This window comes from Enoplosus armatus, chromosome 8 (assembly GCF_043641665.1).
Source record: "Enoplosus armatus isolate fEnoArm2 chromosome 8, fEnoArm2.hap1, whole genome shotgun sequence".
Lineage (NCBI taxonomy): Eukaryota > Metazoa > Chordata > Actinopteri > Centrarchiformes > Enoplosidae > Enoplosus > Enoplosus armatus.
Genome location: NC_092187.1, coordinates 2,555,560 through 2,612,129, shown reverse-complemented (window position 1 = coordinate 2,612,129; position 56,570 = coordinate 2,555,560). Strand labels below are relative to the sequence as shown.

Sequence of the window (56,570 nt, the reverse complement as noted above, 5' to 3'; positions counted from 1 at the left end):
TGGGACTTTTCAGATATCACTCAAGCTGCTACAGTGAGAAAGTACACAGTCGAAACCACTTGATCAACCCCCATCTCACAGCGCCCCCCCAAAACAAAAAAAAAAAACTCTCCACTCGATCTGAATCCCATCAGAGCCTTTAGTTTTGAAATATGACTCACTAACACTGCAACCGACATGACGGAGAGAGCGCTGCGTTCCACAATGACTCGCATATCATTAGTCATAAGTCAAGACATGAATCATAGACATGAATAAATGTTATAAATATAGAGTATATAAATAATACCTGAGACTGTGAATATGTAAGATGGGTTCTCTCTGGAGAATTGTGCTTCTCATGTACTATTGTGCGTTCTGTTTTACAATCAGCAGATGAACTAATGATGACCACTATAAATGCATGCACTTCTGCAGTGTCGGTTTGAATCTGGTTTTTGTTTGTTTGTTTGTTTGTTTTTTAATTCACGTTTTGTTCCCAAAAAAAAAAAAAAGAAAAAAAAAAAAAAAAGTTCTAATTTGGAAAATGTCACTGTTTGGGGATTTGTTTGTTTGTTTGGTTTTGACTATAAAAAGGTTCCATTTTTTTTCCCTCTTAGAACCACTGATGTAACTTCAGAAACTACAGAGCTCGGAATAATGTTTTATATTTGTTCATTACCTGTGTCTTCTTTTTTTTGGTCTTCTTTATTTTTCTTGGGAGCAGTTAGTTTTGCAGGACCTTGAATGGTGCATAAGTGGAAGAGTTGTTACCATATCTGACCTTAGGGAGGTGCTGAAAGCAAAGGCTGAAGAAAAGGACAGACAGAAAGGAGGCGAGGAGAGATCTTATCATGGGGAGAGCTACCACTGCTCTTGGGAACGTCCCGTCAAACAACAGTCAGCCGTCAACACAAACAGAAAAGCTTCAAAAAAAAAAAAAACACTCTGAGACTTAATTTCTTTTCGTCATATTTGACCTAGGAGCATTCCTGGAGGAGTCTTTATTCGGCCGTCGAGAGAGAGAGAAAGAGAGAGACTGTGATGTTGTTGTGACCTTTTCAAGCCATAACAAAAAAAAAAGAAACAATGGAAAAAGATGCATAATCCTACAGTACTTGCAAATTAACATAGTAACGCATGGGTTTGTATTACTAGTGCGAATTCTGTACCAGTGAACGGATGCAACGTGGAGTCGTCTCTGCTGAACCACAATAAGCTGCGACGACTGACTTAAAGACACTTGTTTTGATATGAGAACCTTGGCAATATTCTGAGAAAAAGTCATGCCTGTTCATGGTTGAGTATCAAATGGTCTTTTTTTTTTTTTTTTTTTTTTTTAAGTTCGTGATTATGTTTTCCTTCTTAAATCATCAAGCAACCTGTTTTTGTACAGCCCTGCAATTTTTAAGTGTAAATTTAGCAAATGTGTGACCTGTGGAGGTTTATGTTTTTAGTAATATACACTGGAACCATGTCTGACTTGTCTGTTCGCCCACACAATGATATACTTATGTACATGGGCGAGGGATAGCCCTGAAGCTATAGCTGTGTTGTGTGTAATCAAGCCCTGAGTGTCCACGCCAGACCAGGAAACCCTTTTCTGGTGTCCCAAGACACGTTTAAATTCCAGCACTCACTCTATTAACCTTGACTGGTCTTATTTTACCTGCACTGCTTGTCGAATTTGATCCATTCAGGTGGTAACGCGTAATAAGAGAGAGATTCCTGTGTATTTGGAAGGACTCGAGAACAATAAAGACAACTGCAGTCTATGGTTTGGGTGGAAACTATGAATTGCCTTAAAAACCGGTCACCTCGACTCTGAGCAGGTGACGAAGACATCATCCATATAACTGTTTCCTTATTTTAGCCAGTGTATTAGCCTCATCCCCATAATGTAAATGAGTAATACATAATAATAATGATAATTATATTAGTAATAATGCTCATACACAAAAAAAAAAAATCCCAGGGGGCCTCTGCAAATGTCCCCTCTGGCTTTTTACAAAAAATCTTCTATTTACTGTTTTTTGAATCTATTTTCTGTTCCTTATTTATGTCTCCATGTGGACTACCCTCCATGTCTGGCCTCTGTAAACTACTGTCTGACTGCGCAAACCTCCTCAAAGGGCAGTGCACCGAGTAAGAGTGGCATGACCTGAACATTACTAACTTTATGACCTTTGTCTTGTGTTCCTACCACCATGAAATAAAATGTCAACCAAATGGAGCCCATTCTTGTCAGCCCTCGTGATTGTGTCATCTGGAGTTGATTTGCATTGCCGTGAACCTTCAGAGGATGAGGCTAACAACGTGTCGGTCTGTCTCTCAGTACTACCTGACTTCCCAATCGTTCCCACTGAAGACATGAATCTTCACAAATCGTCACTAATATATACTTTAATCTCTAAAAAAAACACAAAAAAAACCAACCTTGAGTTCAGAATCTTTTAGTGTCCACGTTCATGATAATGAAGGAACGTGTCACCCGGTGCAACAGCGGGGCTCTTTGTATGTGGAGCTCTAAGCTGCAGTATGTCAGGCTGTAGATAGACACATAATACTATTCAGTTCATTGTTGGATCTAGTCTTTTCATTCGTTGACAGAACATTTTTTTTTGAATATCATCACCCTTATACTCAGAAACTGAAAATATTGCTTTATACACGTTTTCTGTTCTTGACACGTTTTTGCATCCGATGTTGCATGAGATCGCAGAGATTCTTGCGCTTTGTGAAGAGTAGCAACAAAGTGATATTACAATGATTTTAAGGCAATTTTCCCGAGCTTTCAACCGCTTCTCATGGTCTCCCTCAGATGGAGACGGCTAAGCTGTCACCATATGACCCAAGACGCCATAGGCCATTGTTGTTCAACACTAATAAGGAATAAGATATTTGATTCGTGTCCAAATCAGTGATGGTACACTCATGTACAACGAGCTAATGGAAAGGAAGAGAGCCCACTTGGGGGGGGGGGGTATTTTCTATATATTTCCAGGTTCAGATCACGCACTATACAATTTGGTGGGAAAGCGCTAATATCTTCATATTCATTCACAGCGTCAGTCTTCCAGGCACCTGCTTGTATTGAAGCAATCACAAGTTAAGACTTCAATCCGTTATCTGTATGGAGAGGTTTCTGCAAACAATGTGATTGAAATACTGTTTTTCCAAATCAAAAAACAATTCAAGTCAGCACACCCACACAGACGTCAATAAACAGCAGTTCTGGCTACAGTGATATTTACTTCTTTGTGATTCAAATCACCTGCAGCAATCTCTGGTGCCCTGCTGCTAATTGAAAGCCTGGAATTCAAGAGAAAAGGGCAACTGCCGCACAGCTTCATACGTCTCTCAGTGCATCCCAAATCAGTCTTGAACATTTTCATGCTGCCTGAGATTTAATGAATTTAATTCATTCCTTGCTAATGACGGAGAAGGACATTGCATCTTGTGTTGTGTTAATTAAACCCCTGCGAAATGGTGTAGATGAAATAGTTTGGCCCAGTGAGGGATCTGTCTGGGGGAAAAGTGTAAGTAGTTTGATTAAAGGGTTTTCCAGGAATTAAAATCAAAACAAAATAGGACACCCATTTATAGAACCAAATGATGGAACAGAGGATCACTGCTTGGGCGACACCCAGGGGAGCCAGAGGGGGTGAGACGGTTCGGGGTGAAATATGTCTTTCAGAGGACACGGGATTCACAGAAAACAAGGAGACACAGAAAGCTAATTCTGATTCATGTGTTGAGCAACTTTGAGAGAAGCTGCAGAAGCAAGAGCTCAGAGGCAGCCAGAACATTTTAAGATGTGTGTGTGTGTGTGTGTGTGTGTGTGTGTGTGTGTGTGTGTGTGTGTTTTTTAAGACATGTTGGGGACTTGCACTTTGTACAAAGGCCAAAGTTGATTTAGGAATTACGCAACAAAACCCAGGCCTGATCTTTCAACCTGAGCCAAACGCAGGCCCCGGGGTCCAGAGAGAGTCCACCACATTATCAGTGATGGAAGAAACTGGTCTTAGAAAATCAGTGAGAGATCTTCCTAAGAATGTTTTCTAAAAATGTTGGACGGTTACTCCCCTGAAGTGAAAGACCTCACCCTTACCATACTACATTTCACCCCCTTTTGTGAAATAAAGTTCCTCTCTCACAGCTTTTTATGTCCACGTGGTCATAAAAGTTCTTTCTCTCTGACGAGGCTCCAGCTGTCCAGCTGCATCACTCTCAGTATAAGTCCTCTTTGTTTCCCTTTCCAGATTTTTTTCAATCTGTGGACAGGCAGATTTGCAAGTCTCAAGGCAAAAGGGGTCAAAGGCCGCAAGCCTATAGAAGCAGCCACCTCAGGGTAGATGGGACATCCTGGTTTCCAATCCCCTGGGTGGGAAACTAGGCTTTGTGCTTGTGAGTCTTTTTGTCCCTCCTAGACGCAACAGGACATGAGTCTGCATGGTGATAAAAGGTGAATGTTTCAGTCCAGGAACCTCATCATACCTTTCCATCCGTAACTTCACCACCATCATTTTACAGTGTATTCTTTACATCGCAGTTAATCATTTAGCAAAAATGAAATTTAGATATTTGAATGTATTTTTTTTTTTTTTTTTTTTACTCTTCCAGGCATCCATTGTTTTTTTGTTTTGTTTGTTTTTTATTTCTGTATGGTGTAAACTTCCATCAGGACATAGTTTCATTGTTGTTGTGATGTAGTGCAGCCTTTTCAATGAGATAATATGCACTTAAACTGCATTACCATGCAACCACAATTACAGTGTAAGTTTCAAGAGTCTGCTAATTCATTTTCATACTGTATGAACATCTTTGTGTAATGTGCTGTATGTAATGTATGTATGTAATATATACTAAACCGAGAACTGTATAATTCATTTGAAACAGTCAACAGAAATGTATACATGATCTGAATTAATGAGCTAAAACCTGCAAACCTTTTAAGCATACCTCGAGATCGTTTCACTGTACTCTATTTTCTATAATTATTGTCTATTATACAAATCCTTACTGACCAAATCCCATCACTTGCATCACAACAGAGCAATTTATATTCTGGTTGCCACGGTGACATTCTCCCAAACAGTCCTATAGAGTGCAAGGCCTCTTCAAAACTTCACCTTAAAGCACCAGCTATGACGTTAAAGTTATCACACCGAGATTATTTCTTTCCGTTATAGTCAAGGGACCATTTTTAATGGCCGCAAATCACAATGTTTAAGGTAATGACTATTTGTAATCCCCCTCTAAGCACACAAACACTGAAACACAGCTTGGTTGACCTTCCTCTCAGGCACATGCAGAAGGCAAACTGAGCTAAGGTCCCCCAGTTATCTCTAAAATATATGTGCCTGTGGGTGCAGCGCAAAAATAGTTTCCCTATCTTTAAAACTAACACAAAACATGCAAATGGCATCGCAACCACCCAATAAATGGTAATGACTTTGTTTTTCCAGTCCCTCAGTCTTGCATCAATCACATTCAGTACTTAACGCTAAATGTGCACTCAGTGTTATTCCAATATTCCGCTGTTTCTCACCCTCGTCATCAATTCCCACTATGTATTGATCAGAGAGTAATGTCCTCCCATTGTGCGACACGATCATTTGGACTGCTCGCCCCAAACAATAAACCCTATGTTCAAACCCATCTATCCAGCCTGAAGCACATTGCGTTTGGCAGATCTACTTTGACAACGGGCATTCCACAGAAGAGAGAAGAAACTCCCTCTTCATCATCTCTGTTTGTCTGTACGCTGCAGCAGCACACTGGGTCAAACAGTGGGAAAGCAAATCCATAGATGCGAAGCCTGTGAGCTCACAGACAATTGCATAAGCACATCCATCCCCCAGTAGATTAACCTCCACTGATAACCAAAGGCTGGTGACGTCAATGCTGCCCTGCCTCTCTTACTCCTCTCACCCACCACCAACACCATTCCCCAGAGCTGGGAGGCTGTCCCATCATGTGGGTAACAGAGGAGGAGGTGTACAGACCTGCCTCGTCTCTCACAAGACAACGGCTTTAATTACATTACTGTTGCATCATTGGTGAGAATAAAATGAATCAAAGGGCAAAAATAGATGAATTAATATTAAGAACCAGCCTTTTTTTTTTTTTTTTTTTTGCCACTAATCTAAGTAGACACATGTATGAGTTATAAAGGCAGTTTCTTTATTTCAGATTATTTAGAGGTTGTTGGCCTACAGATTTTACTGCCCTGCTGCTTTTTCATTGGGTTATCATCATTGTCAATCAAATAGTAAAAAAAAAAAAAAAAATGTAAATCAATAGGTATTTAGTAAGTAAGTGAAGACTTGTAGGCATATTTTTTCCAGGGCCCTTATAATACGAGTAAGATATTAACCTGATTATACAAGGAACATGGACAATGGGCTCTAGATGCGTCAAGTGAGCTAGAGTGAGTCAGAACACGACCGGAAGCGAAGGTTGTCGTGCAAAATAAAAGTGTTAAACATTCACAACCTTTTTTTTTTTTTTTATGTGATAGTACAATAAGATTGTTGCTATCGGAATACCACGGAATTGTTTAACTTAGTTTGGCGTTAACAAATTAGCACAAGCCTAGGTTTGCATCAAGAACGGCATTTCTTTATGACTTTTTATTGACTAGAAAATGTAACAAAATCAAGTAAATCAGATTAAAGCTTCCTGTGCAGAAAGTCGGAGCACATACAGAAAACACAAACAAGTTGATATAATGATGAAATAACACAAAACATAATGCGAACGGGAATTTTTTTCTATTCGCCTGCTACGGATTTCGCTCCAACTTTAGCCCGCTTAATCAGGCCTTTGCTTTGAAGGCGATAACCGGAAGGCGTGTCGGTAGCTGTGTCGTAGCTCAGCGCGCAGGTTCAACAGATCCCTCACTCCTTCACAGCGACTCAGCCGCGGCGGAAAGGGGAACGTCTGGGGACTTGACAGCTTTCAGAGACTGCTATGACATCTCGCAGGTAAAGCGGGGGTTTGATTTCTCAGGCCGCCATTAATCGCGCCGCAATGTTTAACAGCCCTCTCCGCGCTGCACGAGCGCTCGCAGCTTGTGCGGGGCGAGACTGAAAGTGAGGCGGGCGGCAGGAGAACAGGGGCGCCTTAACTTTTCTCCTGCCTCGGACCCCCCCCCCCCCCCCCCCTGTGACAGAGGCGCCCGACAACCTCGCATTTACGTTTAATTCAAAGAAACTAATACAAAGAGACATTACATGCTTGCCTCGTTCGGTTGTTTGACTTGTTTCATGACGTTGAAGTACGGCGCTGACGTTGAGAGCTTCCACAAAAGTTCAAATTTGCCTCATTTTCTCTCGCTGCGGAGTTAAACGACGGTGGAATTAAATGCGCTCGCTCCGTCTGTCACGTCTCAACGCTAACGTCAGTTAGCATCGTGCGTGTGTTTGTAAAGTGTTCGTGATTTATTCCTGAGCTGTCGGGCCGCACGTTTAACATGAGCGTAACACCCTCGCACTTGTTTTCACACGTCACACGAGCTTTTCTCCTCACTTTTCTAGTCTGGTGCTATTGGCTTTTCTTTTTTTTCTTTTTTTTAATTTTTCTTCTGTCTCTGTCCTCTCTTTGTTTCTGTGTGTGTGCGTGTGTGTGTGTGTGTGTGTGTGTGTGCACAGTGCAGGAAATTGGCTTATAGCTTCCTGTGAATCCAAGCCCCGCACAGAGAGTATTATAGTAAACCTATAACAAATTTAGAGGGGCACTTTAGTAAAAAAAGCAATAACTATACTAATATGAAAATTGCTCATTAATACCAGTATCAAAGGCGTGTTTCTAGTCCCTCCAGGAATAGTGATTTGTTTTATTTTTTTAATTAAGATGTGCACCTTTTTGAAATCAAGGTTCAGTGGCCTGCTTTTACACTGACAGCTTTGGTAAGTGTTTGGTTACTCATAAATGGGTACGGTGTGTATTTTCCTCCCACCAGCAACTCGGCCCTCTTCCTACGTATTATTAACCACATGCACATCTGCGGAATAGTAATGATTTGTAGGTCTTCCTCAAAACATTGACCAGCTTAGCATGAGAGGAATTAAGAGCTACAAGAGGCCGTAGACATGAATGGATACGTGTACTGTATTTAGTGCCTGTTTAGATTTTGCATTATCGGTCCATATAATGTCAGATTTCCTCCGAGATAGCCCTTTCCAGGTACATGCATGAGTAAAAAAAATAATGAATCGAAATGTTTTTTTGGGGTATGTGAAATGCGGTCTTTTAAGCTGTGGCACTTCTTTTTTTTAGCTCTACTCATAACTAAAAGTCAAGTGTAGCGACTGTTCGTCCTGGTGCAGAGTTTTTTTTTTTATGCAAGGTGACCTCTGAAATGTTGACTCCAGCAGTCGGCTTGTCTCTTCACCATTATGGCTGTTGTGGACTCAAGAAAATGCAACGTTGGCAATCAGAGAGTTTACAGTTGATACAAATAGTCTACCACTATATGGGTGGAAAGATATTGGATGTGTTTCACGTGTGACTGTGGTGTCTCTGTGTGCCTTTTGGCAGGTGAAGTTGCAATGGTGAAATAATGATCTCGAGGATCGAAGGCCAGTCCTTTTGATTTTAACATAATCCAACTTTCCATGATTGTGGAGCGTTGCATTGCTTAGCCGCGTTCTACATACAATACGCAGGTTCTTCTTATAGTGGTAGTTGGTGTGGCTCAGCTTTGCATAAGCTATCAAATAAAATCCAGATCCTTGTAGACTTGCTGCAGTGGCTGATTGTTCATCAGACTATTGTAAGGATGTTGGTGAGTCTTTTCAGTTCAGTTTGTCACATTTACATGTACCTGAATACGCAGATGGAGAGCCTTTTGTGTGCACATGTGTACCTTAAGTAGGTAGGTCGCACCTGCACATTGAACAAGCATCTAGTCGACTAATACAATAGGAATTTTGTGTAATTACCCATTTTTTAGTGCTTTTATTTATACTGTATGTGATTCAGATTACTGTATTAGACTGGACTTGAGTAAAAGCTGTAGTAGCCACCATTGTAAAAGTGTGTCTAGTGGTGCCCTCTGAGTAAAATGTTTTACCGGCCAAAAACTATGAAAACAAGAACAACTGGTGCCATCATTTCTCACTTTATCATTAGAATCTCAAGGACGTTTATTTCATTTCACAGATATTAGTACCATTTTTTTACAGTCATTTACAATAAACAGTTGTGAGTTGACAGAGGGCCAAGTGTTTAGTGGCCCCCGGGGCCAAAGCCACCAGCAGGCTAAGATCAGAAATAGAGGAAAACACTGAGACAAAGTTAAGTTGCTTGCCATGGTGTGTTGCCGGGGCCGAGACACGCATGCCTGTTGCTCTGTGGCTGGTTCTGTACTTCCTGAGCTGAAATACCACAGGGGAACAATACTACAGTGCGTGCCGTCTTGATCTGACAGACCTGCGCTCCTGGTCATAGTATCACTCAGACTCCCCATTTCAGGAGGGATTTTAGTTCATCATACTATTGGGGAGGGCTGGAGTTTCCACATACTTTGCCATTATTCTCTTTGCAGTGAGGATTTGTGGCGGTTTGGTCATAAAGGAACCATTTGTACTGTCCCTCATTGTGATTGTACCGTCAGCGTTGATGGTATCAAGCATGATAAGCATTGTAATGAGTTCAGTGTAACGCTGTGAGCCCAGAGACAGCAGTAATGACGCACACTTTACGTTGCCGTTTCATTTTTGTTTGTGCCAGTTGATTCTGTGTAGTATTGCTAACTTTCCTCTTTTGGAAACCACCTCTGCCCCCCTTTGTTTAAAGAGGAGACCTCATCTGTCACTGCAACTCATTTGACCAGCTGAGAGCAGTGAGTCAGTTTTTTCGATAAGCCGACAGGAAAACAACAGCCCATGTGGAGGAATAAGATAACACTGCCAACATTTCCAGGAGTGCTCTGAACCAACTGTTCGTTTTTTTTCCAAATACATGTTTTGCATTTTATTCAGACACAAAACAAAGCAGATAGAGTACGGGAGACAAAACATCACAACCTTGTCAGCTCCACATGCTTATGATCTTCAAATATTACTTAATGCCTGTGTGGTTAATCAAGTGTAACGTGCTTAAAATGTTAGACGGGACATGCTTTTCCAGGTGTATGTCACATATTAGATGTTTAACATCGCCACTCCACTCTGGCTGAGCTGTGTAAATCCAAGCTCAGATTTGATCAGGTCAATGCCGCCGCATTACTACTGTTGTTTCTGGCTCTTCTCTGTAGATAACGTACTTTGAATATTAAAGTCACGTTCATCTCACTTCAGTGAGAAGTGTTATTCCCTCGCTGTCTTTGGCTGGTGAAAAGAGTAGGCTGGAAAAGAGGAACAACGCAGGAACAACGTGAGTTCCCACTAACTAATATTTAGCCTTTAACTTCTCTTTGTCGACAGGTGGACGCCTGTGTAGTTTGTAGAAAGACATAAAGATATTTCTCTCCACTTCAATGGTCCAAATGTGTAATATTAGCCAGCTTTCAGACTGACTCAGCGTTTGTTTTTTCCAGCGTGTAGGTCTTACACATGAAGTACATTCAAACTAGTGTGCCCTTAGTTTTGCATTGTAAATGAGATGCGGAAAGTCATCAGTAACATTTTCCTGTGATCAGTGGGAACGGGACTAAATGCCTAAGTGAATCATCTGATCTATAATGTGCTGCCCCTTTATATAAACTGTAAAATCTGTTTGTTTTAGTTTTTAATGCTTTTTGAGTGGAAAAAGGAGAGCATATAAACCATTTGACATTATTAAAAAAAAAATGCAAATATGACGTCTTGAGTAAAAAACATTAGTTTAATGTTAAACATACAGTATTTCTGTATTTAATCCAAATTGAAAAAGGGATTATTCCATTACTTTAATCTTTCTCTCCCTGATAAAATTTGCCCAGTTTGTGCATAGAGGTCAGGCAAAATTGCAGAGAACTACACTTTTAAATATCTGTACCAAGTACAGAAAATGTGCTACGTTAAAGAGTCAAAATGATGATGACGACGTTCTGAGCGATAACTCTGTATCCACCGTTTGTTCCTTAATCTGTGTTTTGCCATTTCGGGCAAGAAGTCCCGTGTGCTTTGACCACTTTCTGATTTCCATGTTGTCTGTTGAAAAAAGGTTGGATATGTCTGTGAAAAAGCACGGTAGTTATCTATTAACCAATAATGGCCGGAGACACTTTTACTCTGTGTTTGACGAGTACTGTTTACGCCATGTAAATACAAAAAGCCACCAACTATGATACCCTGTGCTATTAGTTGTTTTTGCATGATTTAAACGGCCTAAGTACCCTGAAAGCTTTTGTCCATTTGTCACGTCACCACTTGCGTTTCAGTTAATCAGTTGGTCAGCTTCTGGTGGGTTACGTATATGCAAGTGTCGAAAACAAACTGCCTGTCACGTGTGCAGTGATTGCTGAAGTTAGTCATTTAGCTAATTCTACTAAGCTGACTGCATGGTGCTACACAGAGAAGTGAAGCATCCAGCGATGGGGGGGGGGGGGGGGTGCGAGTTTTGCACCTCATGTAAATACCCCGGATCATCAGCTGGTCTAAAAATATCTACAACATTACCAAAATCCACACCCCAGGGCTTGTCTGTGACCAATATAGCCCAAGCAGAGGCTTTCATGCTGCGCTGCGACTACTAAGTATATCACTTTTTTGTCAGTGGGCCTAGACGGGTGCGCTTTAAATAGCCGACCAGGGCTATATTGAACTTGAGACATTATGCAAGAGGATAGAGTGGTGGCTGGATGCACACTGGGCCTGTTTCCCCTCAACCACCTCGAGGCCTAACCTGCAGCTCCCAGCTGCCTCCGTCTCTCCCACAGTACATCCAGTTGTTTCGCTTCTTCCCTGTCGACATCTCGTCAGATAAAACCAGGCTATTTGAAATCCCATTCTCTTTGTCTTGTCTCTGTCTCTGTCTCTGTCTCTGTCTCTCACTGCCCAAGGCCAGATGCAGGGAAATGGGGCGCCTGGTGATTGTCAAAGGGAATCCTATTCTTGGAAAGCCCTGAGTCACTCCTGCTCCTGCAGTCATGATCTGGGGGGTGGATGTGGCTGTATAGGAAGTGCATGCTGTTCAGTTTTAAAGGCTTGAAAATTGACAGTGACTCAAATCTACAGTAGGGTTTTGATATTCCAATAGGGGTATTGCACTAAAATAATGTGGGTTTGGTTCTGTGGATCTGCACGGTGCTCGTGTAATACTGTGGCAGGTTATTTTATATTTTAACAGAAGGTCATTAGCGTTACCTAAAGTATGGAGATAAATCGGTAATCCCAAAAATTGTAATTGTTTGGCCTGTAGACACGTTAACAGCTCTCAGTATTTATCATTAGTGAGATCTAGCAGAACGTAAGGGGGCAAAACTAAACATTACAGTCAGAGAGAGATCTTTGCCATTGATGCATTCTTTTAATTACAAATTACAAATGTATTTAAGGGGCTCAGATACATATCTGTACGAATACTATACATATCTAATATTAAACGAACCACTCGCCATTAGAGATTCCTTTACATGTTATATGCTGATTGGTTAGCAGAGTCACAACAATAAGGGTCTGAGAGGCCCAAGTGAGAGTATCAATAATTATTTAACTGACAGTGTGAAAATGAATACTATGCCAGTGCAATTCTACACCCCCCAGGGTTCATTTTCGCTTGTTGTACACTTTGCTTTGAATTGGCACCCTACAGCCAAATAAAGGTTATAATAAACACGTGGCAGCTTACAATTATTTAATTAAATCAACACTTAGTTTGACTGGACAAAATGAATGTGTAATGTCTAATTGAAAAATGCATCAGCTGCTCTGGTTGTAGACATCATGTTTACTTCAGTTGGTCTGTTTCTACAAGCATGTGACGAGTGATGGCCTGAATGTTAATCATTAAACCGGGCTAACAAACACTGAAAGAGAAAGGGCAAATACATTTTGTCCCGTGCTTAGACAATGCAGACAGCCAGATCACAAAATAATAGTTTCACAAAAAGGCTTCCCAGAAAACCTATCTCGAGCCTTGCAGCCAGGATTGCATAAGTGACATTTGAGGAGAGAATGAGTTTCGTAATTAAAAATAAAATATCTCGTTTGATCGGCCTTGTGCGAAAAGGACAGCGCTGGAATCGGAGCCAAAATCAAACTGCAACCCAAAGTGTGTGGTGATGTGTGTGATTGTGGTGGCCTCAAATAGCAGCGAAATGAGTCCTGTAATGTGACAGTGCTTTCTACCAAATAGTGTGTTCATCTTCAGTGTTTCCTTATGTTTCAAAATGTTCCATTGGGTTATATTGTATATGGCTCCCTTTGTGCAAAACTGCGGAGCCAAAACAATGCTACTGGCCTGTGCAAAATGGACTCTCAGAAAAGTTGGTACCTTTTCCCATCATGGTCGGATCGTCCGTTTGGCCAACCTCCAGGTTTCGGTTTTCAGCGTTGAAGTAGAAGACAGAAACTGAAACTTGTCGCCTGGTTGCCCCTGCAGCCTCAATAAAAAGCTTCATGCAGCAACACTGATGTCTCGCGATGAACATTCGCTTTCTTGTGTCTTTATCAGCAAATGTGTTGACACTGAAACTATCAGATGGATTTTTTGTGAAATGTCTAACTATTGGATGAGCTGCTATGAAATTGGGTAGTCATTCATGCCCCCCTCAGAATTAATTGTCATAACTGACTTTTCATTTTAACGCTATCGTCGGGTAACAATGTGTCTTTACAATGAGCATTACAGCCTCACAGAGCCGCTAGCGTAGCTGTAGGCTCTTAGTTTAGTTATTAGTCGGTCTTTAGGTGTGTAGTTAGGAACCCTAAGTAGCTTTGGTTCAAAATTAATGAATAACCTTTATTGTCCAGTATTTGACAGACAAATACAAAAATATGATCAATAAGTAAATGAATAAAAATGGAATGCAGACCACATAAACTAAAGTCCAATGCAAACACGTGGATATAATCAAACTGTCCGGTCTTTGAGAGGTCATTAGAAGACGCTCTTTTGCTTTTGTTCTCGGCAACTCATCTGCAAAGCTCTCTAACCCACCCCTGCAAAATTAATAGCCTAATGGCATAGTGCTGAATTGGCTGGATTGGAGGGTTTAGCTCGGCGAGGGCTAACTATGATCCAGTGTAACTACGCCACGCGCGATTAGGTGTAATCTCCAGGCACGGGCAACACAGCTGTTGCATTTAGCCTCCGACAAGATAGCAGGGACCTCGTAGCTCTCGGAGACCTGGCACCCTGATCTGGCCTGGCTTGGTCAGGCCTGTGTTGCGGCCAGAGAAAGCTCTGTTAGCTTTAGGATCACAGTGTGGGCTGTGGACAGCCGCTGTCCTCTTAGGGTACGAAGGGGAGAGGAGAGGAGGGGAGGCGGAGGGTGGTTGGACCAGTCTGCCTGCGCCTGTCACATTGTCGGCGAGGGACGACTGATAGCACTGACGGGTGCTGGTATCAGGCCTGCTCACGCTCGTCCAAATCCCAGATTAAAGGGCCCCCGCCCCCTCCCTCGCTCTCCCTCCCACACTCTCTCTTTCTCTCTCTCTCTCTCTCTCTCTAACACTCTTACACTCTTTCTCTCACTGTCTCTGTCTCACTCTATCTAACCCAGTAACACTTTTACAAGCAACCCCCGCACCCCCCACCCCCCTCTTTTTTTGGTCTCTATATCTCCCTTGCTCCCTCCCGCCCTCTCTTGTGTAACAGTGCCCAGTGCTGGATTACTAAACTCTGAGGCTGCTGAGGCAAGGGGCTGTGGCAGGCTTGGACCAGAATGGTGAGGTAGGGCAGAAACAATCCCATTCAGTGAATATTTCTGCTTTTGGACAACCCTCACACTTTAAACTCCTCCTCTTCCCATAAATAATGCCTTTAATTCTGCTGTGGTTAATACTTAATTGATTTAATCCAAAACCCAATGCTGAATTTGGGAGAGCATGTGGAGACCTGGCCGTGCAGAAGTGTGTATGCACATGTACAGTATTTCTTTCACGTGCATCAGTGTGTGTGTGTGTGTGTGTGTGTGTGTGTGTGTGTGTGTGTTGCTGTAAAGGTGGCTGTTTGGTTACAAAGGGGCTAAGAGTGCGCGCTAGCTCTTGTGAAGGCTGAAAGAGTTGTGTGTGTGTGTGTGTGTGTGTATGTTTGTGTGCCAAGACACTCATGGGAAGGTGTCTGTCTTGTCTGTAAACCTGACAAGGTGAACCGTTGTGCGTTGGAAGCACTAGTCCAGCGTTTGTGATTCCAGCCCGTTTCCATTGTTGTGATAATTTGACAAGTGACAGCAGCGCTGTGATGAGGGATTAGATGTGGATTAGTGACATAAGGCATTTTTTTGCCCCTCTGTTATTATTTTTCTGTATGAATCTGTGTAGGATTAAAAACAATACCACGAGTAATCTGTCCACCAGCTGACACCCATGACCTGTCAATAGCTCCTCAGTACAATAACCTAAATGTGGTGGCAATTCTAAGGAGAGGGCAGTGACAGGTGGAAAAAATAACATGTACCATGTAAAACATGTACCAGATTTTATTTATTTTAACAATAACTCCCATATGAATAGTGCCCGTAGCACAGAGTATGGAAACTCGCCGAGTACCGTGAGCTGGCATGAATGGAACATGGTTAGACTCCCTATTAGCATGTCACAGATATATTGTTATTGTATGTATGTCAGCTGGTAAGTAACAAGACACAGAAACAAGAAAAAAGTCATTGCATAGTTCCTCCACCGGAGACGTGTGTTAATGAATCATTATCGCATGTCTTTAAACTCCCAAATATCGATATTGGTGTTGGCCTCCAATTACAGTCCAGTATCGGTCGGGCTATAACTCTTTGCTTAGACTGTTACTGATTTAAATCATAATGTTTCCAATTTTAGGCTTTATTTAGGTAAAGCTGCTTTCAACATTTGACACCTTTTTGGCTTCTTTTGTTAAATGAAAAGAGAAAAAAAAAAACATGTTTATATACCTCAGAGGTACCAACACTCAAGGTATCATGTCGCCTCTAGAAGCAAAAAAACAATTTTAACGTTATCCAGCTTCACATACAATAAGTAAGATATGAATATGAATATGTTGATTGAGTGTCGCGGTCCACGCGGCTATGCAAAATTCCACCTGTTTCTTAAGTTAGTCAGACAGTCCTCTGGTTCTAACAAGATACATGGAAAAATGAACACTAATAAAAAAATACAAGATAAACCGCTGTAAACAGGAGCGTACATTCCTCAGAATGCACTTTACACAGATTAAATTGCATATCAATGAGGATATTATCAGGGCATTAGTCTTTCTGTTTCTGCTTGTCTTCATACACTCTCTAATACTCTGCTAGTGTCACCTATGGATTCACTTTCAGTGTTGTTGATGATACATTGAACACTTTCTTTCCATCCCTTTGAGTCATTTCCTGTCTGTCTACAAACGCTCTGCTCAACCACCCAACCTCCCTGCCAGACTTCCAGAGATATTTCTAATGTCACAGGGAGGGCATTGTCACCCTCCGCTCTTACATGTTTTTTTTTTTGGTTTTTTTTATGACTAATCCCCTTGTAATCGGTTACAATTTATCATTTGTAAAGTTCCTTGTATAATCTGCTCCCTCAGCTCGGGGAATGAGAGGAAGCGCAGCAGATCGGTTTTGCCCCCCCGGTGAGGATAAGGGGGTCAGGTGCAGTCTGGGTCAGATGTCTGGTGTGGTCTGTCTGTCGCGAGCTGGTCCAGTCCGGGGCTTTGCTTCAGTTGAGACCCTATGCAGGCTGGACTGATATTTGTATTTAGATCAAGCAGATTTTGGCTTTTTATTTCATACTGGACTAGTCCTGTGATCCTCGATGACCACATTGGAGAGGTGTAGTGCCCCCGTGTTGGTCTACATTCCAATATATATCCCGTATCACTCCCTCCTGTACAAACCCTATCACACATTTAGCATCGTTACTGATTCTCCTGCAGTGTCTGTCTCCCGCCTCACCTGTCTCTTCTTTCGCCCTTCTCGTCTTTCCTCTCTGTCGTAGTCGAAACACGTCAGGCAGCTTTGTGATTGACAAGCCGTCAGTGTCACTTTTGATTCATCTGTTGAATGCAAAGTGGTGACAGTTGCTTCATCTGCAGAAACGTCCGTGTTTGACATTTACATTTAGCTCCTAAAAAAAAACTATTTCAAGCATTTTCAATTTTAGTTTTAGTAAATGTCACTCACAGTCCATTTGATATGAATTGTTAAGTCGTTTTGACAAACAGGAACTCCAACAGTCGACAACAAGAATGTCAGGCTTAGATATCCTTGTTACGCAGCGATTTATATTGATGTTTTTGTGGTTTTATGAGTTATTGAAGAAATTCATAGAAAGCGTAGTCACATAACACGACCTGAGACTGAGACCGTTACGCCAGCAGTGGCCACAGCAGTGGTCTGGTTTGTATTCGCGGCTCTGAGGTGACACAAGATCTGCTGAGCTGACACATGAGCCTTATTTTTATCTCACTGTCATGGGTTTGTGTCATACAGTGTACTAAAACAGAAACGCCTAAATGCTCGCCCACTGTTAAAGCTTTCAGATATTATCTTCACAGCATGAGCTTCATGAAGGGGCTCTTGTGTCCCACGCTGCCTGCTCTCCACTGGGTTATATTAATCAATAATAAGCCTTTGTAATCTCTTGTGTGTGTGTGTGCGTGTGTGGTGAAAGGCTACGATTTAGGATGTGAAATGCATGATTTCCATGACTCATTTGGTCTATATGTTGGTGTCTCAAAAGTCTATTTTCCCATTCTTGTTGAATCATTGACATTTACATGTCAAAGTTATTTTGGTATTTGAGTTTTCAACGCATACGTTAACCTAACACTTATATTTTTTATTTCCATTACTCAGAACAGAAAATAAACAAATACATAAATCAGCCTGGAAAAAAAATGTTTGAATATCAAGTTTTAATCTATTTAGGTAAATTCTTGTAAATTGCAGTAGTCATCTACAACTTTTCATAATATACCTAAACGTCTGGGTTATATCTGCCTACGATGAATTGATATTGTACAATAGTGTTTCCAACCCATGTCTTGGAAAAAGATTTTTTTTTGCCTTTATTTGTATATATACCGTATATATATTTTGTATTAATAGTATTTTTACATTTATGGAAGCAACAACACAGATTCATTTTGAGTAACATGATATCTGCTTTGTCAGAGTATGTTGTTTAAAAACTGCCCTTTCTTACAGAAAAAGGTAGAAAAAAAGTTCTAAAAACTAGAAAATAAAAAAGTAAAAAAAAAAGAAATTCATCGGACATCGTAGTCCGATGGCACAACAGTGTAGGACGATCCGGAGGAGCCAGATTTGTCAACACATGTTCAGCTCTGTAGTCAAGCTTCGTCATCGCTGATTTCCAAGCAGCGAGAACACTCGCCAACTACCAGCTGGCGCAGATCCAGAGAGTGGTCTTTAAAATGTCAGTGTGATGCTTTTCTGGAAAGCCTTTTTAATTTCCGCATTTGTCGTCTGGGTGTATTTGAAATGTTCTCATACTCACAGATTTAATGTAGTGCTGAGTACTTAGTCATTTTCAGTTAATCTATCCCTGATTTATCACGTTATTTAGTGTATAAAATAGGATCACAGAGGCCCAGAGTGATGTTTTCAAATGATTATTTCTCCTCACTAACAATCCAAAAACTGAAAGTAGTTTATATACATTTATATAAAGCACAAAAGCAGCAAATTTGAGGAGCTGAAACCAGCAAATGTTTGGTAGTTTTACTCAGTAAATAAACAGCTAATCACCATTGATTCATTTTCTGTCAATTGACCAATAGATTTATAAATTAATTAATTTAATCTACTAATCACTTCAGCTCTCGTTGTGCCAAAGTGTTAAAAAAAATTAAAATATGCACAAATGTTCTGTCCAAGCAATTATATGGAGCCCCCCCCCCCCCCAGAGAAAATGCACAGCACCATGTCCTGAACCACTGCACATTTTGTGTGTCATCACTGATAACTGTAAACGTGTGCAGTTTCACGTCGGTTTTGTCAAACCTCCCCTTCCTCGACACACACACACACACATACGGGGCCCTGGACGGCTAATGGCGCGCCGGATTAGCCAGCAATGGCACACAGTAGTTAGGGAGGTTTAACCCAATGATCCCTACTTAAACATGAGCTCTAAATCCACAGCTGACATACAGCCATTCACCGGGACATAGCTGCCGTACCTACTCGCCGCTTCTTAGTCCTTCACTCATTAAACGCAGTTTTCACGCTCCAGCATGCTGGTGCGGGTGCCAGTGTGTAGATGTGCCGGCCACACGTCTTGCGCCTGTTTGTGAATAATGGAACGGTTCGGTTTTGAAGTGGACAACCCAGATTGTCGGTCAGCATACCTGAGAAGTGGATGGGATAAATATTTGCCTGCAGTGTTTTGCAACAGAGGAAGTAACATGTTATCGTTAGCCCTGCAGCACTGTAAACCTGAGTGTCCTTCCCTTTCAAACCAGGACAGGACGTGCAGTTCGTATGCATTCACTGATTCAGCAAGAAACAAATGTGTGGTCCCTTTCTGTTTTTAATTCAAAGAAAGAAGTACACCATGCACTGACGCACCGCCAGAATCAGGACTGCAGATACTGCTATGAACCATCTGTCGCCTTTAAGAATAAGAGCATGAATGTCATTTGATATAACTTCCAGCAGTCACAGTCGCTTCCAGTTTAGCCTGAGATCTGCTGCAAGCTCCCCCGTGAAGTAGTGCGTGCGAGTACTACCGTTCAACATACAGAAGTGTTATTGAGGAGCACTCCATTTATCTATTGATGTCATTTTACTCTAAAGTGTCAATACAAACGACAGACATCGGTCATGTGACACATTTTAATGGCTTTCAAGTCCTTGGTAAATGGTGATATTATGGCATGCCACAGTTTAGGCTAAAAGATTCACATTATCATAGTTCTGTTAAAAAGAAAACGATTAAGCGTAATATTCAGAAGCGGAAACTACTGACACTGCTGATCTATAATCAGTTCATTTCGTAAAAATATTGAGAGTAGGCCCATTCATTTGAAAACTGAGTCCACTGATAGAGTGAGTCACAGAAGACTGAATGTGTATGTATCATGCACACGCCCTTTTTTGACCATCACTCACTTAATGTAGATAACCATTAAAGGTCTGCCTCCTCGATCAAATCTGAATTACCACTAACTGGCAGCTGTTCCAAAGTCACAGCTGACAGACACTTATTGATCAGCGTTGCGCAGATCACAGAGGCTGAAATACTCAAACCAGCCGTAAACATGCAGTATGAGGTTGTCTCCTCGGTTTCTGGGCAAAAGCACTGACCCTGTTAATAAAATCCAGGGTGCTGAGCTGATCTGATATGACAAGGAGCTGAGACGTCTCCTGGTCATATTGGTTGTTGGTTCGTTCCTTATACGCTCCATCTTTAAAAACTAGCACCCCTTTAAAAGTGTAAGGACTGAATAAAGGTCTGTTTATTCAACAATGTTTAAAAACCCTTTAACTGTACAATTTCTGTTCTGGCAAATGGGTGCAAAAGGGCCACAGTTCCTATAGTGTTGGACTAATATGAATGTGAGCAACCTCAAATTGAAGCTGAAAGTCGGCACTTAAGCGAATACCTCAGAGAGCACAGTTTTAAAACATAACACAAAAACAAAGAAGTGATATACTGTTTGGAACTCAGGAGATCTATTGGCCTGTTTTGTCTCTGTAGGACAGGAAGCTGGTGGGACAAAGATTGCATCCATTCTTCTAACATGGACACATGGATCATGTTGGTGTTTAACAGGCTGCTCTTTTGCTTTACAGGTGGTTCCACCCCAACATCACCGGAATCGAGGCAGAGCAGCTCCTGTTGACCCGGGGCGTCCACGGCAGTTTCCTGGCCCGGCCCAGCAAGAGCAATCCGGGGGACTTTACCCTCTCTGTCAGGTAAAGTTTCACCCACACGCCCTCGATTGCTTTCCCTGCCGCTTTTGTTGTTGTTCACCATCATCAGCCTCGCTATTTAACCTCACTGTTCTCACCGGTTCAAAGTTCAGCCCAGAGAGCAAACAGAGCTCTGGCGTTGTGGCTTTGAGGGACGTGACGGGTGTTTAGAGAGGCGAGTGGTTCTCTCTGGAAAATAGTCATTGTTACATTTACATTTTAGGCACTTTGCTAGTGTTCCAATACACAGTGATTTAAAGTGAGTCCAACTGCATGAGCCTAAGTGCCTGGATGACCAAACATTACTCACAAACGAGACTCATGTGCAAAGGTCAGATGCTCAATACCCTTAAAATAATTATGTGAGCTTGGATTTAGTCCGTTTTTCTGTCTGAGAATGAGGAGCGACTGTGCTGTTTTGACTAAAGTGGGAAGTTTACTAATCAGGACCTTTAGAGTCTCTGAAATTCCTACCCGTGGGTCAGCAAGTGACGTAACATTTTGTCAGGGGGTGAATAGATGGCATTTAAACAGAGGTTGTTTTGTGCGAGCGTTTCAACGAACACGTTAGATAACAGATTTGGAATGTGCGATTTGGTAACATTCTGACTCAAATTGGCCAGAAAGTCCTTATTTGGGCCGCAGGGTGGAGCTGAGGTGAGCCGGACACGCACGGCCGAGCGTAACACCCTGTGAAACCTGTCAGTCATGCCCTGAAACATTTTTCTCTTAATCTCTTTAATTGAGAACCCCGGTGTGTCGCAGAGAACGGGACATTTCTGGTGAGTGGGACTTTAGCACTGCATGTTGTGGTGATGACAGAGAGCAGGAAACAAACTGAGATAGAAGAGAGAGTTTCAAGAGTCGCTCTTCCTTGGCAACGGAAGCTTTTAAGAGATACATCAGTCGGCCAAACGGCTGGAAGAAAGCCCAGGCGCATTTGTTACTCTGTGACTGTAGCTGTAGCTGGCATGACGGCATGGGCAGAGAGAGGCTGTGTGTGTGTGTGTGTGTGAGAGAGAGAGATACTGTGGAGAAAGAGGAAAAGGAAACAGTGTAGTTAGAAAGGCGGTTAAATAATGTTAAGGGGTGAGGGAGTTGTTAAGGCTTTGACCTTCACTGCCTGTGGTTTGCATGTGTGTGTGTGTGTGTGTGTGTGTGGTTGCAGAGTGTTGTAAATCACACACCACAAGAAGGTGAGTTGTAGCCACAGTTAGTGTGTGTGTGTGTGTGTGTGTGTGTGTGTGTGTGTTTAAGTCTGCCAAGACCACAGAGGTCAAGTGGCCAGTGTGCAGCCTCACCACCTGCTAGAGAAGGTAGGTCACATTGAACTAAGAGGAAGGAGGAGGGAAGCAGAGTTCATGTTAAAGAGAGACTATGGAACTTTTGAAAGAGCAAATAACACAAGCTTCCTCCAAATGAAAAGTCGATTTCACACGTAATAAAAATGTGCCGTTGCTCAGTTCAGGATTGGCCGATGCGGTCTTACTTTGTCTGGTATGACCAGTAGCTCACAGTGACTAAAGTTAGCTAAAGTTAACGTCGATAGTGTTGTTTAAATGACATTACTCAGTTTACCAACTTCTGCTGGCCTTTGTTCAGCAAAAGTTAAATAAGCTCGCTTTGACATGGGTTTTGGCTTTGTTGTGTTTTTTAGCTAGCAATTTGTACCTTTTTTTTGAATTCGTAAAACTTTGGAACTGAATGTAAGATTACAAGATTACACACATTTACAGCGGACTTTTTTTTATAGCCATTGTTGTAGTTATATTGTGCAAAAAGCATAAAGTACTGGGAAAAACATAAAGTAATCTTGGTGGAAAAAATGTTACAAATGAATGATTTTGTCCATAACAAAATATACACAACAATGTTAAATGTATATTAACCTAATTTCTCGTACCTCGTGCCTTATTTTAGTGATTACTTTGTGCCGAAGTGTGTTAAAATTGGGCATACATGAATATTACAGCACAAGTTCTATTTAATATTTGAAGAAACCCCACCTGTTCGCCTCCGTAAAGCTAGAATTGCAGACTCTTATAACACATGTAGTGAATACTCGGAAGGAATTGAGTAAAAGGTGTAAAATGTACTTTTTGGTTATCACTATATTGATGATACATACTGTATGTATGATTCCACTGAGTGTACATTGTGCAACTGATTCATGAAGGATTATCATAGAAGTATTGTTTAAACAGGTACACGTGTACTTGATTACTATGTAAAGATGGATTCAGTCAACATGTATGTGAAGTCGGGAATCTCACCAATTCATTCTTAAATTATGGCACAAAAAAAAATCTTGAGGTCACAATGACCTTCGACCTTTGAGTCAAAAGTGTCACCTATTCAGTGTCGGACGAACCCCTTCTGTTACTGAGTTATGGTGTTGAATAATGGCCAAAAAAGGTTTTCCAGGACATTATGATGTTACAGTGAAGCATGGTTAACATGATTAACATTTGTAAACATCTGTGTGAAATATTGTCATAATTACTGCATCAATTCTTGAGTTACGGCCAAATTGTTGTGCCAAATTTGAAGAAATCCCGTCAAGCTGTTCCTGAGATATCGCGTTCACGAAACCTGAAAACATAATATAATAATAAAAAAAAAAAAAATCTGTGACCTCAAAACTTTAAAAGTGACAGTGGGACAACATGGTGTAGCAGTGAATACTGCATTATACATGTATTTCCTGCCACAATATCCTGTTTCTCAGGAAACTGGGTCAACTATCGGGGCAAAACTCAATCAACACCTGTATCTATTTGTGACTGTAATTGTAGAAATTGTTGGTCATAAGATTCTTTAATCTTTGAAACTTTTTTTTTTTTTTACTTCTGCACCAAATTAAGTCTGTAAAATGTCGAAAATGTTCAAATATACTTGTTAATTACTTATCCTATATCTACAGAAGCTATTCTTAGCTAGCATATCATGCTACCTCTCCATTTCTCCTCAAACACACACACACACACACTCTTACAGTGTCTTATCAGAGCAGATGAGAAGCTAATTAGCCAGTCATTAGCCAGGTTTCATCTTACAAAGGCTGTTATGAGCGAGATAGTCACTGTGACGTCCCTCTCTCTCTCTCTTTCTTATCTTCCTCTCCCTGCCTCTCCTCTTCTTATCACCACCACCTCTCTTCTCCTCTGGTCCACGAGGTGAACAGCAGAAGGAGTGGTCGGACGCAGCTGCGGCTGAAAAGCGTCTGAAGAGCTGAGATACTAATGAGAGCTTTTTTGAGGGTTTTGAAAATGTAATCAGTTCAGAGTTTCGTGAAACCCAAAGAGGGAGAAAGAGAACGTTTGAAGCAGAAAAGTCCAACTCCGTAAGGAGAGCTGTCTGGTCAAGTTTTCTCATTTCTCATGCTCTTTATACACTCTAAAGACCCCAAGGAGGAGTTTTAAGGGCAATCTTAAGAGAATTTTTTGCAGAGCAAATTACCACAGAGAGCAAATTGATTTTCTCCTATCCTCTGTGTTATATAATGCTAGCCTGGGTTTACTTATATTTCCACTGCAGTCAGGTTATTTATAGGTTTACACAGTCGAGTAAAAAAAACACCATTATTGTGGGTGTCAAGTCAATCTGTAAATGTTAACTGTATCTAAGTCACTTCCAGGATATTTCAACAGTTTTTTTTTTGTTGTTTTCATTCCTGCAGTGAATGTGACATCGAACCTCCCACATCATAACACGGCGTGGTTTAAAACTGTCGGCTAATGGTGGCATTAGGTGTGCTGAGATCTGCATGTCAGCAAGGACAAAGGCACAACAACCATGGCTATGTAGCAGATGGTGGTGTCAGTGTGAAACATGCAAACACAGTAGACCTATTGCATGTACCTGAACACCTGAACGATGGCTGCTTTTTGTGTTGGGGCGGAGTCGGGTTGTAATACTGAAACAAACTAAACGCATCCATATTAGCTCTGCTTATTAACAATGCAACAATGCTAACTGCTAGCCACTGTTACAGAAACTCTTTGAATTATTGACAGTGGTTGATACCTAACTGTTATCTTTAATGAAGTTTGTTCGTCACAAGTGAGCTAATCCGGGGATGTTTATTGTTCAGACTGACCCTTCCCAACGGCACAAAAAGTTGTCCATTGGCGAAGTAATTTTTACCCATATGCTTAAGTTTTAGCCATTGTCTTCGTGCAAGGATAGGAATTTGCAGACACCGAATTGCCCGACCCTCAAAAGCGAGCCTGCTACAGCTGAGGAAATATGTAGTTCAAAACAATATTACCAGATAATGCATTGGATGTGTGCCTGGTTTTTCCACACCCATGTCAAGTCTCGAGACACAGGGCACACTGACCTGACATAACATCTGAGATTTTTACACCAGAGCCGAACATGCCCCCCCCCCCCCCGCAGGATTTAGGTTCAAAACCAGCGTATTAGTCTGTAGAGGCGCAAAAGGGGAATTGAAATAGAGGCCCAAACTTTATCACGCTCAATTTGATAAGTGGACTGCACACGGTAAAAGGGATTTCTCTGTGGTGTCAGGCTTTATTGAGTGAAAGATTTTGCTTGGAATAGCTTCAGGGCAATTCGAGCAATAATTTATATAGTCTGGGCTTTCTACGTGCATATTATGTGCATTTTTGAGCAATACATTTCCCAGTTGTGCGTGTTTGTGTACTTTGTCTTATCACCGTACAGTTTGTTTAGTCATACTGATCTTAAAACTGGTCATTGCTTAAACTAGAGCGGCCAGAAAGTCGTTGTGAAGGACTGTGTGACATTATGTATGTTTGGGCTACTGCTCAGTTCATCCTAACAAAACAGTATATCTGAGATTAATCTAGCTTGTTGTTATCAGTAAACACTCTGCACACTCTGCATGAATAATCACGCACTGATTTGGAAAAAATACAGAACTCTGGTCGGTGAGGAGGAACAACGTTGTACTTCTCATAGATGTGCATTACTACAGTTGCTACATCCTCCACATTGTGAAAGGTCTGAGGAGCCAAATGTGGTTGATAAAGTGAGAACAAGTGATTGGCAGTGTGCACGATTCTTTGTTTCCTTCCCAGTTTTGATCCTACGCACCTGTCGGTGGGACTTTCTGGCGTGCAAGAACCGTCATGATTGTTTTGCCTGCGTCCTCGGCCAGTAAATCTCCTACATGAATCACATTACTGCCCATCTTTGAAGGTTGTGTCATGAATTGGATTAAATGGCATCTAAAGGAAGGGCTTGTAGAGCAGAGAGGAAGCAGCGAGCCTGAATTGGAATATGAGGCTACTAACACAAGAGGAATCAACAGCAAGGGTTCTAAGTGCCTAAACAGAACCGTGCTTAATCATTTCATGAGTGCACATTAGTAGGGTTTAAACAATCATTTTAATAACTACAGTAGGCTTTGTATCCTAGTTTACTCTTTATAATTAGCCATGGCTAGGAGGAATGCCCATTGTGGCGTCAGGCAACTTTTGAGGACAGTGTGTAAGAACGCTACAGTACACAGAGCAGCTGCTACTTCAGGCTGAATTAGTTATTTGTGTAGACAGAGAGGGGCTTTTTCTCTCAACAGCGCAGTCATTTTTTTTTTGTGGATCGGTGATGAGATCATTTTGGTTGAATATCATGGTGAACTGCAGTTCCTTTATTTTAATTCACTGTGATGGACTGCGATTCTGTCAGTGCTGATGCAAGATGGTTGACATGTACTCCTGCTTTTAATCACACTATCACCGTCAACGTTACGGCACGCACTTGGGCCGTGCGACAGTGAATGTTTATAATGTGCATATGATCAGAATTATGCATATGGGCGTTCTTGCAGGTATTTTAGTGATGTTAATGCTTTATAAACCCATTCATTGGGTCATTTATTTACTTGTATGTGTGATTGAAACGAAGCTGTTGCGGCCAGGCACTGGGTTAAGCCATTTTATCGTGGCAAAATAAATATTGAGATGTATTTTGTAAGACGTTGCTCTGCTCTGCCAGTTTGCCGTATTGAGCTGGAAATTACCCTTAGACTACCATGCAAACATGCACCATGGGCCTGGAGTTCTTCATTTAGGACAGTATGGGACCAATACTGAGACAATTCACAAGGCTACTTGTTGATAGCAACGTTTTTCTGAATGTTAATTCACTACATAACGTAAATAAACTGTACTTGAAAATCAGCCAGATTGTCTTTATGTCCGCAGAATTGTTCAGGTGTATGCGTGTGTCCAGCCTGTCGCTGTTGACGGAAAACTAAAGTTTAAACCTTCTGCTGGTTTATTAAGTTGTTAAGGCCCATAGCAGGCTGTCTTATACTTGATACATTGGTTTGTAGGATATCTTTACAAATAGAACTGTGGTGCCTAATAATTTAGGCCGTATATCAAAGGAAGATTGATATACAGATTATGTTGTGATGGAGAACACCATCTAATCACAGTAACGTTTCTTCCTCTTTCTCACAAAACCGTGGCGAGAAGGACAGATGTTATAGTCATCTGTCATGTCTTGAAGTAGACGGCAGTGAGCCGCAGCTGAGCAGGCAACGATGCTGACCTTGGCTCCCTGTATTCCTTCTGTAAAGAAGACTGCCATATTTTAATGAATCCTTAAATGTTATCAACGTCTCAGAGACGGGTGTAGGAGGGAAGTCAATGAAAATCTAATAGGATGTATTTGGCTCATTCCAGAGTTAATGGTGTTAAACTCTGAGAGAAAAGGGAGCTTTGGCCCGAGAGTTGAGGAGGGGCCTTTAACAGGGCCATAGACCTGCGGCACCCTGCCAACAGCCACTAATAGAGCCATAAAGCAATTACCAGGAAATGCTGGAAGAGAGGAATGGAGGGAGGGAGGGACAGAGACAGAGAGATGGATTATGGGACGGATGAATACAAGAACAAAGGGAAGGATTTACTGTGTGTTGAGTGGAATAATGGAAAGAAGGAAAAAATGTTAAATGCATAAGGACAACAAGAAAAGTGATGGAGGAAATAGGATTTGTGCCATTTGATATGACCATTAGCTGATAATCAGTTTCCATAGAGAGATATCTCAACCTGCAGATCAGATAGTACTGACTGCCTTGCTAACCCCCCCCCCCCCCCCCCCTGTGGTCCCTAAGACTATGTTGTATGTGTGTCGTCATACTTAATATGTTTACATGATGTTTTGTTTATCTCTGCTAAAGTATATATGTCGGACGAAGTCAGCGGAGATGGAAAATGGAGAAAAGAAAGTACATTCAGCAATCGAGTTGATGAGCTGCATATCTTTCTTCTTTCTTGCCTCCAGACAGATAGCTTTATAGACTAGAACTGTATATGCGTTAGTGTGTGTCAGTGGGTTTTCATTTAGTGTGTGTGTGTATTCAAACCAGTCAGAGGACTTTGAATATGCAAAGTGGTACCAAATGTTTTCTGGCTTATCAGTCTTTGAGCTCGGCAGCTGCATGCATCTCTGCTGTATTGTTCTGCAATCACGATACAGCCTTCTCCCAAATACATTAGATGTGGAAACTACAGAGTGTTTAAAAAAAAAAAAAAAAAAAGGGTGCTGATCCCCTGTGAGAAGATTTGTGTTGTTTTGTTTATAGAAGTCAAAGTGAAAAATGTTGTGCGTGTGATAAAATGGATCAGTATTTTTTAAATCACTGCGGCTTTGTAGCTTTTTCTTGCATTTTCTTTCCTGTAATAGCTTGTGGCTTATTTTATCATGCCAGTGTCGGCGCAGACGGAAAAGGTCGAAGTTATTTCATAATATTTAGCAGTCATATACTTATTATGTTTTATTATTTCTAACAGTATGTTCAGCTTTGCAAGAAAAGCACCCGTATTGCAGAGATATGAACATGTCACAGACAGAGTAAGGTAGTGTAAGAAAATAACGCTGAACACTAGACAAATGAATGTCATAGAAGTCTTGATGACTTGAAAAGCTGGACATTTTTATAGTGTATATGCATTCATGCTCTGTGAGTGAGTGTGGGCGACAAAGTGTGTACGGTCTGGATTTTGTTTGTGTGAGCATCTACTGTATGAACATGTGTGTGGGTGGCCGTTTGTGTGTTCGCCGTTCTAATATCGGCAGGGTGCAAGTGAACAAGAGAAAAGATGCTTCAGTGCTTCATCTGGAGTGAGTTCACCTCTGTTTGCATGCACCATAACTAACTGAGTGACTGAATTCCCTCTGTGGCTTTTTTTTTTTTTTTTCCTCCCCCCCGCTCAGGCGAAACGATGAGGTGACCCACATTAAGATCCAGAACTCGGGCGACTACTACGACCTGTATGGAGGCGAGAAGTTTGCCACACTGGCCGAGCTGGTGCAGTACTACACCGAACAACAGGATCTCCTGCGCGAGAGGAACGGCCATGTCATCGAGCTCAAGTACCCACTCAACTGCAAGGACCCCACCTCCGAGAGGTGCCGACAAACTCGCGCACCAACACCCACTCATGCAAACAAGCTCCCATTTGCAAACTAGCTAAGCACCAGGTGGATAAATCCAAGCAGACAGACATACACATAAACGTGTCGAAGCTCAGCTCGATATCTTGCTCTTGTATCTAAACTCATTAAAACTGCATGAATGTTTTTCCTGACCGCAGACAGTTATTTTTATTCTTACAGGGGGTGTCAGACTGCAAAGCCTCATCCTGCCATGAGAAGCAGCTAAACCGCCTGAGAAGTGTTATTAGTCTAGTTTTCAGTGCAGTTACAGTATCCTGTCATGGCCTAAATACTGTTTGTGAGGAACTGAGTCAGAGAACAAAACTCTGGGCAAAATACTGAATCCTTGTCATTTCTTTAATATGAATTGGGGCATGAAGATGGTTACATTTCATGTTATACATTAAAGGTTTGTGTCATGGTGATGCATTTCTAACATATTGAACCTAAACAAGTTAAATATTTAGAAGGTAAATTCTCATTAATGTAGGAGAAAGTGAGATCACGTCTCCTTCATGTCTTGAATGGAACTTTTTTTTTCCCCCCATCACCATAGGGCTGGATGATATGGCTAAAATTGACATCACACTATTTATAAGAATATGTCTGCCATCTGGACGAACTATCCACTGTTATGTGTAACACCGGAGAGGAAGACACAACTTTGTTTTGGTCTCCCCCAGCTCCAGAAATGCTAAACGCTCCACTATGATCACATGCTAGTAGTGCTCAGTCTGGACAGGTAGCTTACAGTGGATTTATCAGAGCCGTTCGGCTGAAAATAGCTGCCGCCTGCTGTGGCTGGAAAGTGATTCTGTGATTTTTCTCACATCACACAGTCATTTAATCCATTGCTCATATAAAAAAAAAAAATGTTGATTAGTGCAGCTTTAAAAAAATTCATTTTAAAATATTTGAATTGCAGTTTGTTGAGAGTCCTCAATTTAAACAACTGAATTTCATGATTATTAAAAGAAATACGGGGAAGTGAATACATTATAATGACGAGCAGAGTGCAGTTCCATTGAGAGCCGATGGAGGATAATATTGAATTATTGTCCAGGCCTACATCACCAACAAGTTAACTGTTTGATAGAACGGCAATAGCAAAGACTCAGCCGTTAGTTCTTGAACTATGTACCAACGTACATGTGTGTTTGCACGTGCTGTTTGTAGGGAGGATTCATCATTCTGTACACATGCACTCCCACACGTTAAATTCAGATGCACTTAACATTCACATGCACAAATCGTGGCGTATTCCCAAATGCATCTTCAAACAAAATAAGTGGGCCGTGCTGGTGTTTTTGTTTATGCGCACCAAGTATCCACACGCTAACATCCTCCCAGAGAGTACACACAGCTTGGACGCAGCTATACACTTCATCACACCTACACACCTCCATTGAAGTGGGAGACTAAGGCAGATGGTGTGTTAATGCCAGGAATTCATGCATGCACACACACACACACACACACACACAGGAAGCATTTTAGAAAGCTACGCGATCAGATTCATATCATCATTTGCAAATCATCACTTTTCAGCTGTGCCTGGTCTCATCTCGTGCTGAGCAGGTTGTGTACATTTTCTTGTTCTCCACATCTGCACGTTGCAGTGTGTATATCTCAGTTTCTATTTAGGTCTAAGAGCAACTTGCCGTCTAAGGTTTTGGTTTGTGTGGTGTTTCCATTCTGCATACGTCTCTTGTCAGAGCCTCCTACACGTTCGTGCTCACCACACAGGAAAAAAAAACAAAAAAAATATATATATATGTACAGATAGGCCGGTTTTTCATCTTAACATCAGCAACTGAGTGAGACTGCAGCAATGTAAGAGACACTTCCACTCTCGAGTAGGAGTCTACGCTCACAATGCACATATAGATAGACATTATGTTAAACCCTAAAGCTGCAATATGGGACTTTTTCCCTTGAGGCGGGAAGCATATTATAGTCCTCCTCCTCACTTTGCCAAGTTTCAGTCTCAACTCTTATACCTTGTATTGACAATTTGTCTTCCTTGAAAAAGCATCTTGCCTGAGGCTGAGCTTCTCCATCTCCACAGGAATTGGAGAAGCAGACCAGTGTTTTTTGAACAGGCCTGCTGCATGTTTTTATTTGGTGTCTGTTTTGTTGTTGTTGTTGTTGTTGTTGTTGTTGTTGTTGTTGTGACTGACCTGTAGCTGCTAGCTTCACCTTAATAGACACAGCCAGCTAATATGAAATGATGCCCACGGTAAATGGTTTTGACCCTGAATATATGATTTATATATTTAATAACAATGTATTAAACGACAATGTGAAAACAACGTGACAATGTGAAAGAGGTGCTTGTAGTGATGAACCTACAGAGAATCTTTACGAAGCTTTATAGCCGCTTTACTGTTTTGGTTCACTCTCGCTGCTCTTGCAGCTGTTTTCAGTGAAAAAGCTCTTAAAAACCCACCGAACACTATACATGCTCAGCGCCAAACATCAGACAGACACAGTTAGCTGGTGAAAAACAGTGGAGCATTTTGCAACTAAAGAGCAACTAGTGACCAAAAAAAGAACTAAGAGAGAGTGAATATATCGGACTTACATCCATCACATGTTGTGTTCTCAGCTTGTTTCTGCTGCACCCCAAGTGGCCAAAAAAAAAAAACAGTTATTCCAGGTTTAAAGCTAATGTTGGGAAAAGAGTGGGGAAAATGAAATACAACATTATAACATTGTAATATGATAGTAATTACTAGGTGACATCAATAATTATTCAATCAATAATGATAATCTAGCATTATACAAAGCTTAGAAAGTTTTCAAGATTAAAATTTCCCAACATGTTTAAATTATTTGTCAATTTTTGTTTTGAGGAATTGCCACAAATCACATAGGACCATCCTTCATGTTGTCGGTTTGCATGTTCAGTAGTTCAAGCTGCCAGTTTGTTTCTGGATCCGCGTGTCCGTATATCACAGTCCGTTCTGTCACTTCTCTCCAGGTGGTACCACGGGCACCTCTCTGGGCGAGATGCAGAGAAACTGCTCACAGACAAAGGCAAAGCCGGTAGCTTCCTGGTACGGGAGAGCCAGAGCAAGCCGGGCGACTTTGTCCTCTCCGTCCTCACCAATGAGGAGAAACACGAGAACGTGGACCGCAAGACCAAGGTCACCCACGTTATGATACGCTACCAGGTGAGGTCACTCAGCTCAGGCCGCTTGAAATATACAGACTCTTAAACTGATCAGGAGGATTTTGAGTATTGTGCACGGGGGCTCCCTGAGTTCTACCTCAGCATCCTGTTGGTGCTTTGAGTCATGTGTTTTTTTTTTCTTTTCATGATGATGAACTTTTGCACTCTAGGAGCTCCTCAGAGCAGTTGCTGCTGTAGTTGAACTGTTGATGTTTGTCCGCAGCAGGACGGTAAATACGACGTCGGCGGCGGTGAGAGGTTCGACACCCTGGCTGACCTGGTGGATCACTACAAGAAGAACCCCATGGTGGAGAAAAGTGGCATCGTAGTGCACCTCAAACAGGTATGGAAAAGAAATGTAACACATTTATATTCATGCTGGAGCTTTTTAAATGCAGAACAAACTTGCTTTGCTCGGTTGAGTAATTTATTTTCCCCTGTCCCGACGTGACAACGGCAGCCCTTTAACGCCACAAGGATAAATGCAGCCAACATTGAGAACCGGGTACGAGAGCTCAACAAAGTAGCAGACAACTCTGAGAAACCCAAACAAGGATTCTGGGAAGAATTTGAGGTATGTAGCCTGAAAACTGTCACAGACAGTATCCTTCCTTTCAGTCGTGATTCTAAAAAGAAATACGGGGAAATGTATATCTCAGTTGATTATTTATTAAAGGAGGCTCCAGTTAAGAGCTGGATGACTTGAGTCACATGTATGATACCCCTTACGAAATAGATTTCTGTTTTAATGCTATAGTCTTTACTTTTTTTTATTCTGTTACCTGTCTCTTTGTATAGGCTTACATCTATTATTTGTTTTCTTGTCCAGAGAAAGTCAGATTTATTGATTCCGCCTTAACCTTTAAGTAATGTTGCTGGCCGAAAGCGTATCTTGTGGCTTTCTCTTGTGTTCCTGACTGGTTGACTGAATCATTTCTATTGCGTCAGTGAATGTTAGGCTATGAATTATTATTATTATGATACCATTTTTTTTTTTTTTTTTTTTTTTTTACACAGTTGTTTGTTTACAAGATCATGACATGTTACTGATCAATGGTTGTCGGATTGCCTGCTCCGAAGCTACAATCTCTATTGAGATGATAATCATTTTTTTTTTCAATTCATTTAAATGACCTACTGCATTTTCTGTGTTGAAGCATCGTCTCGTAGATGAGCTACACAACGTGAGTTATTTGGAAATCAATTCAGGAAAACAGTGCGAAGATATGATTGAGTCTATCCGGCTGTTGTTTGTTATTGCCAAGTAAAGAACTGTAGATACACGCTGTAATTGCGTGACATATTCTACCAGATAAGAGCAGATGTGCATCCAAAATGAAAGTACGTACAAAGTATGAAAGAAGAGCTGCTCATAATAGAAGGATACTCCATGCTGAAAGGCTTCCTCTCAAGTCTACAGCCTGAACACTGACACGTGCAGTTTTCCCTTCACTCTAGAGTGACAGGCCCTTACACTGTTCAAACACAGAGCATTAAAGGTGCCCGGCGGAGTTTTCTTCTAAACAAACAAAGGTTCTGTTTACAATCAGTGTTAAACACATTGTGTGTATCCTAGAGGTCTAAGAACAGCTCCACAGCGCCAGTAGAGGTCTAAAACTCCGCAGGAAACCTTTAAGTATCTAAACATTTCAGTCTGAGTTTGGCTGATATGAACGAACAACATAAGATTAGTAGCCGCACTATAGTGAATATTCCTTTGTTTGGTACTTCGTGGAACTCTTTCTTTCTTTCCTCTCATTGTCTTGCCATTCTCCTTTTTTCTTTTGTCGTCAACTAACAGGTACTTCAGCAACAGGAGTGCAAACTGCTGTATCCCCGGAAAGAAGGCCAGAAGCCAGAAAACAAGAGTAAAAACAGATACAAGAATATCCTCCCCTGTGAGTCACGCAGCAACCTGCCATTTCCTGTCCCTCTGACTTCCTGTGGAAAGAATGACACAAATACACAACAGACAGCGTAGAGGCCTCAGCGGCGTGTGAAGATGTTGCCTTAATAGCTTGCATCGTATCAATTGACTCAATAGGTTACAAAGCGGGACGTCGGGGGAAACTGTAGCCATTTTGTTGCACGCATTAATGAGAGTTTGACTTTGTGTTTACAGTTGACACAACCCGGGTTGAAATCAGGGAAACCGATCCAGACGTTCCTGGTTCGGACTACATCAATGCCAACTACATCAGAGTGAGTCTGCCCAGCGTTACACGAGGCCTCTTGTCCGCTGATTATACGCAACATTCAGCAAACACTCATCATTTCTCATCACAGATCATTTCGTTTTTAAGCAAACTCCCTCTTTTATAAGCATTTTAAAACTAATTTGAATTGGTGAATATTTTCTTCAAGAAGGGAAACTATCAGTATATTTCTGTACATTTAACTTCATCATCAGGTTGTTCACATTATTAAGGGTTAGGGTTAGTGAATATGAATCTATTGCCACTTCGTTCCGTGTATAACTGTCCGCGTTGTACAGAGTATGCATGAAGAGGGGCGCCACGTGGAGGAAGGCAAAGTCTTCATCGCCACCCAAGGGTGCCTACAGAATACGGTGATTGACTTCTGGAAGATGGTGTATCAGGAGAACACACACGTCATCGTCATGACCACGAAGGAGGTGGAGCGAGGACGGGTGAGCGACTGGCACCAAACTGTGCCTCCGTATACCTTAATGTCGAACTAGAGAGGTGAATTAATTAAATGGAAATGTTTCTATACGTGATCTTTCCAAAGCAGTAGCTTATTTTTCTCTCCCCGGCTCTTTTTGCTGCCTTTTACTCCTAAACGGTCTCTCTGTTATCTCAAGATTGCACCCCTTTCAGCTGATTGCTGTTGATTGCTTGTAATGATGGAGATCTGTGAGCTCTGTGATGGGAGACTTAACATTTTGTGATAAGAGGCATGAGCGAAATACCCCACTTCTAAATTATCCTCTGCACCAGTCGAGTGTAATTCATCGGGAAGGTGCCTCAACAACCAGATTGGTCACAAAGTGCCCTACAGAGCAACAGAACATAACGGGACAAATAAGAACAAGAGGTGGACGGCTTTAGTGTCTCATGATGAGCTAAATGCTGTTTCAGGCACTTTCCAAGACGAAACCAGAGGACGCACAAAGTCGTTCATATGTCAAAAAAATAGTTTCCATTGAATGTCCTTTTGTTGACCTTTGCAAATCTGCATTCGCAGTCTCTCTATAACTGCACGTCAGCCATGTTTTTCCTGCATTTTCAGTCGAAAGAAGATAGAAAGAGGGGAGGATATGTGTAGTAGGGATGATGGTTTGTGTGTAAGGTGTGGGGGTGGGGAGGGAGATGGCTGACAAGGATAGTATGACCGTTAAGCTGATTGGAAAGCTGCTTGAGATGAGCTGGTTCTTTCAATTGTCTAATACCCACCACCCTCCCTCTGCTCTCTCTGTCTCTCTCTCTCTCTCTCTCTCTCTGCTTTTCCTCTCATTTAGAACAAATGTGTCCGTTACTGGCCCGACCTCCACGGCACTCGGGAGTTTGGGAAGGTGCTGGTCAGGAACGTGGACGAGCGGCCAGCACAAGACTACATCCTGAGGAAGCTGGAGGTGACCCGTCTGGACCGGGTAGGGAAAGCTGTGTACTCAATCAGAGCTGACCCACTGACCTGGGGTTAGGTTATCTAACCCCTCACACACACACACACACACACACACACAGAATCCTCGTGCTCACAGGGGGATCGGCTGCATGGATCTCAAGAACGCAAGCGGCAGATAAAGAAAAAGTAGAAAGCAAAAGTGCACGAAGCCTTTTAAGGTTTATAGTTGTCTTGCAATGAAGCCTAAAATAAAAAAAGAACTTGAGGACTCTGAGTTGAGTTATGTGAATACCAAACTAAAGGTAGAAACAAGAGGCCACTCCTTTTTTTTTTTTTGCTGTTGCACGGTCAACACTGTCCATTTAATGCTCTGTAGAAATTGTTGCTTTGATCACATTAGAGAATCTGTTTGAACTTTTTTCAAAAGGGAGTAATTTAAGATGGTATGTAACGTTTGGAAATCCAGTCTTAGTGTAGGTTGAAGCATGTAGATGTGTAAAGACCAACTTAGCAATATTGCCTCCGAAGAGGGCCCCCAAGTGATGCTTCTGTCCAACCTTAATGTTCGTGTTTAGGTGAATCACAGCAAGATTGGAAGAAAATCAACCATCACTGGCTTGTTAATATGTCCCACTCTCACAGTCAATCAATGTTAATCTCTATCTGTAAAAGCAGGAGACTAAAGCAGACAGAGTAGTCCATCCATGATTCTGCACACTCAGGTCCACACAATGTAAAAATGGGTTTTACACTCTACACAGGAAGGTTCCTGGTTGCTGTAATCCTTTTCTGATACTGGTCCAAAGCATTTAGTTCCCCGGCAGGAGTTCACTGTAAGAAATTAGGGACATAATCCGCAAGCTTCGTTTTGCACAAAAGCGTATTCCAGCATTTAGGGCTACTCATTAGTACTGGTGTACTTTCAATTTTACTGCAATTCCAGTTTCAGCAACAAAGCCTACATGTGACTACCAGAGAGTACCCATCCATCACAGTGCAGCCAACACAAAGAAGGGATTTTGTGCTGGGCACATGGGAATTGGCTAAATCAAACTGCTGAAACATCATATTAGCTCTGGCTGAACTTTGGAAACCATGCGTGGAATGAGGATTGTGAATTGTGTCCCCTATTTCTTACAGTGGGCTCATTCCTTTCAGTGAACACTTTAGAGCCAGCATGGAGAGGAAGGAGGAGGAAGACGCAGCCGAATATATGCTGCACGCCCAAAGTTAACATGATCAAATCTATGAATAATACTGTAAGTGAAAGCAAATAAATATGTGACAACTTCAGCTCATCATCTTTTATTTCTTGTAGAAGGAGCCTCTGAGGTACATCTGGCACTACCAGTACCTCAGCTGGCCGGACCACGGGGTGCCCAATGAGCCTGGCGGTGTCCTCTGGTTCCTAGAGGAAGTCAACCGCACCCAGAGTACCATTCCAGACACTGGACCCATTGTCGTCCACTGCAGGTACAACCAGGAGGGAAGAACCCTGTTTTACTATATGAGTTTGGATGAAAGAGACTGTGGTTATGGAAATAAATAAGGTGATCTTTATATATATATATATATATATATATATATATATACTCACACACACACATATAAATCACTAAATAACAATAAGGCATGAAATTAGAGAAAATTTAAAAGGAAATAAATAAATAAATGGAATACATCAATAATTCGATCAATAAATAAACATTAAAAAAAAACAAAGAAGTTGACTGAAAAGGTGTAGGCTGAAGCTATAGCTTAATAAGGCTTAGGGTTATTAAGCATAACTTATTCTAATAGGCAACCCTACTATATTTAAGTCAGCAGATATCGACAACAACAATTACTGAAATCCCATCATGTGCACACACGTGCACACACAATGGCTGTCGGCCTCCCCACCTGAACCAAAAACCTGAAGGCAGTGCTACTGCGACACTGCACACATCCGAAACATCTGGCGAGCAGAGTGTAAATACAGGGGGGGAACATACAATAATCCAGTTTCACTCATCGAGCCCGAACACACACACATATTGTACGTACTGTGTTTTGGTGAAAGTTCATCGACAAACGCACATTCAAGAGACATGCTCGCACCGTGACACATCACATTATTCGTTTGTCTGGCTTGAGTTTTCCTGGGGGTTTTCCCGTATGGTTAAACCCATCTGTGGGTTACTACTTGCGTTTTCCTTTTTTGTTCTTTTTCTCCATCACACCTGAAACTTTGCTCACTAAATAAAAATGTATGAAATTGGCCACTTGGGTGCGCTATAATTAAGGTTCAAAATGTTACTTCCCTGTTTGCAATAAGTCCTCCCCAAACTAGCACCATTGTACATTGTCAGTTTAAAGCAAACAGCTTATGAAAGCTGTGAGCAAATGAATTTCTGCCCAATGTGTCGTCACATTAATGGCCCTCTGTCCCTTTCAAACATCATGCTTATCAACTGTACAAACACGCAGGCTCTCAGTTGCACTTCAACCTACATGTTGCCACTTGCAGCTGTGTTTACCATCAGTAACTGTATTTATATTGATCTGCTTTACTTACGAGGGATGTCAACATGACCACTAACCAAACAACGGACACCATGTGAAATAGCACAATGTGGTCTAGTTCTGCCAAAATAAAATGTGGGGTTTGATAAATAATGTTAATGCATGCCTGAGTACTGTGACTACTTCAGATTTCTTTCTGCTGGATTGACACATGTCTAAATATTTTTTGTTGTCATCAGGAGTGCACTGATTCACCATTCTCTCTCTTCTTCTACTGATTTTTTTTTTTTTTTTTTTTTTTAAAGTGCTGATAGCAAATTAATGTCATAGTAGATTCTTTTTGATGTGCCACGTATGTCGCCATACCAAGCCACCCCAACATGCACTGCAAACCTGGTGACAGACTGACAGAACACACCTGCATCATTTACTTCCCTCATCAGTCGGCTGCTGATGAATTAATGTTGTTATTGCTGAGAAAAGCACACCGAGTTGAGCTGAGTCGTCTTGGAGATCTAACAGCATTTTATATGTGACACAACAACACAAATTCCAAGCAACTTTATTGCTGTTGGCACGTGAGAAACTATAATTCATAACCTTAGACTTTCATGTATGGGTTGAGAAAACTCTTCAGCCCTTGATGTTTATTCATTTATTTTTATTCACCAGATACATACATGCATATATGAACATATTCACATATACAAAGGCAACAGATGATGGTGATGTACAAAACATAAAAGGACACATGTGAGAGAAGAAAAAAATATATAAATTAATAAAATAAAACAAATGAAACCCCCCTACAAAATTATGTTTATTTAACACCTTTCATAACTGACTTAATGAAATCAAATATGCTCTTAAAGATAAATAAACGTTATTTTTTTCTTCTTGACATAATGTCTTCAAGCGAAGCAGCAACACATGGTTTGACTTTTCACTCTGCTGTCCCCACAGTGCAGGCATCGGCAGGACAGGCACCATTATCGTCATTGACATCCTTATTGACATCATTAACCGCCAAGGTGAGAGACTCCGGTATGAAACGGACACTGGGCTTTTTAATATCACAAACCTTTGTCCGGCATCTCTGCTAATTTCTGCACATGCGTGCACACGTGCGTGTTCCAGGTCTAGATTGTGACATCGACATCCCGAAGACCATCCAGAGGGTGCGGCAGCAGAGGTCGGGCATGGTGCAGACAGAAGCTCAGTATAAGTTCATCTACATGGCTGTGCAGCAGTACATAGACACGGCTCAGAAGAGGCTGGAGGAGGAGCAGGTACTTCCGCCGCACAAGAAGTCAAAATTACGTTGGCTTCCAAAAGAACTGAAAATACACACATAACACTTTTTTTGACGCAGTAGTTAAAATTCAGGTCTTAGCCACGGGACAGTTTTAAGAGCTTTGTAGAGGATCCCGTCCTCTAAGCTGAATCCGCCTCTTGTCATGTTGCCACTTTGCAGAGGAATAAGATGAAGGAGAGGGAATATTCCAATATCAAATATCCCCAGATGACCAACTCGAGGTCTAAACCCAACATGGCGTCCTCGCGGTCTTCTTCTGTGTAAGTATACCTTGATGGTAAAGTGGCAGTTGACGTGATCATCGAACGATCTGTGATCACACAGCAGGGAATATGTTAACGCTGTATTGTGAACATTTTCTTCGTGCGCTGTTGTAGGATGACGAATGATTCGTCGAGCGTGTACGAGAACATAAACTTTAAAAGCCCTCAGACGTCTTTTAGCAGTAACACCAGGAGGTAAAACCGTCGCTGTAAACCTCCACATCTCTCCGCCTGCCTCTCTGTAAGTACTTCACGAGTTTTATTACACATGTTCACTTTGTGCTGCGGCAAAATAACTCAGCCACTTTTCTTTAAAACCAACACTTGTTTCGATATTTTTTCTCCTGCAAGCAAATGAACCAATCTGCATGAGCACCATCCCACCACATGTTGGTGTTGCATGTTGGACGTAGCTTTTGCTGGTGTCTCATGAACATGAGCGATGATGCACATGACGGGATGCATAGTCCTGCCGAGGGTGTCACACTATTCTACTGATCAACAGGTGGCAGTAACATGCCGAGACATGCTGCAATGTGCCAGTGAAGGCAGGGAAGGAGAGGACTGCACGCTAGTAAACATGGATGTAAACAATGCAGGATTTAGAATAGTTCAAATGTTTTATGAGGGAAGGACGTGCACTCCACGCCACAGGGCTCCTAAGTCTTAAAGTAATTAAAACTTGACTGATTTTTCCGCTAAAATCAGAACTCAAGGTGCTGTTGAAACATTTCCACTGACACAAGACGAGAGTCCAGTATCTTCCAGTGAGTCAGATTCATTTCGTAAGGGTAATGTTCCCTTTTTCATGGCTGAAATTATCGGAGCGGCTGAGCCCCCCCCTTAGAAGAAAACCTTAGCTCCCCTTTAAAGCAACAAAAGATTCAATTTAGGTTCAAATTATAATCAACCTCAATTCTCTCAGGCTCATTCTTCTCTCTCTCGTAGTGATTAATAAAAGCAGACAGGGAGCCCAGCAGTGTTAAAGTGAGTGAGTAATAGCTTTGGTTTGGGGGGTCGTCAGCACAAGACATACACCCAACAGTGTTTTATCACCAGTGAATGGATATAAAGTACAGATTAAGTGAATTTAGCATATTTTGTTGAAAAAATAATGCATCCAGACATTTTTGCTAGTAGCACTTACGAATAAAGATCAGATCAGAGTTCCTCTGTATGTCTTCCATGGTTAAAACTTTCAAGTAAAACCTCTTTTTTATTTGTTTATTCATGTCTTAGTGTATAATTCTTAGTGGTTGGGGTAGACCTTTTGTTCCAAGGAGTTGTTTCCATAAAGGGCCATAAAAGATGTTTATATACAGTACACAGTGTCACTTTGTATGGAATGGTTTTTAACTACAAATGTTGTACAGCCTAATAGAAAAGTAAAAAAAAAAGACACTTTTTTACTGCTTCAACAGAGCATTCTTCTGGCTGTTAGCTCTCTCCGAGATCTCTGTTGTAGAGCCTGACGGGTAAATCAATATGAGCTTAAAGCAGACAAATCAGTATCGGCTTATTGGCCAATCAGTAACAAGACATTGCAGCCCAGAGAGGACAAAGATATTTTCAATTCCGTTGAACAATTCCACGTTTCTATTTTCAATTCCATCTTTACAGTTTAAGCTTTCACTCCGAGCATTTCCATTTAAGCTTTTGCATTTTAAATGTCATTTTTCCCATTGTCGCTTTACATTTTCAAATAACCATTTTACCTTTTCAATTAGCTTTTTCTTTTTAAGGTTAATTGTGGCCTGATTAGTCCTAGTAGTGTAGTAAAATAAGAAACTTAAATACCCTCCGTACCATCTCCCCCTGTCTGGCTGTGTAGATAAGCTGGCAGGTGTAGTGTATGCTGAGTAAATGCTGCTGTTAGCTCCATATCATGAACTACATCAGATCCTTGTGGTCATGATTCAAAGTGACGGCAGCCATTAACACCACTTGTCTGATCTGTCTGTGTTTGCTACAGTTCCAGCTGGAAGTGTCGCTTCACCAGCGCCTGAAAATCCCTTTGGGGGAGGAGGGAGTGTGTTGCTCTGACTACAACCCCCTCTCACATCAAGGTGAAGGTGGCAAGCTGACCCCTCTCCTGCTGCCGTCCTGCTGGACCTCTCTGTCTGGAGTCAAACCTCACCCTCCACAGAGAGGAGGACTCTACAGCATAGCGCTCTCGCTCAGGGCCCCTGCCCCCCCCCCCTCTTTATCCCCCCCACCGCTCCAGCCTCCTCTCCCTCTCTTAACAGCGCCAAGTGCCTTGTCACAGGATGTGTCTGTAATCTTGCCTCCCCAAACTGTCAACATTAAATACTGTTACATCTCTACTGTCACGTCTTTCCAAACCCTGGAAACCCACTTGGTGTGAGAAACAACCTCCTTTTTCCTCGGGCTGAGGGGTGTTGAACATGGAGTCCGCCTCGGCCTGAACTGAACAGAAACTGTACGGGACCCAAGAAGAGGTCAAAGTTAAGCTGTTTGCCTGAAATCACTCTATCCCCTCTCCCTCTGCCTCTGCCTCTGCCTCTGCCGGCTGTCATTTCAACCCAAACCTAAGACTGCGTTTGCGGCGTTCTGTCTCTCCAGCTGTGGCGGTTATCAACGTGGCCGCTGAGCGATAGCAAGGGCAGTTGCGTGACTTTCTACAGGAACCTGGGGGTAATTTCGGGTGTAAAAGCGAAAATCTTTTAATTTAATTGAAATGTTTATTTTTATTTTGAAGAGTTGTACAGTATGTAACCTCCTGTGCTGTTGCAAATGCAAATCGGCCGTTCTGTTGTTGTACTTTAACAGAATCGTAGGTCATTTTTACTTACTGCTTGCTTATGGTTACTGGGACATACACATCGGTCCTGTCTGTCATCTGAACACGGCCTCCAGCTGATCCCACTTTGAGTACATTCATGAAAATATTGGGTTCTTCTTCTTTCTTTCTTTTTTTGTCTGTCCTTTTAATGAGCTTGTTTTCATTGTTTCTTGGTGTTTTTGTTGATACTGTTCTTATCATGGTTGTGTAACATATGGAATGAGATGTTTGAATATATATGCAGCATATACAGTATATATTTATAAAGGAGCGTTGTGGTGGAACGTGTTGAAGCACAATTGTCTGCGCCGCACCCCCAGCACTGTCTTTGATTCACCAGTGGACTGTAATAGTAGATAAAAGTCCGCATTTGACAGGAAGCGAGTGGAGAGGATTCCTGAATAGATGGTTGGACTCGAGCTTGGCTGACCGCTCGGCTTTGTTTGACTGGCTGTACTCGTTAATCAGCAGGTCTGATGCGGTTCAACATCTGTCGTCGCAAGGAGACAAGGGAAAGGGGGCGATTACAGTGGGCCAGATGGCCATCTGCCCGAGATTGAAGAATAGATTTGTCTCCAAAAAGTAATTTAGAAGATGGCCATAATCCAGGCTTGATGATAGCGGGGCGAGTAAGCCGACGTCATTGATGTGATAAGGAAGACGGTGGTGCTGCGGAGCTCTGAGCCCTCTGCACTGTCTGGCAGATTGTTTCGCTATTTTTAGCCTCCAGGATCAGCACCAAAATATCCTACTCAAATACAAGCGCAGATACGCTGGTGAAATCTGACCTAGCTCGTTTAGAGAATGTAATGTAACTTGACGGTCCTGAAGACTTTGTCTCACGACAGGAAGATGTCATGATAATGTGCGTTCAGTCTACCTTTTCCTGAAGGCATCAAAATAAACCATGGATGAGAGACCATTCCTCCTTCTCCACCAACAGAAATGTTCAACTAACCAGGTCAAGGACACTCACAGGCTGGACTCACCTTGTTTTCTTCAGGCAAAAGTCAGTTTCTGCAGCTGCAGCTTGATTTAAAATATAGCCACGTGTAATCAAAATGTACGAGAGTAAGAGCGCTCCTTTCCTTTGGGGTGGGGGTGGCTGACACTGGGTATAGCTAATAGATGGATGGATGGATGCTAATAGTACCCAGTCATTGCACTGAAATAAACTGTAATTGGATACTGTTGACTTTGTGGGGGGATATTAAAACAGTGTGAATAAACAGTGTAACCTGCAGCAACCATGGCATCCTGTCTGACAGCAGAGTTCTGTCTTTTAAAGAGCACAGAGTCTTTTTTTATGAAGGTTAAGGCATTTTCCAGGTTTAAAATTGTGTTTTATGAAATGAGTGGAGATGGACGCCCTGCGTCAGTGAAGGCCTGCGTCTGTTGTGAAATATGCTGCGCCACCACTCGGAAGTGCTTCAGCTGAATTCAAACAGTGAAGGTGTTTGAATCCCTCCGGCTTTTCCTTATGTTCTTTTCCCACCTGAGCCGTGATCTCTGTCCGACGAATGAGAAATGGCGTTTGGTGGTTTCGTGCGCTGTGGATAATTTAGATTTTTTTTTATTGTATTTCACTTTGCCTCTATGGGTCAACTTTTCTATGATGTGGTGAAACATCAATACTTGAAAGTGTGAAACTGCTGAATCTTTGCCTGTGTGTGGATGTCCGTTGGCTGTGGAAGTATTTTTGGTAGTGCACTAGATTTCTGACATCAGTGTTGTTTTCTTGGGGTTGTTTTTTTGTTTGGGCGGGGGGGCGGGGGGGGGGGGGTTGTTGTTTCATTTTGCTGATATGTTTAAAATTGTATTTCTAATTGATTGTTTTATCCACTCTTGCATTTTGTATTGTGTCTGAATTATTATTATTATTATTAATAATATTGGTGTAATTTCACCATCGATGAGTCAGTTCTGGCTCTGAGTTGAACCAGTGTACATGGAGGTATGCATAACACGGTATTTTCTTTCTGCTTGTCCTCTTACATTTACTTGAACACAATGTCTTTTTGTTCCGATTCCTTGTCCCTCTGTTGGTCACAGTATGCCTGAAGTGCGTAGTGGTGTGCTGAGTGCCCCCCCCCCCCCCCCCCGTGTTGTTCAGTGGGGGCTCTTCCCCTTCCCTTTCCTCCTCTTGCACTGGCTCTGGCACCCAGGCGCCTTTTTGCTGTATAGTCTACAACTCTTTATGCAATGCCAGAAATGGCATCAAAATGGTTTATTATCATATAGTTTAATAAAAATCTATGATGGCACGATGTCAAGTTACACATGAATTTTGCTTCTTCTTTTTTTTTTTTTTCCCCTGTTGCTTTTGCTTGTGGCTCTGGAGCGGGGTTTTTTTTTTTTTAACTGAGGGAAGGAGATGCCATTTTTGGAAAAGTTTCCTAGAAACTGTGCCCCAAAGTGAAAGAAAGGAAGAAGTGTAACAAGCCAACGTTCTGTATTTTGGAGTGCCTCCTGGTGCAGTCCCTGTAGTGGAGCAGCAGCAGAGAACACATGACAGTGTGTCGGACCCTGCTGTGGCTCTCCATCTTACCCAAGTGCTCTACTGCGTAAACTCCACGATGGCTGAGAGTATTGCTCGATGAACATGAGTTATCTAATATTAATGAAAAGCGAGGAAGGAAACGCGTTCCAGGAAAACACCAATTTCACCAGTAGTGGCCAGTTATTTCGTGGTTGAAGCGGCCTGTAGAAACTGTGCCTTGAGTGCTGCTTTAACCGTTATATTCAGCATTTTAACGCATGAGCTTCATGGCTGTTTATTCTGCTGCTATTGGAGAGAAGGAAAAAACTGAACACACTTCATAATAGGGTTCTTTTTTGAAGGTGTGTAGTTTAAATACCCTGACGCCAACCAACAAGTTATTATTGTCTTCTTTGTTTTGCCTTTATTCATTTAGGGGGGAAGTCATGACTGAGCCAATGTTTTTCCTGCATTTATTGGTGTTTACTGGCAGTGTAAATGGTGCTTGAGGAAGCAGCGCTTTTATTATGGCCGCTCCTAAATGAATGTTAGAATATAAGGTAACCGTCTTATCAACCATGTGTCACCAAGTGAGCTACTCGGAAAACCCCACAGCCCAACTTTTCCTTAATCTGACTCGCCTCATCCCGGAATAAATAACGGCCACTTCCTGTATACTTTTACAGTCTTGTGTTTAAGGGTCAGGTGGGGAGGACATGACAAACGGCGGTCAGGGAATGGCTCGGCTGTTTTGCAACTCGACCCTGAAACGAATACGTCTTTTTTTTTTTTCTTTTTCTTTTTGCTTTCAAGCGTGACAGGAATTGTGTGTTATTTGAGGGGAATTTACTACAACTGCTGCTCAGACAGATTAAACCACCGACTGATGCTGCAGTAAATTCTTTTAAGATGTAGAGAAAATGCATCAACATGATGAACCACAATCAAATGATATCAATCTTAATAATGAGGCTGTCTGAGCTAATACCTCATTATTTTTTTTTTTATTGTAGTTCTGTAAACAAGGACATATCAAAACACACAAATCAAACGTTCAATATGTAAAGTTTGACTTCTTAATTGGCACGTTGGGATTACATTCATTTTCTTTTGTTTCTTTCCCTAACTGGATATTTGCGAAGTCCACGTTTTAATGAATAAACGTCATCATTTTAAACGTCGCTGCTTGGCTTTGCTGAATGCGGAGCAGGCACTAACAACAAATAAGCTCACTCATGTTCGCTGTTATCTGATACTCTGTCGAAGTCCAGTTGGACTCAAAAACGCCAATCTAATTTCAAACTACAGGTGTTGATAAAAGTGCAAAGAAATTGGCTCCTGTGAATGTTTTTGTGTCACATGATTTGAGTGGAAAGTGCCCGTCACCATCTCCCTCCACTGTTGGATGTCATTCGTAATGTGCTGCTGCTGATGTATGCTGACGTAACTGTGAGAGGGATGCGTTCCAGCTTCGTAGAGTTAAAGCCGCTATGTGTATAGTTTTTATGAGATTATAATTTTAAAAAATTCAAATTAGTATGCTGGCATGTGACAACAATGACACATAATTCCAGTGGAAATTGGTGCAGTCCCTTCGTCTCTGTTCCCTCTGGCACGGTCTGCCACAGTGTCTTTCTTTGAAACCGCCACTAGGAGGCAGTCATCTCAAAAGCCTGCACATTGTGGCTCCTGTGGTTCTGTTGTAGGTTAAAAATCTGACATGTGAACAGTTGTGTGTAGCAATAACAATGTGCACTTACCAAAAGTGCAATTATGTACAAAAATGTACAATGTAAAACATTTGTGTGTCATTTACAATATTATGTACAGTTAGAGTGAAGTCCAGTGGGTCTACACGTTTACTCTGTCAGACCAGGTGGCCTGGTGAGCAGGCTGAAAGCAGCGGTAGTAGTAGTGGTGGTGGTGGTGGTGGGTTGGGGGTGGATGGGTTCTCGCATACAGCGCATGTTCCCAGTGCTGAATACACACTGCAGTGGCCACAACACGACGACAACGAGCAGGACCATGAGCACAATGAAGAGCACCATCCTCTTCCAGTCTGCCAGCCGGTCCAGCAGGGCAAAAGTCCGGGACTGCGTCTGGACCGGGGCGTTCGCCGTCTTGCTGGCCCCAATGTCAATGCAGATGCAGAAGGCCGTGGGACTGTCGGGGGCGCCCAAGCCGTCGCCGTCCCTGGAGCTTTTGTAGCACAGCTTCTCCCCCTCCAGCCACACCGGCTCCTCCTGCTGCTGGTGGCTAGGCAGCTTGCAGAGCACCTCGCGGCTGGTGGTCAGGGCCGGGGGTCCCTCCTCGGGCAGCGTGGTGGGGTGACGGCAGAAGGGGCAAGACAGGCGAGTGCTGCTGCTGCTGCTGCTGCCGCCGCCGCCGTTGCCGTCCTGGTCAACCAGCGAGACTGCCATGAGGCGGGAGAGGCACTCCAGGCAGAAGGTGTGGGTGCACTCCAGCTGCTTGGGTGTTTTGAAGACATTGTCGTAGGTATTGTAGCAGATGGAGCACTCCGGCTGGCTTATGACTGACACCTTCTTTTGCAGCTCTCCAGCAGTGTCCTGGGGGCCGACCTGCATGTGCCAAATCTGCGGAGGCTGTTCCATCTTCAGAAATCTAAGCCTGCCCTCTCCTTTGCCTCCTTTGGACTCTCCAGCCTTTTCCTTCCTCCTCTCGGCCTGTGCTTCGCTTCTGGATTATCTTAAAAGAGAGTGAATGAAAAGTAGAGATTAGTTTTCATATTTCACTTGGTATCTTGCTGCTGGTGCCATGAGAACTATGCGAGCGGCGAGTGCAAACCATTTTTTTCTGTCATGTACAGCCGTAATCCCAACAGGACTCAGGATCGGCGCACGTTTTATACCGCCCTGTTGAATGTTGAACTTTGAACTATGTTTTACCCACACGCAGAGCACACATAATATCACAAAGCTGACAGGATTTTTGGGCCGTCAATGACGGGTATGATGCAAAATGGGTCAAATGTTGTTGAGTAATATTGTGGATTTACTCCGGCCACAGCAACAAGCTCAAACAAATGAGTCAGTTAAGTTTACAAGCCAGCGCAAGAATGGAAAGTACGATGTCAACCCCCCCCCCCCGTATGCGGTGCGGGGAAGACTGATACAGAGTTGTGTCTGTGGGTACAGAGTGAGTGTTATTGTTTAGATGGACACAGTGTTCTCAAGGGAAGGCAATAAACAATTTCACAATCCTGACTTCATTTTAATCAGCCATATTTGAGACCCTTAATTCCACCATAAACGATAGTGTGGCGCTGTACTGTAATGCTTGATCATTTTGCGGTGTGTCCTTTCACCAATGCTAAATGGATGAGCTGATTTTCCCGTCGAGCCTAGCAATAACGAGCGGGTCATTGTAAGTGGGGAAACATGGTGGCAACCAGAATGCAAACTTTATGGTATTATTCGTTTTTTAACGTCAGCGCGTTCTTTTTGAAAACGCACGCAATGACCGAAAATATGTATAAGTCTAATCATCATAATCACATTCATGTAGCTGCTCACCGTGCTAGCAGTCTGTGAAAGGGCTACATACTGTACAAGGGCTGAAAAGAGGCTAAATAGCAGGGACTTTCTCAATATGCTAACAGCTAACAAATTGACCCCTGAGACTAGTTAAACTGACACAGCACAGACGGTGGAAACCAATGCAGTGTAACGTGTTCATATAATCCAAACGGAAAGTACCAGAATATCCTAAATATCAGTGTTACTGCATGCGCGTATTTACAATTTCATCGGGCAGTTTGCATGTAACGGTAGCCAGCATGGCGTTCAAACGCACACCAGCTGGCACAGGGAGTCCTTGGGCCCCAGCTGATGAAAGACTGGTTTGGGTGAGTTACAGTATGTGGCCCTATTCTGGATCGGGGAGAAACACAGGCCGCTTTGTTAATGTGACTTTTTGAGCATGTGTGTGTGTGTTTTTAAATCTGTGGATCAGACAGGGTCACTGTAGGTCGCCTGGACCAGGTTTTGAACAGTGAAGTCTGCAGGACTCTGGGCTTTGAGGACCACACTGCTGCTCTCTTCTGAGCCTGGCCTCCTTGTTTCATTTATTTTAGGATGATGATGATATTACATGGTGATAATCCGCCTGCTGGTGTTGTGGATTAGGTGTTAAAGGTCCCTCATGTGAAGGAGACCGTGTGTGTGTTTGTGTGTTAGGGATGAAGGATGGTCACACAGGTGTTCTCCTCTCTGTGCCCTCCAGACTGGTCCTGCCCCAGTACTCCCATCTACACAAAGTCCCTGCTTGTTCTCCGTCTAATCGCTCCATCTGCCCTTGAAATTCTTGCCCCACCAACTCTCTCTCTTCATCTCCACTGAATTCAAACATGCTTTAGTGGGATGAGGACAGATTTTTCTGTATAACTACACCTGTCTTATCAGTTTAAAGCCCCCCCCCCCCCCCCAGTCACTAATCGCGACTCAATTTCCCTATTCCTCAAATTGAAATTCTGTTATCGGGTGTGGTCGTTTGCTGGCGCTCCTGTACAGAAGTGTATCCAGATCCAGTTTAACCCTCCATGACAGACCCTGCCTCACAGACCGCAAAGAGGAAAATACCTGCATGAGGGTGCAACTAACTGACAAATTCAAGGAAGTCCTTCAAAACATTCAAATATTTACGCAGTTGCTTCTAATTTTTTAAATCCGGCTACTTAAATGTGCAGCTTTTAACAAAATAAATAAATATCTGGAATAATAACTATAAAATGGACCGTGCTATGACAAGATTGTCTCCTCTAACAAATGCTTTTTCACTTTACTTGAGAACTGGATGATTTGTAGCCAAGCAGACAATAATGAACCACAGCCGGTGCTCGTACTGCAGGTAACATTGCCTTTGGCTCTCTACACCGCTACACACCGTTTTTTACTGTTGGCATATTCAAAGTATTGGCATAGCTTGCACTTACACAAAGTATTCATTCACACCGAATCACATGCTTCACGCCATTCACGGGTCAGAGGGATCAAGTCTTTTAAAAGGAGCAAGAGTTTTCAAAAGCCCCAGGCTGCGTTACCTGCAGTACGAGCACTGAGTAAATAGCAACCAACCGAGCACCAAACAACGGTCTCGCATTATCAAAAGCCAATGCCAGCGAGGCGAGAGCAGCTTTGGCGGTGGCCTCGGGCTGTGCTTTGTTGTAGTCCTGCTGATCCCAGTCCTCAACGGAACCACAGTCTAATATATACATCATGCCCAGTCGATCAGTAGACCAGTGATTTGGTAACACATTTAGCTTCTATCTTGGCTAAAAGTTCACAGGTTTTTAATCTGCCGGCTGGTCGGAAGGAATGCCACATTCCACCGCTCTGAATTCCTGCCGATCTTGGCGACAAATGCAAAAATCTGCTTCACGATCTGACTGCCTCCGACAGCCTTTTACACATTCCAGACGCAGGTGAGACTGCGCTGGGAAACGACTTAGGAAATGATGAATCCCCGATACCGGTGAGATATGTCCCCCGGTGTTCAGAAAATAATGAAGGAATGGATGGTCTTGATGTGAGACTTCTTTTGGTGGTGAAGAGAGGGGACGTTTTTTTTAAAGAAGAAATTATTATTTCTTTTACCAATTGGAACAAATGAAACGCACAACTGCTCCAATCAACACACTCAAACTTTAGCTTGATTCAGTCCACTGACTGTCTTTACTCGTGCTACTGCTGCACTGTAACAGTATCACAGTAACAGTAGTAACAGTAACGCAAGCATTTATCATTATCCATTAATTATGACATGTAGCCGCAGTGGCCACTGTTCAGCTAAAGTTACATAGTCTCAATTTAAGGTGGAAAAGGTCTAAACCGACCTTTTACTGCCTATTTACACAAAAGCAGGCTGCTTTAAAGTGAGATGTAAAAAAAAAAAAAACAACTGTCCAGAGTCCATGTTGAGTTAAGGCAATCCATAGAACTCTGTGGCCAAGCTGAATGGCCGCGTATTGTATAGTAGAGTCAAATATTAACTCAGACTAAGTTGCTGCTGAACCGAACATACCAACTTCAAATATGGGGGGGACGTCCCTTCATTGTCTTTTTACAGGATTCTGCTTTGAGCTTCAACGTACGGTCCCTCGTGGCCATCAGTGGCACGTGTTTTTCTTACCTGCCCCACTGACCCGGTAGAATTACAAATCACAGCTTGTCGGCCACGAGACCTAATTTGTGTGTGTTAGTTAAAATGTGTTGGTTAAATTGAAGCGTTCTTTTCGAGCTTCATGTAAAACACTGTAGTTTTTTGTTTTTTTTTCGGCCCCTTTGTGTGCTCAGCTCAACCATCATCCACAATGCTGCCCTACCTGTTCTCAGTCAGAACAAAGTAAATGAAACTCGATCTACCTGCCGTTTGAGCTTGGGGGGTGGGAGGGAAGGGGGTAGACGGCAGTTCAACTGCTGCGGTAGTCAGTTTAACTGAACGTGAGGCTGTTCTGAGGCAAAAACTGACCTGAGCGTGAACAGGTAGCACAGCGCAGGAACAAGCACACAGACCCTTCCTAACTGAATATATGGACAGCTACTCATGAAATGTGACTCCTGACTGATGCAGCTGCCCCTGGGGTTTTGTTATCCACCTCGTGACAGATGTAACCCACCTGCACCCTCGCATTTATTCGCAACAAGTTAAAGGAGGTAAAGGAAATCCCTAATTTATTGCAGATTAGCCCAGCGGTCAGGTATTTTATTGGTGTTTGGTTTTAGGAAAAGGCAGTTAAGAAGAGTCACGTCTCATTTATGGCTTGAATGAAAACAACACTTGTGGAAACCGTCTTGTATTATTACAACAGCAAGCCGCAAAACTGGTATGAAAAGCACAAAGATTCAAGGCAACGTTCAGAGCAAAGGTTCAGTTTACCTGTCAGCTGGAAAAGATGTCAGATGACCCCCCTCTTTATCTCTCTGGGACGGGCCTCAGCTCACTCCCTTTGCACTTGAAAAGGCATTTTCCTGGAGTCCAAGTCAGCCGACTTCTGAGAGTTTGAGATTTTAATTCTGCCTCTGCCCAGGCTAAAGTCCTCTCCTCTGTGCTGGTCTGAATGCCCTGCTGGAGTCACAGGTGTGTGTGTGTGTGTGTGTGTGTGTGTGTGTGTGTGTGTGTGTGTGTGTGTGTGTGTAAATGGGTGTGTGCTCAGAGGCTGTGTAATAGCTTGCTGTGTCAGTGTCAGCTCTGGGTCCTCCTTCCCCTGCGTCTGTTGGCCGGTATCACCTGCCCCGCTCTGTCAGCTCCCCCTTTTTAGCACTTTATGCAAATGGGTTCAGACAGTGTCTCGGCCTTAAGGTGGTGTCTGGAGGAGGAGGAGGAGGAGGAGGAGGAGGGGGAGGAAGACACCTCGAGTCACTTCGAGACGCATTCTTGCCCTTTCACCACCCTGCCCTGTCTCTTTCTATGCTGATATCTTTCTCTTTTTTCCTCCTCACCTGTGTCTTCACTGTCTCCCCACCCTCACAAAAACACACACACATAATGCAAATACCCCTCACCTCCAGCCCAATACACGAACACATACAGTGTCATAAATACTTCAACTGACAGCTGCATTTCCTTTCTCGTCAGCAATAATTATCTCCTTAAAAAAAAACTCTGCAGGCTGCCAGCCAGTACGCCTAAGCTGGACAATACACATGAAGGATGCATTTCCATTTAGTCAGCGATAAGGTAACAGGTGGCGATCCAGGGCTATCTTCCCACCGGAGCACCACTCCGTGTGTGAATAGCCTTGTTGTTCCACTTCCTTACTGGCATACAGTGTGGCTGGTCAGCGTGACACAGCAGCGCTGGTGTGAACCCAGAGCAGTAACTTCTTAATGCGCGCAAGTGCATTTTTAAAAAACTCTGCTTGAACGTCTTGTGATTACAAAAATGAGGTCACGTTTGGTCTTTAGGTGGTGAGCTCACCATCAAGCGGAAAAGAGCATTAGAAAAAGAACAATCTTTCAGATCTGCATTTCAAAGACTCATAAACATTCATTCAATTTTTAATCCAGGAAATAAACGTAAAAATAACAAATGCTCATCCGCCAGGAGGAGGCTCGTTAAGATGACTTGAAGGATGTGTGTTAGACTTTTTATTTGATTACTCATTTTTATTTTATGGTAATGCGTAATGGCTCTGGGCCATTAGCAATGGCGTGTCCCTGCAATAACAGCTGCCTAACTGACTAGGTTATTTAGTAACCCAAACACAAATACTGCTGTATCATATCAGCAAAGTAATTTATCGCTCATTGAGCTGAGTGCTTTGAGGAGAGAGAAGGTATACAATCAAAAGCTGTTTCATTCCCCTTCCTGGAATCCATGAACTTGGCTTCAGAATAAACATGTCAAAGATTTAGTGGGTGGCCGGGTGAAAGTAATAAGCTACAGTGAGCTCTCCTGTGAGATGGAGGGGCTGGGTGAGGCCGCGGCTAAGGTCGGGGAGGGATACACGTGAGCAGGGAAGCTGTGCGTGCGTGCAGGCAGGCAGGCAGGCAGGCAGGCAGGCTATAAAACGACACAATGTTGACTGTCCCTCCACTCGGCAGGACATTTACTCCAACACTAGAGAGCAAAGATGATATTTTCAACCTCTGTCGCCAAGCCGCCAAGGGCAAACTCTGTGCTCTTGCATTCTTTTTAGGGTAAAACATACAATGTTACGTCTGGGACAGCTGGCAGGAATGGGCAGTAGGGTGCGTGTCCGCTGGCTTGGTGACAGTGCCCTTTTGTTGCGCTGAAATATCTGGAGGGGTTTTGTTGATTGGTTGTATTTTCAAGAAATGATCGGTGCCATTCTAGCCGTCTATGGGACGGCAAAAACCCTGAAATGATCAGGACGCATTTTGATTCCAGACAAGTGCACACAGATTGAATTATAAGGCTGACGCTAATGCTGGTTATTATGTAGCCACGTGAGCTCAACAACTATTGGATGAATTGGCATGAAATTTGGTAAAGATAGGCATCGTGCCCAGAGGACGAATCCTTATGACTTTTTACTCTAGCAAGTTCTCCAATACTTTGGTTTATGGCCAAATACCTGCAAAGGTAATGACCCATCAGCCTCAGCTGTACTTTGTATGTGATGCTAATGAGCAAATGTTAGCACACTAACACGATAAACTAATATGGTGAACATGGTGAGCATCGTACCTGCTAAGCATCAGCATTGTCACCGTGGGCATGTTAGCATGCAGACGTTAGCATTTAGCACCACTGTGCCTCTTTTATAAATACAGCCACACAGAGCCGCTAACATGGCTGGGCTACATGATTACCACCTTAAGTTTCAGTGGAAAGTTTAGAGTCCTATAACAGACAAGCTTTTTTTTTTTCTTGCATCTGGCAAAAAGTGTCAACTTTTTACACAGTTAGTTAGTTGAAAACTATTTGTTGGCTTTTCATGAACCTTGCGCTGAAGCATCCTCTCCTGCATCAACCTGTAATCTGTAGTACTCTTAAATTTCGATGAAAGAATTTTCAATGAAGCAGACGTGGAGGCCTGGAATGCATGTTAGTTGAACAAAGGGCTGTAAATACTGTAAATGCTGCATTTTTTTTTTTTGCACAAAGAGATGTGTAATCTCTCATTTGCAGTTTATATGTCAGCCTCCCTGCGTGATATGTTAGACTGTCATAAATCACAGTGCTAATAAATTGTACCACGAGCACAATAGGCTGTATATTATTATTATTATTATTGTGGTCCAGTCACCTATTTCTCAGACAACAGAGGTCATATCTAGGTCTGACAGGTGAAACCCAGCAGGTAAACACAAGAAATATTGGTTTACAAGCTTATGAGCGTCTATTTTTACAGTTTACTATAAACCAGTTTAGGTCATCAACTTATCTTTATGGCGCTCGACTGGAAAACAGTCACGTTCTTCTTCAAACAATCTTTGGCCCCCGTGGCTCTAACTGTAGCGCTCTGTGTTTTCTTGCCAAGTCATTTATTGAGGAAGAGGGAGTATTCCGAGTATTCATAATGCTCCTTATCAGGGTCGCATTATCATTATAATTAAGAAATGAACAAGAGTTACAGAGGATGCACTTCCTTAGGATGTTGAGTTGAAGCAGGTTACAAACCTCCCAAACCTCCTACTCAGGTTTCCAGGAGGTTATCACAGCTCCAAGAATAGTTTCCAAACAAAGGTCTTGCTTTTGAACTCAGTCCAAGCTGTATTTCTGTTTGCGCGATTATCATTTTCACTGACCTTCACTGTAGACATGCTTTTTTTTTTTTTTTATGTTTGTATTCATGCTGAGTCTATTTCATGCACAATTGCATACAGGCAAAATGACTCCTGGAGAATGACGACATGTTGTAAAAAAAGAACACCTGTTGTCACACACTCACCATGAATATAAAAACTTAGTGCCATGGATTGGATGCAGCTTATCTTTTTTTCCAATGAATGCTATATTTAATCTGAAGTGTTTAATCCTCATCTTTTTAAGAGATGGGGGACGAGATCCACGGCCCTCTAATGTTCAGCTGAAATTGATATTAGCCTTCAGCAGTCTGCGTAAGTCTTTTTTTTTTTAGTAATAAATTCCCTCTTTGTGTCACCATCCCTCCACTGCAGCTCATGGAAACACAGAAAAGAGGACATTTTGTGTAAAAAAAAATAAATAATATAAAACAGTCAGACTGCTAAATATATATCATATTGGCGTTGGCTGAAGTTGAGACCAAACACTGCTCCAATGTACATACGGACATGTTTTCTAGTTTTAATACCTTTGTTGTTTTTCGTTGATATTGTCCTCACATGGTACATATTGCTAAAATAACACGGCAATCCCGAGGCATGGTAGTACTCCGACAATAGGACAATGTACTGGTTGATTGCAGTACAACTATGCACCATACCTGGTGAGTGAGGCAACGAGATACATACAGTGCGCAGTCCAAAGACGGTGGGAGGAATGTGTGGAGGAGCCCCGTAGCAGCATAATCCAGCCTCCCAGTCTCCCCCGAAGTAGTAGCAGTGGCAGC

The 56,570-nt window shown here is 42.4% G+C and overlaps 2 protein-coding genes across 2 annotated transcripts; one reads left to right on the top strand and one right to left on the bottom strand.

Moving 5' to 3' along the window:
- The first annotated feature begins 6,915 nt into the window (after positions 1 to 6,915).
- ptpn11b (protein tyrosine phosphatase non-receptor type 11b) lies at positions 6,916 to 40,501 on the top strand. The gene is made up of 15 exons (XM_070910146.1): positions 6,916 to 6,968; positions 20,870 to 20,992; positions 29,204 to 29,398; positions 32,409 to 32,601; positions 32,827 to 32,943; positions 33,061 to 33,174; positions 34,402 to 34,498; positions 34,723 to 34,802; positions 35,110 to 35,250; positions 36,082 to 36,213; positions 37,507 to 37,661; positions 39,657 to 39,724; positions 39,831 to 39,982; positions 40,168 to 40,268; positions 40,386 to 40,501. The coding sequence occupies exons 1-15, from the start codon at positions 6,955 to 6,957 to the stop codon at positions 40,468 to 40,470; spliced, it is 1,767 nt and encodes a 588-aa protein (XP_070766247.1). The 5' UTR covers positions 6,916 to 6,954; the 3' UTR covers positions 40,471 to 40,501.
- A 6,911-nt stretch (positions 40,502 to 47,412) lies between these two features.
- On the bottom strand, positions 47,413 to 52,565 carry LOC139289529 (RING finger protein 223). The gene is made up of 2 exons (XM_070911145.1): positions 52,448 to 52,565; positions 47,413 to 48,259 (listed from the first exon to the last, which is right to left on the bottom strand). Exon 2 carries the CDS (start codon positions 48,163 to 48,165, stop codon positions 47,413 to 47,415), a length of 753 nt encoding a protein of 250 aa, XP_070767246.1. The 5' UTR covers positions 48,166 to 48,259; positions 52,448 to 52,565.
- Positions 52,566 to 56,570: the final 4,005 nt, after the last annotated feature.

What these genes read in the sequence shown, in the direction of transcription:
- ptpn11b (XM_070910146.1), top strand. An exon ending in GATTCTGGGAAGAATTTGAG is followed by an intron (nt 33,175 to 34,401) that starts GTATGTAGCCTG and finishes GTCAACTAACAG; the next exon opens with GTACTTCAGCAACAGGAGTG. An exon ending in TCCTCGCGGTCTTCTTCTGT is followed by an intron (nt 40,269 to 40,385) that starts GTAAGTATACCT and finishes GCGCTGTTGTAG; the next exon opens with GATGACGAATGATTCGTCGA.
- LOC139289529 (XM_070911145.1), bottom strand. Translation starts at nt 48,165, where the DNA reads ATGGAACAGCCTCCGCAGATTTGGCACATGCAGGTCGGCCCCCAGGAC.